Here is a 52779-nt window from a genome sequence, read left to right as displayed (position 1 = left end):
CATTGGCCTAGGATCCAGGCGATCAGGGTTCGATTCCCGGTCAGGGCACATGCCCGGGTTGCGGGCTCGATCAATGACTCTCTCATCATTGATGTTTCTCTCTCTCTCCCTCCCTCTCCCTTCCTCTCTCTGAAATCAATAAAGACATATTTTTAAAAAAAGATAGGAAGGAGATGTTCAGAAAGGGCAATAAAGTCATAGAAAGGGGGAGAAGAGAGACTTACAAGAGAATCCAGGGCAGAGAGGAAGAGTATGCGATAAGTAAGACTAGGAGCACAAAGAGGGGGCAAATAAAAGGCCGTGCGCCAGAGTCTGGAGCTAGGAGAGGGCAGAGCCAGCAGGGGCTTTAGACTCTACCACAGTTAACCCTCCCCCATTTTATAGGCGAGAAAACTGAGGTCCAGCAAATCAGTGGCAGAATCAGGCTTAGAATACAGGTGACAAAGATAGTGAAAGGAGAAAGAAACTTGGCATAAAAGTTGAGAGCCTGAAAGAAAACCCCAGAGTGGGGAGGAGCAGGAAGGGATGGGGGAGAGGGCCAGGGTCTGGCCCATAGGTCGGGCCGCTGTGGCAGGCAGACCCAGGACACCCAGAGCAGTGAGCACATGGCCTCCCCCTCAGCTGGGGACCTGGCAATGGCGACAGACCTAAGAACCTCTTGCCTGATCCAGGTCCCAGTCACAGGTAGAAAAACTGAGGTGGAGTGTGGGCTGAACAAAAACTAACACAGTGATTTTCATTTCCACACATTATTATCGATCCCAGTGATCTGGCAATAAGCACCCTTACCACTTAGATCTTGGCTTCCAAAAGAAGCCAGGGTTCCTTATACAAATAACTTATTTCAGGCCTGAGGTAGGGAAAGACCAGGATGAGCCTGGAATGGCTTGTTGTTCTGGAAAGTAAGGAAGAGTTCAAAGAATGATGGGGATATATACAAAAGACACAGACGTCCCTGGTCAAATCCAGAACACTGTGCACCAAAATAGTGATCGTAACAGATTACAGCTCACTGAATAAAATGAGAAGCCATGACTCCAAACAGTCAGGGAGGGAAGGAAGGAGGGGGAGAGAGGGAGCATTTGATGAGGAATGGAATATTTATATAGTTTCAAAGTACTTCCCCACATAATACTTATTTATTACAAATGAACAAGGAATAATTTTCTGCAGTGTTTTTCCTGTGGAGAAGCTTGACAAACACCATCAAAGTGATCAAAGTGATCAGCAGTAATGGGACAAATTGGAATTAAGTGCCATCTGATAGGATGCAATGAGGAGACTGCAGTGTTCCTTCTGTGATATTCCTGCTAAAGATTCAAAACCTAAATTTAATCATGAGGACACATCAGACAATCCAACATTGAAACACCCTGAAAGTATCAAGATCATAGCCCAGCCGGGGAGCTCAGTGGTTGAGAGTCAACCAGGAGGTTTCAGTTCAGTTCCATGGTCAGGGCACATGCCTGGGTTGTGGGCTTGATCCCCAGTAGGGAGCATGCAGGAGGCAGCTGATCGATTGATGTTTCTCTCTCACTTCAATGTTTCTCGCTTTCTCTCTAAAAATCAATAAACTATTTAAAATTTTTTTATTTTTCCACAATAAAGCTCACAAGATAAAGAGTTTTTCATATAAGCAATGTCAAACCTTAGATGAATGAATAACTAAGTTCATACAACTGTCCCATACAAAAACCAAAGTGAGTGTGGCAGAGGAAAGTTATAAGCTTATAGAACTTATCAACAAGTATGTAAAAATCCCCAATAAAATACAAGCAAAGTCCCGGGCACCAGAATCCAAGAGCCAGTTTACCAGTACTTTGCCCTGCAGTCCTTCAGTCCCTGCAGCAAGTGACTGTGCTATAAGAGCGCCATCAGGGTAAGCTTCCTTGAGAGGTGACAGAGTGCAGAATGGGAGAGCCTGGGGCATTGAGGACTTCCTGGAGCACAGTTGCCAAACCACCCTGAACTGCCTTCTACAGACTTGTATGTGAGAAAGACAAACTCCTCTTATGTTTAAGCCACTATTATTTGGGGATTTCTGTAGTTCGTAGCCAAGTCTTGCCTTAACTAATGTCCAACAATAACAGATTAAAGGAGAAAAGCAATATTTTTGTCTCCGATGAAAAATAAAAAGATTCCAATAAAATTCAATGTTAATTCATGAATTTTATTTTATTTTTTTTTGAAAACTTGATATATGAGAGCTGCACTGAAGGTGAAGAAAGGACAAGTCACCGAATGGTGCTGACGCTTCTGGTTATCCTTCTGGGAAGAAATGAAATGTGGTCTGCACCTTACACTGTACACAAAAATCAGTTCCAGATGGAGCAAGGACTTAAATGTGAAAGCCAATTAATTTTAGGAGAAAATGTAGGAACATTCCTTTATGAAGTTAAGGTAGAGAAGGACTTCTTAAACAAGACATTAAAAAATGCACACATAAATGGGAAAAAAGGTGCAATAAATTTGACTACTACAGAGTTTAGATCTGTTCATCAAGTGTAGATACAAGCTGCAAAGTGGTACGTGTGGCAGACCGTGTTTTCCATAGATGACGGCAATAGCGTCTCTTATCCCACAGGCTCTTTTAGAACCTCGCTGCTCCCCACCAAGAAGTAGAATTATGTCCCCTCCCCTTGGACCTGCCAAGTCCTTATAACTGCCATGAGCAGTAGGGTACAGCTAAAGCAAAGCGATGTGACTTCCAAGGCTAGGTCATAAAATGCCATACAGGTCAACCTCCATCCCCTGCTTCCAACCTTGCCCCACCCCCACCCCCTAGCACTTGGCAGGTGACACAGCTGCTTTCTGACTCAGACCCTGGCTTCACCACATCTGACCGGATAATGTTTACTTGGGATTGACTTCTCCAGCTGTCCCAGCAAAACGCTCCCCCAGGATCACCTGGCCTGGAGACCTGCTTTGGCCTTATTTGGGGCAGACACTTTCATAGTCTGCAACCTGAGAGGTAGAGGGAGGCACAGAAAACAGAAATCAAAGGCATATCCAACCCCCATTTGTGCTGAAGAGTTGAGGAAAGGAGTGGCCTGGGGCCAGCCCATGTGGGTACTCTCAGAGTGGGGAGCCAAGTCCCCTCTAGCTGCCTGGTGCTGTCCTCCAGAGTCATGTAGGAAGGGTGAGGAAAGGTTGGGAACTGGGCAATGAAGGGTCCCAACCTTTGAGCCCTTACTCTGCACATGATGTGCTGAGTGACTGAGAATGTCACTTTGCTCTCTGGAACTCAGGTTCCTCAGCACCAGAGTTCTTGTGTTTCTCATTTTCATACAGCTACTACCTCAGAGGGGGCCTGCTATATGGAGCAGGCGCTCCCCAAATGGAGCTGAAGGAATGCCCTCTTTCCCTACTCCCCACATTGATCCTAGCCAGCAAACTTCTCTTCACTCCCCAAGACCCATCTCGTTTATCACCCCTGCAGGAATTCTCCCTTGACTCATCAAGCAACTTGGGATGTCCATGCTTCCCTCCATCACAGTGCTGAACTCTGTCTCCCATCTCAGCCGGCCCTGATGGTGTGTCCTCTGAGAGCAGGAATCATGTCTGAACCACCTCTGTGTCCCAGGACCCGCCCCAGGGCCTGGCACAAAGCAGGCACCAGGAAATGGCTGCTGAACTAATGGTTTAATTAGCACATCAGGAAACTGTTCCTGTAAGAAGACACATAGGTTCTGCTCTGGCTGAAGGCCATGCAGCATGTTTCCAACAGAGTCCCCAGGCTTCTTTGAGATTCTGAGAGTCACGGGGCTGTCGGGGAAAGTCACCAGCTTCCAGGCAGCTGCCTTCTCAGCTGGTCTCATGATACACATGAGTCTCTCATTTATTCATTTATTTTCCAACATTGGCAATATTCCAGTATTGGCATGCTATTTTTATCTGGTAAGATCTACAGATATATATGAGGACATTAATTGGCATCTATGCTGATTTAAATACATCTTCATGCCTTTCATGCTTTAGTCAAAGGCACAGGGCAAACTCTCATTCACCTGCATGTGGATCGTCTGTGGCCACTGTGGACTCCCAGGTGTCTCCCCCCCTCATCAGAAGCTAAGGACCCAGCCTTTCCAGTGTGGCCTGAACCAAATAAAATCTGACTTGCTCACACACCTCCGGCCTGTTTCAATCCAGTCTGACAAGATTTTATGTAAATATAAGATGGTGTATACATCGAATTGTATGTCAATCAATGGAAAGCTAAAGGCAATTGTAAAAATGATGATGTAGAATAATATTTAATTTAATGACAGGGAAAGATGATTCCAGGATTTTATTAAGTTAAAAAATAGAGCCTAAAAATTCGTATTTATAGATAAGAGTGTATGTGTGATTATGCATGTACGTGGGCATATATAATGAATTCCAATAGCAGACCACTCAGGCTCAGAAGGGCAAAACAAAGTGGGTGCTTCATTTTTATAATTTAATTTCTATTGGGAACCCCCATTCTATGAGATGGAAACTTAACCTCAGTCATTTCTGGGTCCCCCACCCACAAAACCCACCCCATCTCCTTTTCCCTGTTCTTACAGGTAGGTCCTCAAATGTCATCATCTGTCCACAATGGTGTCCCCTGAGACCTCCTATCAGCTTGTCTGAGCTGTAGCTGCTAGTCCTCAGGGCACTGTCTAGTCAGGCCTTGCTCCCGACCACATGGCCCTTCACTTCCAGAAGCTTTCTTGGCTACTGCAGGGACCCTGTGATAGGCAGAAAAAACAACAACTCCTCTCCCCCAAGACATATTCACTTTCTAATCCCCTAGAACCTGTGATATTACCTTATATGGCAAGAGATGGAACTGCTTTATCTGGCAAAATATGTGATTAAGATAAAGATCTTGAGAGAAGTTTATCCTGGATTATCCAGATGGGTCCTCACTGCGATCACCTGTACCCTTGACGTGTATCTGTGTAAGAGAGAAGAGAAGGCAGATTTGACAGACATGAAGATGGAATGGAGAAAGATGCAGCCACAGGCTGAAGAATGCCAACAGCCACCAGAAGCTGGAAGGAGCAAAGGGAACATTCTCCTGGAGAACCTGAGAGCCTCAGAGGGAGCTGGCCCTGCCAGCACCTTGATTTCAATTCAGTGAAAGTGATTTCAGACCTCCAGCCTCCAGAACAGTGAAACAATAAGTTTGTTTTTTTAAGCCAGCGAGTATGTGGCAGTTTGTTGCAGCAGCAGTCGCAGGAAACTGATCCAGCTGCACAGCAGGTGCACTTTCCACCTGTGTGTGAGCCAAGGGGACCCCGGGGAGCTTTCCATTCTGTCCTACAACACCCCCTCCCTGGGCCGGGACCTCCTTCTTTCACCTCCAAGCCCCTCCTGGGCTCTGGGCATTCTGCCAGGCTCCCTCAGCCCATCTGCTTGCACCTCTGCAGCCACCTCTGCTCTGCTGTCCAGAGCTTCAGCCGGGTGCAAGGAAGTCACATGTCCTGGCCTCCTCCGGGCTCGTGGAGCCTCCCGCACGCCTCTGCCTCCCTGGGGCCGGGCCAGCACACCGGCTTCCTGGGGAAAATGGAGGTGGGTGGGGATGGATGATACTGGGCCCCTTCTTAGCACCCCCAATTCTTCATCTTCCCTCCACCTCTCTCCTTTTCTCCATTAGAACATTCCTTGTCTGGTCTGAAATCTGACTCTTCCTCAGTTCCTTCAAATGTGTTGCTTTCACTCAAACCTCGAAAGCCACTGTTTGCTGCCTTTATTATGTGTGTTCCACCAGGGCACACAGGTGTAACTGCCCAGCAGCCTGCTCAAGGACACGGCAAGGGACTAAAGGAGTAAAAGTTCTTATCTCTGGGTCACAGATATGTTCTTCATGGCAGTTTACGTGTCTATTCCCCAAAATATCTAACATTGGCATGTATTATTTTGTAATTGAGGAAAAATTGTTATATGAAGGAAATTATTTAAAGCATATAACATTTAAAGTGTTTTTTAAAGTAGGCATGGAAAGGAACAAGCATAAGAATAAAGCTGCAACTGCCTCCAGATCAATGTATTTGCTCTGTGTGGACACCCGCTTTGCTTTCAGTTTCCCAGCAGCCAGGAAGCATGAGAAATGCCTCCACAGTGTTCGTGAGATTGAAATGAACCAACTGCTCAGAAGGACTGCTATTCTTAGGTCTCAAAGCAGACAGGAATTTCTGCCAAGGATCTGTTAGACACATAGTCTTAATATGCTTTTTTACAGAGAGGAAACTGAAGCTGAGTGGTAAAATGTCTTGCCCCGTGATGCAGCTACAAAGAGATAGAGCTGGATTTAAACACATAGAACAGTCATGCAGGATAATTCTTTTTAAAGATATGTCAAATCATGTCACTCCTCTGCTCAAAAAAATCCAATGGCTTTTTAGTTTATTCAGGGCAAAAATCAAAGTCCTTATGATGGCTCCTTATGGTGAGCTCAGCCAGTAACACCCAGTAACATCCATATAATAATGCTCCCTCTTCTCCTCCACCCCAACAGGTCAGGTCAGTTCACCTTAGGGCCTTTGTCCTGGCTCTTCCCCTCGCCAGGAACACACCTCCCACAGATATTTCATTATAACCAGCTCCCTCACCCCTTCAAACCTTAGCTCAAAGGTTCTCTTCTAAGGGACCCTACACCACCTCCCTATTTAAAATTGTAACCCACTCCCCTTCCCCCACACTCCCCATTCTACTGCTCTATTTTCATTCATAGCACTGGTCATCTTCTAACATTTACTGTTTGCTGTTTGTCATCTGCTCCCTCCGCTAGAAAACAAGCTCCATGAGGACAGAATTTATGACTCATTCACTGGTGTTACCTAAGTGCTATTGACAGAACCTGACACGTAGTAAATGCTCACTAAGTATTTGTTGAGTGTTTGAAAGGTTCTTGAAGAACGCTTCCCATGTTGCCTGGCGCATAGTAAGACCTCGGAGAATGTGGCTTAATTTATTTTGTGACAGTCAGGACCAGGGACACTTCCCTTTGTGCATGTTGTGTTGGGCCCAGTCCTGTGGCAAGCAATGGAGGTGGGAATAACTCTGTCCTCAAGGACTTCCCATTCTGATGGGACACACATGCCAACTAACAGAAGGGGACAGCAAGACAAATGTTTTATTGGAGAAAGAAAGTGTCCATATAAGGGAGAATTCATGTGCCAAGATCACATTGAACACTCTCACATGAGTTTTCTCACTAAATGCTCATTAGACCCACAGGTAGGTATAAACAGCCCTATCCTATAGATGAGTAACTGAGGCTCAGTGCGGCAGGTAGTTTGCCCAAGGTCGGGTTAGCGAGTGGTTCATTCTGACCTGGGGAAACCTTAGCGGGCTGCAGGAGAGCTGGCAGCTGAAGGGTGGCTGGGACAGTAACAGAAAGAGAAGGCCGGGCTGCACAGCTCAAGGACAGGCGGGTGGAGTGGGGGAAGAAGAAACTTACCCCTACCTTTCCAGGCTCTTTCATTTGATCTAAAAACTAAATCTACATGAGAAAGGTTAATCAAAGAAGATAAACAAATGTAATTACATATATAGTCACCCCCAGGCCTATAACTTCTTTACTAAAAGGTTTGTCTTTGTCTTAAGCAATCCCTGTTCACTGTTTCTGTGCATCTAGGTTAACACCCCTTTGAAATGCCTCTTTTCAGACTCCTCAAGAGAAATCACCCTCAATTACCAGAGGGAAGGCAGCTAAGGGAGGTAGAGGAGGGTAAAGGGGGGATAAACAGTGATGGAAGGAGACTTGGCTTGGGGTGGTGAACACACAGTACAATATACAGATGATGTGTTGTAGAATTGCCCCTGAAACCTCTATAATTTTATTAACCAATGTCACCTCAATAAAGTCAATAAAAATGTTTTCAAAAGGAGAAACGGCCCTCAAGAAAGCACACACTCTTGTTAACTACCCTATAATTCAATCCCAGTCTTGCTTTCTCCACCTTCTTGGAATTTTCCCTACATTCCCTCCTGAATTCCAAATGCACAAAAGAAGCTGCAAACTGCCATTCTGAAAAGCACTTATTGCCATCTGTTGAGATCTTGCCTCCAGGCATATCCTGTTTGGCTCAAATAAATTTTAATAAAAGTTCTCTATAGGTTTGGATGTTCTTACATCAACCAAGGAAAGAGAAGTACAAAGAGCAAATAGAGAGAAAGGCAGAGAAAGAGAAAACAAAACCAGAAGCACAGAGGCCAAGAGACACACACACACAGAGAAACATGAGAGGGACACAGAGACAGGGAGAATGGCACAGAGAAAGAAAGAGTCGAAGGAGGGCAGAGAGACGCTTAGGACAGCTCCTAGGCGGGGGCTGGGCTGGGGCCTGCTGGACTCCAGGAAAGAGGCAGGGACCACACCCATCTGGGAGCCTCAGGTCCCTCAAGGAGGAGGGCGTGGGGAGGAAGCCAAACAAGAGCCACATCTGGAAAGAAGAAGAAATAAGATTTTGCGAAGGCCTGAATTGGAGGGGGCAGAGAGGTAGCACAAACTGAGTTCTCTAGTCTGGAATTTCTTAGTGGGCAGAGAGGACAGAGCACCCCGAAGTTTGGGGCTTCCTGGGTAAAAGAAGAACTGGGTAGGTGAGGCTGTCAGAGAAGCCCAGCCCCCCACCCCCACCCCCACCCCCATCACTTCTTTGAAGATGGAAAACAGGCCTAGGGAGGGGGGAATGACTAGCTCAAGGTCACACAGTTTTGGGGTCTACTATAAATGCAGCCCTTCTCCCTCATTTATTCTTTTATTCACTCTTTTATTCAACAAGCCTTAACTGAGCAGCTGCCATGTGCTAAGTACTGTGCTAGATGCTAAGGGTACAATGATGCATAGCAGATGGCCCCTGTCCCCCAGAGCTCACAGTCTGATGGGGGAGGCAAGCATGACAACACAGTGAGCTAAATGCTGTGATAAAGGGAAGCTCAGGGCTGTGGAAGCCAGTCTGGGGATTCTAGGCAGTTCCCTGAGGAGGGAAATCAAGGCTAAGATGAGAGGAAAATAGGAGCTACTGGGAGGGGGGAGAGAGAACATGCCAGGCAGAGGAAACTGACCCCACAAAGTACCCTGCGTCAGGGTCACAAAATTCAGCTCACTGTGTGCTCCAACGAAGAAGGAAGCTGCAATATTTTGTTTGTTACTCAAGTGACTTTCCTCCCAAACCACTCCCCCTTGATTAGCAGGAAAAAATTACGTAATGTCATCTAATGTGGTTTAAAGCCTGGTCTGATCTGGTCATTTAAACAGTCTCGTTAGGGAATCTTCAGCCTGCCTGTCTTGTATAAAAATGCTCCACTCCTCAGGTAGCTTCCCCCTCCACCTGCCTCCCTAGGTGTGTATGTGTGGAGTGGCCTTAGTATGAGCACCAGGTAGGTGCCTGAAGGGGCAGATGCAGTCTGTATCTCTCCAGGGTGATCCTGTACCTGGCTGGTTGCTGGCTCCTCAAGTGAGATCTTGAGCTGGTGAACTCAGGGTCTCCTTCCAACCCAGTGGTGGCTCTGACTGACCTGGCCACACCTTTCCTCGAGATGCCCGCAGAACCACAGTCTCTGCCTTGTCCCCCATTAGCCCCCTGCCCAGTGGTCTCTCCTCAGTCTTTGCCTTTACCCTCCTGCTTCATTAGCTCCCTGGCTCTCAATTCAGACTCTAGGTCACTGAGAATGCAGGACAGTCCAAGGAAGCAAACACTCAGGCCTCCTTCTCTGCACCACCTATAAGTCCAAGTTTACAAGGCTCCCTGCCCCTGTGGTTGCAGGTATTGCATAGAGTGAATGCACCATCCTTATTCTTGCATATTTTCCTCCAATTTTTCACTCTTGTGAGCAGTCCTGTAACAAACCCCTTTGTACCTTCCTCTCTGTGCACATCTCTGGGGTAGATACTAAGAGGTGAATCACTAGGTCAAATACACCAAGGTGTGTACTTTCAATTCTAATAGTCTATCAGTTGACCTCCAAAAGAGTTTTACCAACTTCCATTCCAAAAACTCTCATCAATGTTGAATATCATCAATATTTTCCAAAACTTGTCAATCTTATGGACTAAAACTAATTTCCCTATCAATGTTCATTTTAAACTTTTGTCTCCCTGAAGAGCAGCAGGGTGAGCATCTTTGCATGTGGAAGTCCTTATTTCTTTTGTGACTTTCCTATTCATTTTGTCCAGTTTTCTATTGGCTTGTCTGTCTTTTTCTTATTGATTTATAGTTTTTTCTATATTCTAGACATTGATTTCTTCTAATACTTGTGGCAAATATTTCTCTTAATTTGTCTTTTGTATTTTAATGTTACATTGTGTCTGGTTACAAAGAAGTTCCTAACTGATATGTGCTCAAATGGAGCAAACTTACCCCTTTAGGACTCTTGTTATTATTTTTAATTAAAATAAAAATGTGCTCAGTTCTCCAATATGGTCTCTCTCTCTTGGGGAAAGATCTCCTGAATTGTCCCCTACACAAAGGACTTATTCCAAGTTTTCCAGCAGTGAGAGAGCACCTGTGTCCAAGCGGCCTCTGCCACCATGGCTCCTGCCTATGGCCTGGCATCACCACACAGAAACCTCCCCCCACCATCTGCAGCAAAAACAGGGCCCTCTGCCAGTCCACATGTGCCTCCCAGAGGCCATTCTGCCACCTTCAAACCAAGTTCAGATCATTGCACACAGCACCTGGGCTCCATGCCTGGCAGATCCCCTTGCTGGGCCCATGGCCACAGGCGGTTCTAGCAAGGCGAGGTTTGGCCTTCCGTCTCTCTTGGATAAGAATTTGGTAACTTTTTCTCCTCCAGGATGTGGCAGCTTTCCCTTTTCAACCCACAAAACATGCTAATTACACTCTAAATCCACTCCCTGTCGCTGCCCAGGCTGCTGGTCCCACCCAGGGACGGCTTTTCTCCATACCTCCTGCCGCACCCCTGTCAAAGGGCGGCTGTGTTTCCCAGAGAGGGGCAGAGAGGAATGCTCCAAGTCCACCTCGCCCCCTCGCAGCCCCTCGCACCCACAGCCCAGCCCAGCCCACAGCATGGCAGCTCTTAGGGGGCCCTTTCTCAGTTTTCATTCCCAGGCAACCCCAGAGCCAGAGATTCAAGTTGCTTCCAGTGTCTGTCTTCTCAGCAACCCTGACCCACTGCCCCTCCCCCCAAAGGATCCCTCACTTTCCTAGGACAGAGAAGGGAAGGGGGGCTTCCCTAAAATGAGGGTTCTAAAAAAGGCCACACTTGGGGATTCAAAAGCTCCTGTCTGCCTATAATTTCTCCCATTGAAGAAAATATAACTTAATTCCTTACAGGACACTGCTTCTGATAGGATACCCAGTGCCCCTCTGAATTGTAGGATGACCACTAAGCTGCACCTAGACATTCAGAGTGGCACCCATCAGCCACTGTGCTGAAATGTCACCATGTGTGACTCCATTCTATTGTGCAGAACCTACCCCTTCCATTTCTGCTTCCAGAAAGTAGTTCTGTTGTGTGCTAGGGAGCAAGGGGCCACTATGGTAGGATGGAATTTTCTCCTGGTTGCATGACCTTTAGCAAATTAGTTCCCTTCCTTGGAGAGTCTGCTTTTTTCCTCTGTAAAGTGGGGATAATCGTCTACCTGCCAGGGCACAGAGGAAGGGGAGCTGAGTTCTACATGAAGGGCCAAGCGCAGTGTCCAGGCGAGTTCTGCTCTTCCCTTCTCCCGTGCTTGGTTCTCCCCACTCCCTCTCCCGCCAGAGGCCAGATCCTCTGCAGGATGGATCCAATGGTGGTCTTTGCTGTGAGATCTAAGTTAGGGCCACGTTTGCCTCGTGTGGCCCAGAATTTCTCCAAGGCCCCTGACATTAGCCTCCCCTTCCCCTTTCAGACGGAGGGTCCCCTCATCCCAAGACACCAAAAGACCCTGGGAAAAAGTAAAACTGGAGTCTCTTGGCTCGAAGCTGCTGGACTGGCCCACCAAGCCTGCTGACTGCTGGGCCCTCGTTCCAAACGCACACCTCCACTCCAAGGCGGAAGGCCAGCAGCACGTGATGGTCTTTGTTCAATGTTCTCTGAATTTTTTAATGTAATGAGTTTCCTTGTGTGGGTGCACATTCTCGCGCGCAAGCCCTGTTCTCACTATGCTCACGTCAAGCCCACAGTCGCACGTACTCATAGCCAAGAATGTATAATCCAAGCAGTCACCTGCTGCCCGCTGAGGAAGGGCTGCAGTTTGCAGTGGGTGGGCAGGATAAGAACTCTGTGGCACGGGAGGCGTCCTAGTTCTGCACAAATGGAGTTGTGGTTCAGCTCCCACTCCAAAAAGGGAGTGACACTTCCACTTTGAACGGGCTTTGATGCTCCTCATTGTAGCAAAATGGAAGGTGCTCACCTAGGAGACCAGACACAGGCTCAGGTTGGAGAGCGGGATGGGCTGTGTCAGGCGCACAAGTGCAAACTTGAGGCTTCGCTTCTGCTCTCGATGGAAACGACTCTGGTCAGTTCAGGGTTCTCTCAGACAAGGCAGGGGTTTCCCCTTCCCTTCCTGCCTGGGGTGATGGAGTTCTAGAGGTGGGTAGGAGCATAGTGCCAGGGCAATGGCAAGGACCACCTGTCCTTGGTCACCTTCATTCCATAATGTGAAGCCCCTGCTGCCCTTTCATTCCCACTGCTAGCTCTGGTCACCAACACCTCTCCCCGCTGGCCTCTGTCGAAGGGCCCGCATTCCCATCTGCTTAGACTCACTCTGACATCTGACACTTGACAAGGGCCCCTGCCTGGGCCTTGTGTTCTAGAGGCTCACGTATATCACAGAGACTGAAATACAGATATAAATATAGATATAGATATACTGTATAAATATAGTCTTGTAAGAAATTATTTGGGAAGCCCACTAAGTGGTTGAGCAAACAAAAAGACCAGAGAAGGGAGTAAGAGACAGGCTGCGTCCATCCCCTCCAGGCCAGAGGCTCCAGGACTGAGGATGCTCAGGGTATGACCATCAGGCCCTCCTGTATCAAACACACTCAGATGCCAGGAGACAAAAGAGCATCAGAGAAGTGGAGCCCTCACCCCCTCACATATCCAGGTGGGCTCTCAGCTGCCCCCAGCATGCTTGGACCCTTTGAAGCAGCACTATTAGCACGATTAACCTCACAGCAAGTCAAGCACCCCAGAAGTAATGAGATCGGACAGGTTTAGGTGCAGTAATTAAATCAGGGCCAAGGGGAGCAGGTGGCAACTGAGTGCAGGGAAGTGAGGCAGCAACCTCAAGGTCCTGAAGGAAAGCAGAAGTACAGAGGCATTCATGCAGTGAGCCTGTCAAAAGCTCTGGGGATGGCATGGGGAAAGGGACAGTAGTCCACCGCTGTGGCCTCCTCCCAGACAGCAAACCTCAAAGCTGGAAGTCCCAGCAACCTCTGTACAGCTGAGGAGGCAGCCCCAGAGGGAGGCAGGGGCTCCTTCGAGGGCACGTAGCAGAGCTGGAGTAGAAGCCAAGTCTTATGATCAATGGGCTCTGCCTACCTCTCTGTGTACCCAGGAGTCCTAGAAGTTCTGGGGCTGTGACTTGTTCTCAAACAACTTTCTGCTGGTTACATGGCTTCCATCTCATCTGACCCACCCCCAGACCTACTCAAGGAAGCAGGCAGTCCAATCACATCTCAGGATGGCTTATCAGTGTTTTTTGAGCAATCAAAGGTCAGGAGCTGGGTCCCACTCCTCCCTGGCTCCCTGGCTTCTCACAAAGGCCTCAAGGACACTTGATGAATGGGTGAATTAATTAATTAATGAACTAACATCTGTTTTTCCTTGAATAGCATCTTCATACCAATAGAAGAGCCTCACACTGCACAGTGCCAGGAGAAATATATAAGGAGGATGGGTGGTGTCTTCCGTTTGCCACTCTAGATCTCTTGTCCACCTCTCTGCACCCTGCTCTGTGCTCCAGATGCTGACCTGAAGGGATTGCAATAACCGGCTCCAGTGCCTTTGACTTCCGGTTAAGTCTAGACAAAGGGGAGCCCAGCAAAAGATGGAAGAAGGAGAGGAAGGGAGGAAGCCAGAGCTATTCCCCAGGCCCCCCTCTCTGAGTGGTGCCTCAGACTGGTGCACCTCTGGACAAAGGGTACCACTCCTGCTAGGCCCCTCTCCACATGTCTCTTTCCCCAGATTCTATTAACCTCTCCCTCCCCTCACCCCTTCAGGTTTAGGCAATACCAACTTTGCTTTTCCTGACTAGGATACTGCAGGATCCTGTATGGTTTCCCTTAGTACCCCTCCCCCATCTTTATGCATAGTCCTTATATTAATCTGTTTTCTACTGGAACCCTGTCTGATACAAATGAGTAATTGGTTGGATGGATGAATGAAACTAGTATAATGTAGTAGTTAGTCCAAGTTTTGCAGCTCGATTTGTATCTTAACTCTACAACTTATTAAGTGTCTGAACTTCGACAAGTTATATAATATCTCTAAGATTTTGTTTTCTCAGCTGTAAAATGAGAATAAAAATAGTAATTTGCTCACAAGGCTGTTGTGAGGATCACATGTGAAAATAAATGCAAAGAGTCGAGCATCTTGCTTTGCACACAGTAAGTGCTCAGTAAATGGTCACAGTTGTTACTATGGGGGGCCTGTCAGATGGTAAAAGGAAGGCCCATAATGTCTCCCTCATGAGTCAACTCAAGTTCATGAATCAGGAGTTGGTCATGGTGTGCACTAAACATGAGCTCTTTCCCTGGGGGCTGCCAGACTTCCCTTTCTTCCCTAGCCTGGCAGTGGAAATCACTAGTGTTTTCTCACTCCTCCCCTCTGATCTGAAGGCGGGTGGGATGTGGGGTACCTAAGCCAGGCAGACAGACAGCTCTGTCTCCTGCTGGGCTTGATCTTTCTCTAGAGTGGGAGTGGAGGAACATGACTGAGCACTTGGTGACATAAGAGACTGTGGCAGTTCAAGAGAAGCCTCTAAACACTGCAGTCCCCTAGCAAGCTTCCAACTCCCACCTTTCAGAAGATGCAATAAAGGTCAAGAGCAGCGGGCCTTTCTGTTGAGGGGCGTCTTAGGCTACAAGGCCCCCAGGGAGGCTGGGGAGTATTTCCCAGAATCTCTCCCTTTAGAGGCCTGTCTGAGGCCTGAGCAGAGAGGACTCACCCTGACACTAGGAAGGCAGTCATACCCCACCCCTGGCATACTCACTTGGTGCCCGAGAGCCAACCCCTCCCCCAGCCCAGCCACATAGGCTCCCTCCCACCCCCACAGTCAACTCAGGTTCACTGAAGCCCACCCTGAACAAAGGGCCACCTCAGGTCCTGGGAGCACCAGCTGTCATACACATCACCATCCAGAGGTAGTCACAGTGAGGCATAGCTGAGTTCCACCCCTCCCTTTACAGATTGGAGAGTGAATCCCAGAGAGGGCAGAGACCTGCTCAAGGCCACCCAGCACTTTGGGACAGAGCCTGTTCCAGCCGGTTTCCCAACCCCCAGGCCAGTGTCTTTTCACCTCCTGAGTGAGCATGAGTTTCAGGACAGGAGACTGTACACAGTGACTCTTGATTTGAGGTCATGGAATTGAGGGTTTTGGAAACTGACCTGAATTCAAGGCCTGGCCCCACTACTGACGTGCTGGAAGGCATTGGCAAGTCCCTTGAACTCTCTCAGCCTCAATTTCTTTGGCTTTGAAATCAGAAGAATAACACCTTCCTTACAGAGAAGATAGAATGTCCTGTGTTGTGTCTGAATAACATGTATTAGGTTGAACCACAAGAAATTATTGGTTTTTCAAATAATGGTTTCACCTAATAATGTTCAGTTGATTAGTAGTAGCATAGTCACCATTAACTGTGTGCTCTTGTACATATTACTTTATCTCTGTCTCCTCATCCCCCCAAAAATGGCACATAGTAGGTGCTCACTAAAGCTTAGCCTCTTCCATCTCATTCCCCTTCTCATGCAGTCGTTTCTTCTGTGGCCAAAGGGGAACCTGACCTCTTTGCTGAGAATCACAGCCCCGTGGGGATAAAGATGAAATTGTGACAGAAATGTGAGAAGAGTAAGGAGCTAGCATCTATAATCATCTTCTCGGAAACGTTTTCAAAGTTAGCCTTGGCCTGCGTGGCTCAGTTGGTTGGCTGTTGTCCTGGGCACCAAAAAGTTACCAGGTTGATTCCTGGTCAAGGCATATGCCCAGGTTGCAGTTTCGATCCCCAGTAGGGGGCCGTGCAGGAAGCAACTGAGAGATATTTTGCTCTCACATTGATGTTTCTCTCTCTCTCTCCCTCTCCCTCCCTTTCTCTCTAAAAGTCAATAAAAATACTTTTAAAAAATTTTTTAAAAGTTAAAAGAAAAGAAAAAAACAAACCAAAGTCATGCTTTCAAAAACCTGACACAGTGCAACCCTATTAAGCCATGCCTGGGACTTTGGTGGGCTTGGGGACAGAAGACCAAAGTAATGTGGCTGGGGCCTCTCCCTTTTCCATTGTCCCTGCCAGCTCTGTCCCAGACTCCCTGAGCAGGATTTAACAAGAAAGTCAGTTCAGTGTGTTCTGGGTCACAGCTGAGCAAACAGCCAAAATGTTCTTTTGGCAGCTGGATGCCACCTGGAGCCATAGCAGAACTGAAGATGGCAGATCCGAGAAAGCCCCAGCATCTCTGAGTCCAGCCTCTTTCCCCTGGATGGGTGTCTGTCAAACACTGAGGGCAGAAGTTGGTTCTTTCCAGGGTTGGAGATGCCACCCCTCCCCTAGTTCTCCTGCAGAGTTTTCTCTCATGCCAGTCAGGAAACCCATTTGTCCAATCTCAGCCCTTCCTTTCTTTATCCAATAGTCAATAGCCCCTGACAGCATGTCTGTGCTGGCCTCAGGGACACAGGGACAAACAGAACAGCCCTGTAGACTCCCTAGTCTGTTTCACTGTTTAGCACCCAAATCCTCCACCAGCCTGGACCCAGGTGAGGGCAGGACCCAGGTGGCACAGGACACATGGGAGATACTTCCTAAATAGCTGTTCAATACTAAATAAAGGGATGAACAAATGAATGACTAGCTAGATTCCAAAGGAACATTTTCGATAACAAGATGTTCACTGCTTTGCAAGTTGCCCTTTTCCCTGGAGGAAACAGGTTCGAGGTGGTGGACCCCAGATGAGGCAGGAGCAGGGGCGTCCCCAGGTGTCCTGCTACTGTCCATTAGAGAGGCCACGAAACTTCCTTCACACTGGGCTCCAAACCAGGAGCTGGGGGCTCCCCAGGTCTGGAAATTCCCTCATGTCTCGCCTTGGGCTTATCCCACTCCACCCTGCCTCCCACACAGGCCTGGACATTCTCAGAACCATTTCTTGGAAGGAGACAATGGCTGATTAGAAGTTCTGGAATTCAGTACAGGAAGTGGTCATTTGAACAAGGGGAGAGGATGTTAACTGAAAAGATAAGAATTCTGTGCCTGGTCCAAGTGGCTCAGTTGGTTGAGGGTGGGCCCATGTACCAGGATATTGTTGGTTCTGTTCCCGGTCAGGGCACGTGCCTGGGTTTCGGCCTCAGTCCCCAGTGGAAGGCGTGCAGGAGGCAGCCAGTCTTGTGGGTTCTGATCCCCAGAGGCATGGAACAGAGGCAGCTCTGATGTTTAGAAACAATCTGATTTTTGGCAAGTCATTGCCCTCATGAGCCCTGGTTTCCTTTTTTTTTTTTTAAATATGTCTTTATTGATTTCAGAGAGAGGAAGGGAGAGATAGAAACATCAATGATGAGAGAGTCATTGATCGGCTGCCTCCTGCACACCCCCGACCGGGGATCGAGCCCGCAACCCAGGCATGTGCCCTGACTGGGAATCGAACCCTGATCGCCTGGATCCTAGGTTAACGCTCAACTGCTGAGCCACCCCTGGCCGGGCGGTTTCCTTTTTTTAAGAAGAGATTCTTATGTCTGCCTCAGCAGATTTCTGTGAGGATTACATGAAGAACTAGGAGCACAGGTATTCAGCTGGCATACAAAGACGCCAGCTTAACTGCTTGGTCAATAGCTGCTGCTCAGAGCCCCTCTCAGGGCCCCTCACATCCAGCACACCACCCTACCCCGTGGTCCACCAACCAAAGGGTAAACATTTAGCCCAAAAGTGGATCTCCAGGATCCCCGAGGCCCTTCTGATTGGTTGGTGCCCGTATTAAAGTAATGGCTATGCAGAAATGCTCTGCAAACTGCCCAGGCTGGTGAACTCCTAGATCCGCACCTCTAGCTCAGATCCCTCTCCTGATCGTGAGCATTCTCCCTGCCTCCTGGGCTCCACCTGGATGTCTCAGAGGCATGGCATGCTGTCCACTCCCAAACTGAACTGAGTCCTATAAAATCCATTCCAGGAATTGGCTCCACTTCTGGCCAACTGCTCCAGCCATCTCCCATACCCAGGCTGTCTTGTCTGGCGATTTTGTTTCCTGTAAGTCTTCCAGATCTATCCCTCTTTCCCAGCCCCACCCACCTGTATCTTCATTATTCTTCTGCTAAGTCAGAACAACCTCCTCACTGGCCTCTGGGCTCCAGTCTCTCCCCCTATTTCAGTCTCACTCTGTGGGCAGGGCTACCTTCCAAAAGAAGGGGTCTCTCTTTGACCCCTCAATGAGATGGCAACCGTCATTGACAGCCTTCAATGATGGTTGTCGCGGATTAGGGTTCTTGGGCAAGGAGATTCTCAGATGAGGATTTGCTGGCAGAAGGTTGACTGGGGATTGATCTTAAGATCAATACCCGTGGGGCAGTGATTGAAGCAGAACTGGGCAGTGGGGCAACTGGGGCTGTGATGAAGACTCTACAAGGGCCTCAGCTCACCTTTTGGGAAGCTCTGGAGCTGGAATGACTTTTCATAGTTGTCCCAAGTTGGGGTAAGGGAGCTGGGTCTTAATATAGAGCAACTGCTGGATGCCAGCTTGTCCAGGAAAGGGGAGTGACATTAGATGAGGAATATCTCTTCAGCCTAACTCAACGGCGGGAACAGAGTTTCATCTGGGAGCTGTCAGCTGATGGAGGGACCAATGCTCCAGTCCGAGAGGGGAGGCGCTGGCAGCTGGGCAGTGTACCACAGGGTCCACTACAAAGGTGCTGTGAACCTAGTAGACTCTCAGGAATGTTTGTTTCATGATGAAAAGAATAAGTCGCCATGGCCTTCAAGATACGTTCTGAATGTCTTAGTTAGCACACAAAGCTCTTCGTGATCTGCCCCCAACATCCTCTCCATTCCACTCTCATCTCTCACCCCTCCCACTTGCTTCCAGCTTTCCACCCAAACTGTGCTTCTTGCAGCTCCCAAGCTCAGCATGCCGTTTCACACCTCTCTGCTTTTGTACATGTTATCTCATCTGCCTGGAATGCCTTTAAATGGAAAAAGAAATCCCATTCTCTCCTTCCAGCCCATTCCTACCCATCCATCAAGACTCAGTCTAAACTCTGCCTCCCCTGGGAAGCCTTCTACTAATTCCTCCAAATCGGGGCTCCCACACTCCCAGGGTGCAGTGTTGGGTGCTGATCTGCATGAGCTCCTCACCCGGGCCGTATCCTGGGGCCGGGGCCTGGGCAGGGGCCTGGGCCGGGAGGGCCCTCGGGTACTCAGGACGTATTTGCTGTTCGGGAGTAGGCGTCTGGGGACCGGTCGCCAGGGAGAAGAAACAGTCGGTGCAAACCGGGAAGCGGGAAAGTACGCACATGCTGGGAGAGGGCGCGGCAGTGTCTCACACTGTCTGGTGTAACTGTTGTCATCAGGCTTCTCCCTACACTGTCATCATCATCCTTGTCATCAAGGCCACAACGCTGAGTGCTTACGACATACCAGGCTCTGTGCCAAGTGCTGCAGAGACTCACTTCTCTTTAATTCTTACTTTATCCTATCAATAACCCCCAATAGTGGGTACTATTATCATCCACACTTTATGGATATGGAAACTGAAGTTCAAGAAGGCTAAGAGCTCTGACACAGCTGGGTAACAGTCTGTCTGACCTAAGGACACTATTCACCTCACCAGCAGGCAGCTAGACTTGGCTGATCTCATGCTCTCCTGCCCATCCCATCCCATCACTGACTAGGAACTCCTTTCCTAAATGAAAGAACATCCCACTGAGGATGTAGGGTGGGCCCCGCTGCTGCCCCCAGAGACTTGGGAGAGGCCTTGGGAGCGGTTGGGGAGGACATTCAGAATCATGACTGCCCTTCTAGATCAGACCAAAACTGTATTTAATTCAGCTACAGCTGTGAGTGTTGCTTGGAGAGCTTGTCCCCTCCTCCTGTCTGAGACTAAGGAATCTGGAGCCCTGAAAGGGAAGAGCCAGCCAGGGCTATAGCCTGGGCTTGGGGCTCCCAGACCAGGGCCTTGCCACTGCCAGGCTACTGTAGCAAAGGCCATCTTTCAGGGTAAATCTGAGGGTGCTGGGGAACCCCCTTCTCACCCACACAAAGGCCTACCTCCCAAGGCTGCTGGCAATACCTGAAATCCCTGCGGTGATGAGCATCCTGACCCTCCACCCCAGCTGGGAGCCCCTTGCCTTGGTTCCCTCACTTAAGAAAATGCACAAACAGTCAGAGCTGATTCTGAGGACTTGTGAAGGGAGCCGACCCCAAATCATGTGATGACAGGGACAGATGGGCACCCAAGAGGCAGCCTAGAGAGAAGCTTTTAGCCAGACTGGTTTAAATTGGACTCCAAGAGCACTGACCATGTGAACTTTGGGAGGATACCTGATTGCTCTGGGCCTCAGTTTTTTCATCTACAAAATAGAATAAGAGTTACTATCTGGCAGGGTTATAGTGCGGATTCAATGAGATGGATATTGAGGGTATTTGACGAGGCAGCAGGGCCTGGTGCCCAGAAGGAGATATAGATCGCAGATGAGATTATTAGTCATTCTGGGGTCAGATAGAACTAGTGGATTTGGCACGTCACTCTAGTCCTTGCTAGACAACACAGAAACTTCTTGGCCTGGCACTTAAGACACCCACCCTATGCATATTTAAAAAAAAACACCTAAAAGACTAATTTGAAAGACTATGTTCATTGTAGCATTGTTTACAATAGCCAGGATATGGAAGCAATCCAAGTGTCCATCAATAGGCAAGTGGGTTAAAAAGCAGTGGTACATATATTCAAGGGAATATTATTTAGCCATAAAAAATAATGTGATCTTGACATTTGCGACAGCAAGAATGGACATACAGGGTATTATGCTAAGTGAAATAAGTCAGTCAGAGAAAGACAAATACCATATCATTTCACTTATATGTGCAATCTAAAGAACAAAATAAACAGATAAACAAAACAGAAACCGATTCATAGATACAGAGAACAGACTGATGGTTGCCAGAGAGGAGGGGGGTTTGGGAGGACTGGGTGAAAAAGGTGAAGGGATTAAGAAATACAGATTGGTAGTTACAGAATAGTCACAGGGATGTATATCTTAGCATAGGGAATATAGTCAGTAAATAACTATGTATGCTGCCAGGTGTGTACTGGAAATATTGGGGGGGCACTTTGTAAAGTATATGATTATCTAACTACTATGCTGTTCACCTGAACTAATACAAAATAATATTGACTATAAACTGTAATTGAAAAAATTTAAAAAGAATGCTAATTTTTTTTTAAAAAGACACCCACCTGCCTTTTCACCTCCCTCACTCATGCTTTGCTCCAGCAGCTCCAGCATTCTTTTATACCCTAAGCTTTTACTGAAATTACATGTTTACTACGTGTTTACTGGTCTTTCTCCCCAGCTTGACAATGATCCCCTAAAGAACCATGACTATTTCTGGTTTCTCCATGTCCCTGGAGGCCAGCACAAGGTCTGGCCAGGGTGCCCAGTGCCTAAAGTTCATTGCATTATATGGAGTTCTGTGGCTTCTGAAGGCAGAACTGACCCCGTGGTTCAGTAATGCAGGAAGGAATGTGCAGTGTGAGGAAGGCGTTCCTGTCTGAACTGTCCAAAGGCAGAAGGGAGACGTGGTTAGTTTCCTGGAAGCATTCAAGTAGAACCTGAGCGGGTATTTGGCAGTGATGTGATCACCAAAGCCCAACTGGATCAGCAGAATCTATGAGCCGGGGGAGAATGTCTGAGTTGGAAAGCTGTTCAGAGACCCTCAAGTCCAACCTCCTCAACACACAGATAGGAAGACTGAGGCACAAAAGGGGAACAGAGTTGCCCAAGGTAAGCCAATGCCAAATCCAGGATGAGGAGCGGGTCTCCTGGCTCTGCAGAAAGAGGACAGGTATTGCTATATCCGTTTTACAAAAGAAGAGACTGAGGCCCAGAAAGAGGTGGAAACTTGCAGAGATCTCCAAGGGAGTCTATGACAGATCAAAATCCACCTCTGGCTTTAAGGTTCCCCCATGGCTACCTGGGCTGAATGGTTTCTGGCTGCAAGAGGAGGTAAGAGCCAGGAGCCTGATTCCCAGCCTTGGTGAGGCTGGAATGGGTCACACTTCCTGGGGCCATTGGTCAGCGTCTCCTGGCTGGAAAAGCCACCTCACACACCCCTGGCTCCAATCGCCAAAACTCTGAGAGTGGAGGCCCGCAAGGCACTTATTACCCACCCACTGTGGAGTCTGAGGAGGAAACTGGGCCTCAGAAAGGGGATGGCTGACCCAAGAGCCCACTGCCACCCTGGCCCAGCAGGACAGTCCTTGGCCACAAACCCTTTTTCTCTCAGGAGAGAGAGAGAGAAAGAGAGACATTCCCCCCCCCCCCCCCCCCCAGCTCAGAGAGGAAATTACACTAACCTGCTGGGAAAGCCAAGCAGCAAGGAGGAAGCATCTGCAACCACTGGGCACACAGCTGCAGCCCCTGGGCAGCCCCACCTCTCCTTTGAGAACATGTTGAAGCTCTGCTCCCATCAGACCCGTTTTTCCCTCAGGTGCCCCTCCCCACCCCCAGAATCCATCTTCTCAGCTGCTGTCCTGCCTCTACAGCATCAGATGCCTCTAACTCAGCATCATCTCTCATGCCTCTGTGCCTTTGTACATGCTGTTCTTGGTCTGAAATACTGTTCCCTCCCTTGACCCTCTAACTCCTACTCACCTTATACTCCTTCCACTGAGGCTTCTCTGAGAGACCTCCCAGGCCCTTCCACCTGGCCTCTGCTGCTCCCTGACGTGGATCACATGCTATCTGCTCTGGCTTCCCCCAGCCCAGGTGCCTCCTTGCATCTGTCACAGCACAGGTCACACCAACGATCACTGTCTGTGTCTGTGTCTGCCTCCACCACCAGACTGTAAGCCTCTAGAAAACAGGGCTGGGCTCTGACTTAGGCAACAGCCCCAAGGGCACCAAAGGGCTGACCACAAAGTTTCAACTCATTCATTCACTCAGTCACTGCACAAATAATGACCAAACACTGACTATAAGCCAGACATTGTTCTAGGTGCAAGAGACAGAGCAGGTAACAACATAGACAAGTCCCTGCTGCATGATCGTCAATCATCCCGGGGAGGGGCGGCATGCAGGGGACAGTGACAATAAAGTAATTCAAATGATTTGAATGATGACAGGTGCTGTGAAAAAAGTAAAGGAGTCTTTATTGAACCAGAAACTACAAATAGGGGCACAGTGGTTTCTAAAAGGTACAGTAGGCTGGGGGGAGGTCAATTCCAGACCCACCTGCCCCCACCCCTGCCCACAGGTCTCTCTGTTCCACTCCTTTTCAAGAGCTGCCAGGCACTAGGGTAGGAGGCATGTGAGACAGAAGCCTTGCCTCTCTCTTTGGAAGTGCCAGATGTCTCCCCCACTCACAGTCACGCTGCCTGGCTCTCCTGGAATTTGATTCAGTAACCATTACTGAGCAGTTAGTTATGAAGCAGTAACAATAGCTGCCAATTATTACAGGCCTGAGAGTTCCAGGGGCAGATGTGGGCTCCCTCTCGCACGGAGCCTGTCAACAGCCTGGCCAGGTAGGGAATTGCCCAGGGTCACACCACCTTGTCCCTGGTCCAGCTGAGATTTGAGCCTAGGTCTGGTGACTCCTGGGTCCATGTGCTTCCCACCACAGCCCACAGCCTCCCGAAGCTTGAAGGGCAAGCAAGTAGTCCCCGTGGTGGAAAGAACCAGGGCCTGAGTCTAGATTCCAAGGTCCTAATCCCAATGCTAGTTTGCTGAGTCAGGAGAAGTCCTTTAACTTCTCTGAGCCTCGGTTTCGCTTTGTGTCAAGAGGAGCCTAATCCACCTGAAAAGGTTGCTGTGAGCATCAGATGAGATACGGAATACAAGTATTTTGGAAAATACCACCATGGCACACAGTCAGCCCCTTTGTCCCTGAGACCCCCTGGGCCACCCTCACTACCCCGCCAACTCTACCCGGTGTCAGGGCCTAAGCCAAGTTGGCCGAACGCTCATGGCAGATTTGCTGCTGAGCATGGGCAGAGCCTCTCTGAACCCAGCATCACGGCCAGGGATGGAGCTCAGGACAGGATTGCCAGTCTGCAGAAAGGTGAGGGCTGGGTCAAGTGTCAGGAATCCTGCAGGTTCATACTGCAGCAGAATGGCTCGATAATATCTCTACTCCCCTGCTTAGAGGGGAAGGGACTACTATGTGCTAGTGCTTTCTCAGACATTATCTCACTTAATCTACAACATGAAGCACAGAAATGTTTATTAACTAGCTCGATGTTGCATGCTGAGTGTATTAGTCAGCTCTGCTGTCATAACAAAGTTCCACAGACTGGGTAGCTCAAACAACAGAAATTGATTTCCTCACAGTTCTGCAGGCTAGAAGTCTGAGATTAAGGTGTTGGCAGGGTTGGTTTCTTCCTGAGGCTTCCCTCCTCGTTTGTAGATGGCAGTCTTCATGTTCACATGGCACTCTTTCTCTGTGTCTGTGTCCAAATCTCCTCTTCCTAGAAGGGCACCAATCATATTGCATTAGAGACCACCCATAGGACCTCATTTTAACTTAATTACCTTTCTAAAGATGGTCATCTCCAAATACAATCACATCCTGAGGTCCTGGGGGTTGGGACTCCAACATATGGATTTGGGGGATATTCAATTCAGCCCCTAACAATGAGTAAGTGACAGAGCAAGATTTGAAATTGGATCTTTCTGGCTCAAAAATCTACCCTTTTTCTAGAAGGCAGAAAATGCCAAAGTTCCCCTCTCCCTTGCCCCTGAACCCAAACACTTCTCATTGGCCTGCCACCAGGGGGCCTAATGTGTTCTGAGTGTCTACTACATACATAAAGGTGCTTTGTCACCATTATATCATTTAATATAACAGCCCTGTGAAGTGGGCACCTTGAAGAAACTGAGGCTGAAGGAAGGGAAGGGGCCCAAGGACACACAGTATATTAGTGGCCGAGGCAGGGCATGCACTGGCATGTCTGACCCCCTCCATCCACCACACTGCTTCCCCTCCTGGGTTGATATTCTCCTGACTTGACCATGATACAGCTGCAAAGCAGTATGGCAGCATGGCCAAATGGATTTTGGCACTCCTGGCTGGAGCACCGGGCTACCATTAACCACTGAATTGCTGGAATACCTGGGAAGAATGGGGAGCATTAGGGGAAATTAAGGGAAATGGCTATTTACCAACCAACCAATATACGGTAAAAGTATATCAGCCTTTTGCAACCAGTAAAGCAGTTCTGATGCATACAGCCTGAATACCAGTCCTGTTCTCCTCTCTTAGTCATTCCTTTGGGGGTTAGGACCATGGCTAAAAGCCAGAATTAGCTGATGGGAATGGGAAAACTGCTAGGAACGCCTCCTGATCTAGAAGGTGCTTGATAAGAAGGCGCTTCCTTCCTTTGAGAAGAGAAGCCATGTCTAAGGAGCTATAGTTCAGAGCAGAGGGAGCAGGGCTGGAAAAGACCTGGGACATCATACTCTCCACTACCCTTACTGTATAGATAGGGAGACTGGAGCCCAGGGGTAAGAATTGGACCAGCTTTGTGCAGTGAGCAGGACCAGAGCCAGGGCTGACTATATCTGCCCAAGTGCCCAGACCCCACCAGGACCAGCCTTTCATGTCCACTCATTGCCTCACCCCTTGAGGGCGTGAGTTCAATAGCCTCTTGGTCTGCTGGGTTCTCCCAGAGATAAAAAGCCAAGAACAGGGCACCAGAGTTCACTGGAGTGCCCTGACCTGAGCTGAGCTGAGCTGAGCTAGGCTGAATGATTCTGGCAGCCGTCCCTGGAGGAGATGCCTCATCCACCTGCCTGTCCAGGGCCAGGTCAGCTGACCTTGCTGTCATCCACAGGCCTGGATGGGCTGCTCTCCATGAGTGAGAGGGCAGGGACCTCATGGCATAATTGGAACTCCCTCCGCCCTGACCCAGATGTAAGTGAAGTTGTTGAGAGCACAGTCTCTCTGAAACCAAAGGGCCTGTGTTCAAGTCTTAGCTCCATCACTTACTAGCTCCTCAAATTTAAGCTATTTAATAACTCTATGCCTCAGCTTCCCCTTCTGTAAAATAGGGATGATAACTGTAGTGCCTTTTACATAGAGTTGTGAGGATTAAATGAGATAAGACAAGAACTGTACCTTGCCTGTTGTAAGTTTTGGGGAAGTTGTTAACTGTAAGTTTTATTTACTGGGGCTACTGTCACAGGTGCCAACAGCACAATTAACTTCAAGTCCCAGCTCTCCTTTCTCACTGTGTGGCCTTGGACAACCACTTTCCCCCTCTGAGCCCCCATCTATAAAATGAGGGCATGAGCCCTACCTCCTAGGGTCACTGTGAGCATCAAAGGTGACAATGGCATGAGCCCTGGGAAATGCTCTTCAAATATTTTATTCCTGTGACTAGCACAGAAATTTAAATAAAAGCATGTTGACAGGCAAATATCTTTTTCTTCTTTTTGGTACAGGCCCTCCCCTGCAGCTCCAAATAGTAGGACATAGAGCTCGCTGGGGTGGGAGAGTCCCCCCCCCCCCCACTCCCCGCCCTCAGCCGCAGGCAGTTCACTGACCCTGGCTGCTTACCATCCATGGAAAACTCCCTCCTTTGCGCAATTGTTCCTGGGATATCTGTCCTGATAGCTCGGAGCTGTAGCTAATGAACTTTCCTCACCCACCTGGAAGGCCCTGAGTTACATCATGCCCTGGCCTTGGGCACACACCCTTATATAACTGCACACTGGGTCCTGCCCTGCTCCTTCACCCCCTCCTCCTCCTCCTTCCCTTCCCCTCTTACTCTCTACTTCCTGCCTCCTAAACTGAGACCATCCTACTTCCTGCGCTCAGGCCCTGGTTTTGAGGACAGATCTTGACCTCCAGGCTCCTAGGTCTTTAACTGAAGATACTCAGGATTTCAATCTTTGGGGGTGGGGGTCAGGTATAATGAATAGTGGACACAGCCAGAGCAAAGGTTTAGAGGATGGAAAGCCCTGAATGTCTGTGGCCCTGTCATCTAGTGGAGGTGATCATTAGCCATATGTATGGAGGCGGGCAGATGTCCGGTGGGGAATGAGACTGGACAGGTAGGTGGGACCTCATCTTGTGGTCCCTCAAGAACGTTGAGAGGTTGAGACTGGCAGGGGCAATGCGTTAAAGTCCTGATGGTCAGTGTGCTCCCTGGGACCACAGCCCACTTGGAAGATCCAGCAAGGCAAATCGCAGGGTGTGGCACAGGGCACCTCTCAGCAGGTGAGCTAGAGCTGAACTTGTTCTGAGTGAAACTGAACGTGGAGGGGTGTGGCCAAGTGCTCAAGGGCTCTCAGGTCCCACAGCCTGAGATTTAAATCTCCTTTAGCCACTCGTACACCACTTCCCTGCTCTGAGTCTCAGTTTCCCCAACTACAACATCAGACTGATAATTGCACCTGCATTCACACAGGCGATGGCAGCAATGACAACATTTATCATAGTGCATGGCACGCAGCAGGAGCTCGATTAATATTAGTCTCCTCCCTTGCCCTCTGCTCCATTACCTTCTGGTTTCAGCTGAGGGCAGGTGTGTGAACTGAGTTACCCTATTATGCAACAGGGCTTTACTGAGCACCTACTTCTAAAATGTTTATTGTAAGAGATTATGATTATTGATAATAGTAAATACTCTCAAAGCAATTATTATGTGTCCGGAATTGTGTGAACCAATTAAGTGATTCCATTAAATCCCTTCTACTGCCTTCTAAGGTAATAATTTTCTTCATTTTACAGAAAAGAAAATGGAGTCTATAAGGGGATTAAAGGGAGCAGCAGAGCCAAAATTCAACTTCAGCTCTGTGTGGTCTAAGAGTTGCGCGTTTTCCCACTTCTTCTTGCTGTTTCCACCTGTTTTTAGCCTGTCCACTTTCCCAGCAGCCTCCCTGCTCCCTCACTTCCCAGAGCACGAGCCAGTGCCCAAGGGAGGTAGTGTGATACAGCAGAAATAGCATGGGCCTCAGAATCAGACACGTAGGTTCAAGTTCTGGCTCTTCCACTTGTGAGCTGAATCACTTTGAGCAAGTTGTTTTACCTCTCTGAGCCTTGGTTTCCTCATCTAGACAACAGAGAGAAGATGAAGTAATGGCTGTACGCACTCAGCCCAGAGCCTGACCTAAATGCCTCTTTCCTTCTCTTCCTCTCACGCAGCGGTGTGAGAACCACCTTGTGCACTTGACCTTGCTGTGGTCACATAAGGAGTCCTTAACCAGAACTCTGTTTAGCTGGTGGCCCCGGAATGTAATGGTCTGGCATCATTTGAAGAATGGACCCTGAACATCACTGTCTTTAGAAATCTCAAGCATTGTTCCTGTGGTTCCAGACCAAAGCAAGTGCCTCAGGACAATCTAGAACTAGGGAGGTTGGGAATTTAAAAGAAGAAGCCTGAGTTGGAGCCCAAAGGAGTGGATGCTAGCTGTAGCCCTGCCCCAACATGCTGTGTAACCCTGAACAAGCCCCTACCCTCTCTAAGCCTCGTTTCTCCTTCTGTAGAATCCAGGCTTCTAAGGTAGTGGTGCCTGTGCTGATTGTAGAGAATCCCTCCTGAAGGGTGCGTATCCTTGCCCCCAGGCTCTAATCCTGTCCGGGCCAGGGCAGAGGCTCTGTCCTTTGGGCCTCCAGGAAAATAGGCCCCAACGCACAGTCAGCTCAGGAAAAATAGCCAACCGAGGTCATCCAGTCAGGGCCCATGGACAGTTGTTTATTACAAAGAGACTCAGTCAGGTGAGTCAGCTGCCTTCCTGTCAAGGAGGGACCAAGATGTGCATTGACTGTGGGGGCAAGGAAGAGGGTCTTTGACTGCTGGGTGGGTGGTGGTGCCTTTCCCTAAGGTGAGGACTTGGGAGAGGCGTGTTTGAGTGAGAATTAAATCTTTGATTCAGGGAAATGGGGAGTACAGCCTGTGGGGCTCTATGAAGTGGAGACAATGAGCCGGCAGGTGGCCAGAGAGGTCTGACAGAGGCTGAGATGAGAGGTGGCGGCTAAAAATACAGATATGCAATATTCAGCATGGCAAACAACTGATGCATGGGGCTGGGTGGGGTGAGCTGCCCCAGGAACCGCCTGGAGACTGAAAGGGGTAGAGGGGTGCAGAGCAGTGCATGGGGAGCAGTCCTGAATGGGCTGGGGACCAAGAAGGAGTCAGCAAAGGAGACCAAGAAGGAACAGCCAGTGATATGGGAGAAAATGAGGAAGGAAGCCAGGAGAGTCAGCTGTGACGAATGTCACATGGTGAGGGTTGGTGAAGCATTGTTGGCAGCTTAGCAGTAGCAAAGGCCATTTTATGGTTTTCTAGAGGGGATGAATGGAAAATGCAAACAATGAATCTAGACTGCCACTAAGTTTAACTGATATAAGGTGAGGAACACAGTAAATGCTCAGTAAATATTTCTGAGTGAATGTAACAGAGAAAGGGTTGGAGAGCGAGGCGGCAGTGAACACAGAGCAACTAGGCTGGAGGAGGTATTCTTTTGCCCTTTCGGTTCGTTGTGTTTGAACATGGGAGATACTGAAACAGAGGTTCTCAAACCTGTGAGTGGGATGTAAAGTCAATTTTCAGGGTTGTGACCACTATTGTTATTCCTAAGATAGAGAAGAAATTAGCAGAGTGTATTACCTGTGGTCCAGGTAAGCATTGGTCTGTCAAACTTTTGTTTCAGCTCTCTCTCTATATATATATGTACCTGTGTCTTGGGTTGTGTGATAATATCCATTTCTTATCATGGGCTCTCATTTAAAAAAATCTGAAAACTTCTTGCTAAAACTTGTTTGCTCAGGGACTGGGAATGATTCTAATGTTCTGTGAGATTCAACTGCTGTGGGGAAAGCATTCTGTAGTTCTGTTTGACCTGGTACAGAAGGTTATAAATTGAGCACACATCCCTTTGCATGCCATAATATAATCATGCACCCCAAGCCTGATAACAAAGTTCCCTGAGTTCATCAGCCCTCAAAGACTAGACTAGCCAGGAAGGCTTCTGCGCCATGGTGTAAATGAGACATCATCATCAATAGAGGGTGCTGCAGTGAAGGACCAAGGGGATAATGGTTGGACAGATTCGTTAGGGGAAAATGGCCTTGCAAATATGTTGTTAGCAATAAGCTGTTCTTGTCCATGACAACTGGGGACAAAGCCAGGACTGGAATCTCACGTCCTCACTTCCAGTCAGGGCCCTTTGCCTGCACAGTGTGGTGGTAGGATACGGTCTGATTTTGTCATGAAGACAGGCCAAAGAGGAAAGGGGGGAGGGCCCAAGTAATTGATAAGGACTGAGAGGTTAAAAGGACAGGGAGAGGGAGAGAGGAACAGAGGAGGGAACCGATGGATGGAGAAAGGAATGAATAATGCCTACGGGGAAGGAGCAGAAGGCTAGAGAGAGTTGTCAGGCCTTAGAAAGGAGACTGACAGGCTCACAAGAGAGGAAAAGGGCCTCCCAGAGCCTTCCCTCCTCCCTGGGCATCCTTCTCTGGGCTCTCTCACATGAACATCTGATGATGCAGAGATCATCTATCTGTTCATGACAGAGGTGTCCTCACTGTACCACGGAAGCCCAAAGGAAGGACTCCAATGGTAGAGCTAAGGATTGGGAAGGTCAAGGGAGGCTCCCTGGGAGAGGTGGTACTGAGCTGAACTTTCAATAGTAAGTAAGAGATGGGATGGGGCAAGAGGCACTCCTGTATGGGGGACGGCAGGAGCAAAAACATGGAAGAAGCAAGAAACTACCCGAATCTGTGGGGAAACCCCGACAGCTGGGAGTGTTGGCACATCAAGTCCCAGCAAGAGGCAGGGCTGGAGAGGGGGCTGCATGGAGACGCAGACCAACTGCTTCCAGGCTTAAAGGAAGAAAAAGTATGGGAAATGGAAATGTCTTTGTGGAGGAGGCAGCCCACTTGCAAGACAGCAGGACTGCAGCTGGTAGGCTGGGCTGAGAACATCATTCCAGGCAGGGGGAAAAGCATGGAGGTGGGAGAGTGAGAGATAAATACTCAGGGAAGCATTTGGTTTGGTAGGAGGGAAGGAGTGTTCATTGTGCAGTGACTGCTGAGACACCAGCAAAGCCCATGCACAGAATGTCACCCTGCTGAGGAATGGCTGGAGTTGTCTCAAAAATGAATCACTTCTGAGTCTCAGTTTTCACATCTTTGAAATGGAGGTGATAGGAGACTACCTAAGACATTTGCTCAGAGGTTTGAAAATGAGAATGTGTGGGGAAGTGCTTTGCAAAACCCTAAGGCATTCTACCATGTTCCCCAGTCCCTGAACTGACATCAGAATCACCACGGGGGCTTTTAAAAAACACAATATACTGCAGGTCAACCCAGATCTACAGAATCAGAAGGGGGCTTGGGCAGGCATTCTTTTTCTTCCAGCTCTTCTTTTCTATTATTTCTTCCCATGGTCCTGGTGCTCTATTAACGTTAGATCTGCCAGCTTCTGACAGGTGAGAAGAAGAAAACGCAGCAAGAAAAATAGTTAGAGATCCTGGGGGTTCCTGGAAATACGTTGGATTTGGAGGGTTTTCTGGTCAGGGCTTGATAGCTATATAAGGGAAAGAAAAAGAAAGACCTCTTAGTTTTTTCCAAACAGTGGAAATGAGCAAGGTAGCCAAAGGGACTGATAATACCTTTGACCTTCACTCTGGAGAGTACTGAGAGAAAAGAGGCCCTCCACTGTCACCTTCAGTTGCAGGTGGTCAAGAAATCAATTAAATCACACAACATCCTACAGCTTACACCATATTTGTATCTGTATTAATTCATTTGATCCTCATATCCCTGTGAGATGAAGCTTCTTACTTATTTTCATTTTACAGGTAAGGAAGCAGTTGAGCGTCGACCTAGGATCCAGGTGATCAGGGTTCGATTTCGGATCAGGGCACATGCCCGGGTTGCAGCTCCATCCCCAGTCGGGGGCATGCAGGAGGCAGCTGATCAATGACTCTCTCATCATTGATGTTTCTATCTCTCTCTCTCTCTCCCTCTCCTTTGCTCTCTCTGAAATCAATAAAGATATATTTTTTTTAAATTTAAGAAAAAGAGCTGAACACACAGGCAGGCAAATTCTTACTAGGCAACTCAGAAAAAAATGGGACACGGTATCTAGCTAACAGGCCCCTATTTACCATATTTAAAGCCACCCTATTTACCATATTTAATTCCAATTAGGCTAAGGCAGCATTCTCTGGTTCCCTTTCCTGAAGGTTTTTCTATCTAAATCTCTTGTGCAGGTAAGGGCGGGGTAGTGTTAAAGGTTCTTTTTGAGTCTTGTTTCTTAATAACCAAGTTAAAATCAATATCCCAAAAGGCAAAACTTTTGGTCCCCTTCAAGGTGAAAGAGGCATATCACATGGGCCTTGAATGCCAAGCCAAGGAGTTTGAATTTTGCCACTGAAAGATTTTAAGCAGGTGTCCGTGGTCCATTTTGCAGGTTTGCTGTTTAGAAAGGCCTTTTTTTTTTTTTTTTTTTTTTTTTGGCTACAGTGTGACAGCAGACAGGAGGGGGAGCCTAGAGGCAGAGAGCATAGTGCAGGGGGCAGATAGAGCTGATGGAGATTCCCCGCCAGAAGCCCTCTGGAGGCCACTTCCCAGTTATAGAAAATCAGGAATTTGATGAAAGCAGAAGTGCTCAGAAACTGCCCCAGCCACCAGCCCAGGTGTGAAGAGTTGTTTGTCACACTTATGGTAACTAAGAGGCCCTTTGGAGGGGCCACCTCCAGCTCAGGTGGCTCAACCTTGCACACTAAGGGCAGTGGGAGGCATGTGTAGCCCTCCCCATCCCCAACCGGAGTTCCCTGGGAGTGGAGTATTCATCTCCTTTTCTGGGATGCTGAAGTGAGCTCACTCCACAGCACCACATCAAAGGAGAGGTTGAAAATCTCTAGGCCAGGGCCAAGAGGGGGTTCCTTTGAAAGAAAGCCCCTTCCCCAGGGGAGTGGAGGAGCTGACCACAGGTGGGCTAGAGGGACCAGAGGGGCCAGAGGGGCCGATGACCTTTTCCCTATCTCCTCCCCTCTCAAGGGATTTCCAGACTCTACCCCATCCCTGACAGGAGATATCTTGGGAAAATAGTAAGGGCTTAACACACAATGGCCCTTCCTGTGAGCCAGACTAATGCTTTACTTAGTTGCTTTGTTTACTCCTCAAAACAGCCTCTCCGAGACCTTAGATAACTTCCCTAAGGTTTCTAAGAGCTGGTAAGTGTCAGGGCTGGAGTCTGACCCCTGTCCAAGCTTAGGGTCCTCTCCAAATGCTGGCTTTGGGGTCCCTGGCGTAAGAAGGGCTCTGACTCCTCTCTAGGGCCTTGGGATGCACGAACACTAAGGGGCTGCGGAGTTGACTCTCAGCAGCCCGTTTATTCAACTGGATTGTGAGGAGGTGACTAGAGGCAAAGGAGTCTCTGGTACAGTTTCAAAGACTGTTTGATGAGAAGTCTGAGAGGGGTGGCCCCCACTGGCCTCACAGTTCCGGAAGTGGGGGTTCTAACTGGGGGAGGATGACAGGCAGAGAGGGGAGAGGGGAGCTCTCCCTGCCCCACACTGATGAGGCCAGGTTCCCAGCCTTCCCCCTGCATATCCTTACTGGCAGGGTCCACAGGGCCCACAGGTCTCAGCCCAGGTGAGTGGAGTCCCCGCCCCTCCACCACACAGAGCCTTGGAGTGCAGGGGGAGGACTTTGTTTTCTGGGCAGCACATTTGATTTTGCTGCCCTGAGGCCTGGGGTAGTGGCCTCTACTTCCCCCTATCCTAACTCCCTACTTGCCTCCCTCCTTCCCCAGGCAGACATAAACACACAAGCCCAAGCAACATTTTTTACAAATATTTTTATTGATTTTTTAGAGAAAGAAGAAGGGGAGAGGGAGAGAGAGAGAGAGAAAGAGAAACAGCAATGCAAGAGTGAAACATGGATTGGCTGCCTCCTGTTTGCCCTACAGGGGACATTGAGCCTACAACCTGGGCCAGTGCCCTGACCAGGAATTGAACCGGTAACCCTTCAATGCAGGAGACGATGCCCAACTAACTGAGCCACACCTAAGCAAAATTTTAATTTTCAAATAAGTAATAAGGAAGAAAGAGCAAAAAGACTGGGTGTTCAAGCCTGGGCCACTGCATTGCCCAATCTCTCCACAGCAGGAAAGTTCCTGGGAGGTCCAGGGTTCAAGACTAAAGCCTCTCTCAGCAATGCCCCGCCCCCCATGCCTCTAGGTTGCCTAAGAATTGCCCCCTCCCTCCTCCAATCTGTAGAATGGGAGGCGCAGACCACCCCCACCCACCTGCCCTTGTAGGGAATGCATCCACCAGGCAATTTTTAAAAGTATTTTGGATGCTTTTCTGCCCTTTTTACCATAAAGTGGGGTGAGAGAAGGCGGGCTGCTGAGGAAAGAATAGACTTACCGCTGCCTAGTCACACATGCAGTTCCCCTTCTTAGAATCCCAACCAGAAGTTCCATGGTTCCCTCCAGAAAAAAAAAAAAAAAGAAAGAAAAAAAAAAAAAAAGTGTGTTGCTTTCTTTCTTCTCTCCTGCCAGGCTTTTTGCCTCGGTCGGGCTCTTTTCTCTGTGCTGCTCTGCGGGTTCGCCTTTCAGCCCGTCTCTCTGCTTCGGATGTTTGGTTTGCCTCTCACAAACTCTCTGGACCTCTTTCACCCTTTAAAAGGTGTGTGTGTGGGGGGGGGGACTAAAGAAGAGGGAAGCCTCACCCACCCAATCTCTTTCTTGCCAACCCCGCCCCCGCCCCCGCCCCCCTAGCGACCACCAGATGTTCACGACCACGCGGGCCAGCTGCCGGGATTGCTCGGTCTCCCGAGAGGGGGCAGGGATTCGGGTTCCTGGAAGCTGGGAGCCGGGCCGACTAGAGTGGGAGGGAACTACGTACGCACTTTTGAGACGCTCCCTAGGGTGGAACCCGGGCTCGGCGCGGTCTCCGCGGGCGAGCCTCGGACCGGGAGCGCTCCAGGAAAGGCCCGCACTTTGGCAACACTCCCTAAGTCTCCGGGCCGCGGGGTTGAGCCTCCGCTGGGCGTGGGGCGGCCGGCGGGTTCTCCCGGCCGCGGGCGGGGACCGGGGGGCGGGCCGCGCGGCGCTGAGAAAAGCGCCAGCCGAGGGCCCGCGGCGGGGCCGCCTGGGTGAGCGTGCCGAGGCGGCTGCTGCGCAGGCTTCCAGGTGGGTGCGGGTCCCCGGGAGAGCGGGAGTCCGCGATGCGGGACAAAGTCTGGAGCCCCCGACCCCAACCTGGCCGCCCCATCCGGCAGGCGGGCGGCGCTGGACACCGGGGCGGGGACGGGGGCCTCTTAACTTTTCCTGGACTCGGGGTGTCGGCAGCGGCTGCTGGACGCCCAGGGCTGGGCCGGAGCGGGGAACCCAGACCGAGGGGAGAGGGCTTCAAAGAGACAAAGGCTCCGGCGGGGGGCGAGGGCCCGCGCCTCTGGGGTCTTTGTGCGGACATGTGCATCTCTCGTTGGTGGGCCTTTGTGGATTTGAATCTGGGGACGTGCATCTGTCTGTCCGCTTTTGTGTGTCCTTGGCTTTGCGTGACTGTTTCGCGCCTGTGTCCACGTTTTGTGGGCCCGCGTTTGGTTGTGCGTGTTGGGGGGCGCATGGTTGCGTGTCCGCGGACGTGGTCTGTGCCTGTCGACGTGTCTGGTCGGGGAGCCCGTGGAGCGTGTGCGCGCCGAGAGCCAGACGCCGCCCCCAGCTCCTCGCTCCCCTGCTGCCCACCCCGGGCCCCCGCTCGGCTTCAAACTTTTCTCCGGGTTCCTCGGCTAACAGCCCCGGTCCTCCTCTCACTGAAGCCGGGGAAGGGGCGCTGGCAGCCCGCCCCTGTTTCGTCTTTTGGGGTCGGTAGAGCCCAGAGGGGATGAGAGGACGGGGGGGGGGGGGGGTGGCGACCGGCAGCGCCTGGGGACCGGCCCGGCCAGGGCGTGAGGAACGTGCCGACACCCCTGTGGAACCCGCGAGGGGGAGAGGGGAGCGGCCGGCCTGGAGCCCGGCTGGGAGCCGAGCGGAGGAGAGGACAGGAGAGGGTTGCGGGTGTTGCCCACCCCGCACTTCTCCGAGAGAGTGTATATGACCGAGAGAGACGCGTCTACGGCGAGAGGCCTGCCCCAGTCCCGGCTCCGCTTCGAGATCTGCTCTCCGTTTGCATCCTGCCCCCGGGGTGGGGGGACCAGCCTTCGGATCCCGCAGGTGAGAAGGCGAAGGCTTCTCTAGATCCTGGCCTGCCCGCAGCCGTGGCTCCAAGCTCCCCCCTCCCCGTTGGACTGTGGGGAGTTAGAAACCTTGCACATACTGGTTCCCAATGGGCTGGCCACCGGCCCACAGTACGACATTGGGCAAGTTGCTCAGATGGTAAGACTGAGAGCACTCCCTCGCGGTGCCCATGCCGATGTTTTTGGTCGAGATTACCAGTGCTGCCTTCAACAGCCGGCCTGAGAACCGTGCTGCCCACTTGGCCCAGGTGAGGAGGTGTCTCAGGAACCTCTTCTATCCTTCCTCCTTTCTTGCTCTACCCTTCAGAGAAGTCCATGCTTGCAGAGCCCAAGTTTGACCAGAGAGGGAGGGTTCAGACAGTGGGAGCCTGCTGGGCTTTTGATCCTGAGTGGCAAAGATAACCCTAACCCCTTCCCACCCCTATCTCTGCTCCAGTCTTTTTTTTTTTTTTTTTTTTTAAACGTATCTTTATTGATTTCAGAGAGGAAGGGAGAGGGAGAGGGATAGAAACATCGATGATGAGAGTCATTGATCGGCTGCAGCCGGCAACCCGGGGCATGTGCCCTGACCAGGAATAGAACCCTATCGCCTGGATCCTAGGTCCACGCTCAACTGCTAAACCACGCCCAGCTGGGCTCTGCTCCAGTTTTAAACCTAGAATTTTGCCAGATGCTGCAGAAGTGAAGGAGAGGCACAAGCCACTCACGTGGGAAAGAGGCCACTGTAGGCACTTCCCTTTCCCTCTCTGGGCCTCAGTTTCCCCTCTGGAAAGATAGGTGTTGACAGCCTTTCTCCTCCCTTCCTGTCTGGCTAGACCCCAGAACCTGGAAACACTTTGATGTTTATTTTCACACACACCTCCATTCTGACATGAACAATCCCCAGGCACTAATTTGCTCTTTTGAAGGGGGAGGGGTGGCTTTGAAGTTAGGGAGGGATGGAGTGAAGTGGGCCAGGAGCCCCTGGAGCCCAGGAACTGGAAGGTTGGAATGCAGCAACCTGGGGCAGCCTAGTTAATACACCCTGGAGGGAGGAAGTGTTTCCCACAGAGGGAAGAGCACTGCATGGCTCTGTGCCTTCTGATAACAGCACAGAGGTGGTCAGCACTGTGGACCCTCAGGTGGGGGCGGGGGGTTAAAATTCAACTTGAAGCTGGGAGGGATGGCAGGGGCCAAATATGATGGCCTTGGATGCCAGGCCTAGGAGCTGGGATTTGAATCTGTAGGCAGCAGAGAGCTGCTGGAGGGCTTAAAGGAGCCCAATAGGGTGGTATTGGTAATTCTAAGAAACCATCCTTTGGCTTGTTTCTGGTGCTGGAGACTGGGAGACCAATTTGTAGGCTGTTGAGTGCTCCAGCCTCTTAGAGTCAGAAGGGTCTGGATTTTACTCCTACTCCCATTGTTTTCTAGCTCTGTGACCCTAGGCAAGTATCTTGACCTTCTGTTTCTCAGTCTTCTCATCCTTCAGATGAAGATAGGAATTCCTGTCTCACTGATCTGTTGTGAATGTTAAATAAGATAATGAATTACATGTGCTAGTAAAATGAGAAGAGGTTTGTAGTCTGTATTATATTATGTAGACACTTGTTGAATTGCACTGACAGTAGAAGACAGAGACTGCATCTACTATGGTCCTACACCTCATTTCACCAACTAGCAAAGCCCTTAGTGTCTTACAAGCTTGGGTGACTTGTTAGTCTCTCCAAGTAGAGGGAAGCTTTCTGTCCAGGGCATTTCATTCATCTGGTTTATCCCCCTTCATATGGCCAGGCCCCGCGCAGGAGAGGAGCTGGACACAGTTCCATTCGGAGATGGCCGCAGACCACAAAGTGTGTGGTATTTGATGGATGGCCCAGGAGCCATGGAGGCCCAGGGGGAAGGTGACCTTTTGCCAGATGAGGGGCAGGTTAAATTGGGAAGGCTTCCTAGAGGAGGCGGCTTTGGAATCGAATGAGGGAGATAGACAAAGAAAAGAAGGCCATCTCTGACATCTTCCTCAGAGGAAACAGCCTGTGTAAAGGCGTAGGGCCCTGGGAGTGAGAGAGGCCTCTGGATTGATAAGCTCTCTCTGTGGGATGGGTTAAAAACAGGGAGCAGTGGTGGGGTACTAGTCTTCTGTTGGGATTGCACTCTGGTGCCAGGCAAGGCTGACCATTGGAGGCAGGAGGCCAGGAAGAAGGCTGTTGCATCAGCCCAGGCCTGGAGGCCTCCCAAGCCAGACTTGGGCAGGGTGGGTAACTGCTGGGCTTGGGAGTGAGGGAGGGGGAAGACATTGACCCCCCCACCCAGGGGTAGCTGCTGATTCTCATTTTGTCCCCATTCTGTCACCGGAAACAACTTCTTCAGCCTTCTTTGGCCTCTGAGACCTTTCAAAACCCCCTTACCAATTTCCTGGTAGAGCCCCAGCAAGGCCCAGGAAAGGTACATTGAGAGAATCCAAGGCCTCAAGGGGTGCATTTTGGATTCTTGTCTATCCTCTGCCCCTGCCTGGCCTTCATATCTGCTGGTGTCACAACTCCTTTTTGTTTCCTGGTCCCTGAAATCACCCATTATGGAGGCAAGCACCCACATGCAGTAAGCACCCATGTGTGCCAGGCGCCAGCCTGGAGTGTTTACTGTCTCTCGTGTCATCATCCCTGTTACTTACTGTGAGCAGTGCCAGGGTGCTCACTACTTCACACATGAAGACTCAGATTCAGGGGCGAGGGCACATGCAAGCCTCACCGTGGGGGAGGCACTGTGGGATTGCAGCCCGTTCTTCCTGGCTATGAAACCTGTTTCCTCTGCCCCAGACTGCCTCCCCGTGTGTACACACATGCTGCCTCAGACTGAAGGGAACTTGAAAAGCTTCAGAAAAAACACTGAAAGAAGAAAATGGTATTGGGAGCCTTGCCCATTTCCTGTAGATTATCCTCCTGAGGGGAGGTTGCTGGGCCCCCAGGGCCCACCTGCACCAGGGTTGATGTCATGAGGAGGCCAGCACTGCGTGTCTGGTTATCTGGTTCCTGGGTCCAGCCCCTGGCCTCCCTGGCTGTGTGACTCTGAACATATCACTGAACCCCCCTGTAAAATAGATAGGATGCCACCTAACCTGCTGCTGATCTCGAAGGGTGACTGAACAGATAACAGTTGGGGAGGCACTGAAAAAGCTGAGAGGTGTCTTTAGGTGAGGCGGTAGTATTCTAAATGCCTGGTACATCTTCATATAGTACCCACTGTGTGCCAGGCCCAGTGCTCAGCCCCAAGGTCATAGGCATGAATCTAACCCCATCCCTGCCCATGGCAGGACAGACAGGTGAATGTAATTATAGTCTAGCACGATCATTTGCCATCCACACATTTATACGTTGAGGCACATGGTATAAGAAGCACTGGATTTGGAGCTAAGACCTCTGGGGTTGAGACCTGGTTCCTCTACTACCCAGCTGACAGTAATCCCCACGGTCAGAGGTTGTGGTGGGCAGACACGAGGTGCTGGTGTAGAAGTGCTTGGTGAGCTGATGTGTTTGTACAGATGGGCGACATTAGTGGTTCTTTTGGGAGAGCCAGCCCCCAAGGCTCCAGGAGTTGGCTCTGAAATTCTTTTTGCCTTGAGTTTCCAGAGCTGACTAAATGGTTGGGGGGCAGGATGTTAATGGACTTTCCACCTGGGGATTTCATTGGCATCAGCTGGAGTGAGCTCATGAGAAAGGGAGCAGGGTGGGAGGCAGCTAGGCACTGAGGAACAGCTGGTGGAGGCAAAGGCCTGTCTCAGGTCGATGCTGGGGCTCTGGTCCAGCCTGAGGCTCAGCTCCCCACCCACCTGGTTCCTATGCCAGGGGCTCCCTCTTGAAGCTGTGGTGAGGAGCTGGCAAATCTATGGGCCAGAGATGCTGTGTTGCAGCGCCAGAGGCAGGCAGCTGGGGCCAAGAGGACCAAGCCGGAACTCCTAACCCTAGAGAAGGCTCAGAGGAGGGAGCTTGGGGCCTTGCCAGCAGACACCAGCACAGTGACTAGAGAATGTTGGCACAACAGCCACAGACCTGCAGGTGTCTGGCACTGCATTGGGTTCTTGGGTACAGAGGAACGTAAGGAAAAATGACCCAGTCATTGCCCTCAGGAAGCTTAGTAAATCATCATCATCACTGTCTACCATGACCTGAGCCCTTCACATGTGGCAAATAGTGAGCTGAATGCTTCACATGCTGTCCCTTAATGTTTCCCCCAACCCCGCACAGTGATCCCTACTAAGGACACTGAGACTGAACCAGATTGAGACTTTTCTGAGGCTAGTAGATACAGAACTGCATTCAGATCTGCGTCCAGCGGTTGACTCGACTACTGGGCTCTTTATTTATCCAGCAGTGTTGGCTGCCAGGCCTGGCTCTGGCCTCAGGTGGGGGAAGGGATGAACAGGTGAAGATGGCAAGGTCATTGCTTCAAGCTGCTCACACTTCATGTGAGGAACTGGGCAGGTAAATAACTAATGACAGAGAATTTACTCAGTACGTGTCTGAGGAGGTGTGCCCAAAGTGTGGTGTGGCAGGCCCGGGGAGCAAGGAAAGGAGGGAGGGGTGGCCCTGGAGCCTGAGTGGACAGAACGGGCTTTGTTCCACTGGCAGGCCCAGGACAGGCTGGGTGGATGCGGGCAATGCTGGCAGCAGTGTGAGGCATCGGGACCTATGTCCTGGGTCCTTTTCCTTGCCATCACTGCCCCTCTCTGTGCCTCTGTTGCTCTCTGAGGGGCCTTCCAGCTCTCCAGCCCTGGGATTCTCTGAGTGTGGGGAAGTGTGAGCAGAGGCTGAGATTTGTTCAGCGACTGTCACCATCACTGTAGGGTCAAATCAAGATAGGAGGAAGGTGGGGACAACTTGAGATGTCTCCATGCTAGGGAGAACTTGATTTCTGATGGTAAAAGTAGAAGTCAAGAGGTTTTTGAGAAGGGAAGTGATGTAGCCGACATCGTTGGAGGGGCTTTCTAGCAAGGCCTAGCGTGTCACAGTGGGGAGACTTGCCTGGAGCCTGTTAGGGCCACACTATTTACTCTTTTGACCGCACAGGCCATTAGCAAACTTTCATTAGGCACAGTGAGCACAAGGAATAATTCATGTTCCCTGCCCAGAGAATTTTATGTTATGTCCCCCAAACCAAGGGTGGGTACAATTTCTAAGCCCTTGTCCCCCTATCCTAGTGTTCTGTAACCTGGCTGATCAGTGACTGAATCCTTTTATCTGCACGTCGGGGTTTGGAAAAGACGTGATGTATCTAGGGCCAAAGATCCCTGTCCTCCCTCAGCCTTCCCTGGTGACCACCTGTCTGCCTTTTCCTTTCTCCAGAGGGTAGATCATAGCTCTCAGAGGGAGGCTTAATTAATACTTTTACACAGGTGTGAAAACTGAAGCTCAAAGAAATAAAGAAACTGTAAAGGTGACACAGATAGTGGTAGACCTGGGACTGGAGTCCTGGTCTCCTGGGCCCAAGGCAGGTGTTAGTGATCTTGTTGTAATTGATATCCTGTCCCCAGGGCTGGTCAGTAAGCCCTTGAGGACTTGGTATCCCCACTCCACCACAATGTACACCTCACACAGTACTTAGTAGTGATTTAGTAAATGCTTTTGTTAAATTTTGAAATCCTGAAACACTGGAGCTGGATTGTCTAGACCTAACCTCCTATGTGGAGCTGGAGAAGCTGAGGCTTAGTGAGGGGAAGGGACTTGTCTGAGGATGTGAACAGGCCATACAGAGTAGGGACCAACACTGGGGTTCATGACTGTCCTCCAGGACCTGCCTCGTCACTATGCACAGCTGCCCATTTGCCTCCCCTTCACCCCCACCTCCACCCCCAGAGAGTGGTGAAGGAGGTGGGGGGTAGCCCGTGGGTGCCCTTTCTGGGGGACTTCTCCTACCATATAGCCTAGGAGAGACATGAGCACCCACTGACTGTACATCTGTCAGTGTTCTGGCCCTGTGATCTTTAGTTCTCAGAGCAATCCCTTGAGGAAGGGATTGTTTAGGAAGACACTTTCCAAAGTTTCCCAGTTTAGCAGGTGACTCCTGTTCCCAGTGTTGTAACTCCTTCAAATCAGAGAATTGATCCCAAATGACAGTTTTCATCTCAAGGGCCAACTCTAATCAATGGGTAGAGAGCACCATGTTGAGAAGAGCTCTGAGATCCTGTGCAGATTCCCTAGGAAGTGGTGCTGGGGTTGATTATGTCTGCAGGGGATGTGGGTATAGGTAGAATGAAAAGGAACAGTCTTTCCATGATGTGGCTTCCACCCATTGTGGCCTCATTTCTCTATAGGAGTGTTTAGCTTCTTAGTCTGATCTTCACAACCAGCCTTTCTGAGACCAGTGGATCTCCAGTACCACCTCAAACTCATGACCAAAGGAACTGGTCCAGAGAAGGAAAGTGACTTTCCCAGTTAGCACTGCAAGTTGGTGTCCAGGGCCTTCTTGCACTCTGTGAAGACCTTTCCTCTCCACGGAGCTGAGACTGGTGTTTTTTGTCAAGAGGAACTCACATTATACATCCCTTCCCAGACCCAGCAGTCCTGTTGAGAAATAGCATAGTGTGGCCTGCCTGGAAAGAATGACTCCAGGAGAGCACCGATAAGAGCTTTGACATGTTTGATATATGCTGCTAAAGGAAGGAGGAAGAGAGATGGGGTCAGGCCCACCTGCAGATCCCCACCCCACCAGTTCCCTGTCTGTGGAGGAAGGCAGGCAGCCCACACTGTGCCCTTCCCCTGTACTGGGATCCCTGCTAGGTGCCTTAGTTCTACCATTTTGTTTCCTCTTCATGATGGTCCTGTGACGTGGCTATTAATATCCCATTTTACAGATGAGACTGAAGCTCAGAGATTGTGGCTACCCAAGACCAGAGAAAGCAGAGATGGCCATGAGGCAGTCCTGTTAGGGGCCTTTGTTACTCATTGTTTTTTTATTTATATATTTATATATTTATATAAATATGTATATATAATTGTGCATATATTATATATATATTTACTATAAGAGGACATAGAGGGGTATGTGAAGAGATTAAGACAGGTCGAAATCACCCAGAGTTCTACCATCTAAAGAAAACCACTGTTGTGTCGATATATTTTCTTTTGGCCTTTCTAAAATTAGGATTTGGGCTGTGTTTTTTTAATGCATAGTTACAGGTTTCCTAGACATGTAATTTATCCTTATGATACCTAACATTATGGCATCAGCCTTCTCCATGAGGTTGCCAGTTCTTCTGAGCATTATTGTGATCGACTGCTTGGAACCCTAGGAGAGTTGGCATCTTGAGTGGCTGGGGAAGCCCTGGGCCTGGAGTCAGGAGGCCAGAGCCTGAGCATCGGCTAGAGATGCTCTAGGGATCTGCGGACAAGTCACTGCACACTCTCTTCATCACTAAAGTGAGGGGTGGCATGCCTGCTCTGGGTCCTTCCAGCATCACATAGGCAAAGGCCTTTTTTAACTATAAAGTTCTGTGTCCCTGGCAGGAATTTTCCTTTCTTCCCTCAGTTTCCTTCTGGGAAAGTTCTGCACTTCCCTTGGCTCCTGAGCCTTTTGCTAAGAGGCTTCTTGCAGCTGTGCCAGAGCCCAGCATCCCTGAGATACTCACATGAGGCACACTCCTGTATGTTATCCCAAAGGGGACATTTACTCTGAACAGAACAGGGGCCCTGACTTTCAAAGACCACCAGCCCACACCTCTGCCTTTGTCCGCTTCTGGTCCAAAGTTGTGAGGACTCTCAGGGATTTCTCCCTTCTCTTTTCCCAACAGCCTGGGACACCCCTGAGAGGCCTCTAGGTTCTGCTGTGACCTCAGGAAAGCCCCAGGCCACTGAATACTAAAAAGCTTGGGACCTGCCTCATCAAAGGAGTCAGCTGCAGCTAGAGCTTGGCCCTAGGACTCTGGACACTTACCTCTTCTTTTTCCAGCAACACACAGAAGTATACATTCCACTGCAACCAAACCAATTATGAGGCTACAAAGGCCAGAGCTCAGTTCCCGGCTCCACCACCTTCCTTTTCTCATCCTCAGTTTCCTCCGCTCTAAAATGGACATAAGACCGCTGACCTGGAGTGACTGAGAGAACATGTGTCCAGCACTAACACATAGTGAGGACTGGCTCTGACTGTCAATGTCAGCGCTTTCCAGGTGAATGTCCAGGCCTGGCACAGAACACAGAGGCCCAGGGAGAGGTGTCCACTGTGCAGGGCTGAGCAAGGACCGGTCCAGGATGCCCTGAGAGTGTCCCCAAGCAGTTATCGTACGCCCCTGCTCCTTTTACATCAGCTGTCCTTACCGTTGCCTCAGTTCCATTTCTACAGTGGCCCAGTGATGGCCACCTTGCATGTGTGCATAGCTCTTCATAGTTTGGATTGTACTTCGGTGAGAGTCAATCAACTTATGTGAGGAGGGCAGGTCAAGAATTACTGTTGTGTGGTTCAGAGGACAAGGCTGAGGCCTGGAGCAGGACGGTGAGAGGCCCCCTCTCTGGAGGGGGTAGCTTTTGGGTTATGTTTGGGCTCCTGGTTACATAAGCAGGAGCTCATGAGAGGCCATTTGACATTTAATAGGCACATTGTACAATCACCTTTGGGAACCAAAGGGAAATCTCAGGGCATTTTTTTGGTACATGTTTGTTTAAACCCCAGGAAGGGTGGGTGTGAGCAGATCAGCTTAGCAGCGAAGGTGGGGCCCAGAGTGGTAATAAGCCCCTGTGGTAAGCAGCTCACTCAGGAGAACAAAAGGTGCCTGAAGCAAATTCATTCTTTTCCTTTTAGTTCCAGACATTGGAGCACCCTGTCCTGCCTCAGTTGGGACCAAGCCCAGGATGCACCTGGGCTGGGTTTAATCCTCAAATTGAACTCTATAATAGAAAGGGATAGAAAAGGAGGGGCCCCCATAGGAGGCAGGGGAGAAGATCCCCACTTCTTCCTGCCCCCACACAGAGCCAGTGTGGATCAAGTAGCTCCCCCGTTAAAGTTTCATGGAAGGCTGGTAATACTATCGTGCTGGTCCCTCCCCGCTCACCCCAGTCTAGAAGGTGGGCTGGTTCCTGGTCCATCCCTCCCTGAAGGCCAGTGGGAGGGTTGGGTGGGGAGAAAACAGGGCAGGGCAGGGCAGGGCAGGGCAGGGCAGGGGAGCAGAACAGGGCTACCCGAGATGAAGAGGCCTGCGTGGTGCCTCCCAGGCTGAGTGGCTGCTGTGTGGTGGGAGGGGATAACCACACACTGTCCAGCTAGACGCTTTCACTGCTCAGCCCCTTTTCTCATTCTGCCACGAGCACCACCGAGCACCACCACTGAGCTACAGCGGGCACACACACAGGCTTTGGGCCAGACAGATGTGCATGGGTGTGAGGATTGAATAGAAGAGTGTACATGTAATGCCTGGCATCTGTGGCAGCTACGGTATAATTGTTCAGGGACGGAAACTGAGGCCAGGGAAGGGGACGTGGCTTGTATCATAACCTGTGTCTGGGGAAAGCCCCTCTTAGATCTTGTCTCTCCACCAGCCTCCCTGCCAGTCCTGCTGGAGGCAGCAGATGAAAACAGAGGAATTGGAACTGAGCAGGCCTGGGTTTTAATCCTGCCCTGCTTTTTACCAATGTGGGGTAAACCCGTTTCCTCTCTGAGCCTCTATTTTATTTCTTCATCTGTATAATGCAGGAAGCACCTCAGGTGCCTAGATTAAAGGAAGAGGTAAAGAGGAGTAATAGCTGTATCCGCTGGGGTAGGGGCAGGGCACAGGTATACCCAGAGCCCATCTGGAAGTCTAGACAGTTGGAATGAAGGATCCTGCCTCTGGAGGACAGGCCAGGTGAGGAAGCTTAGGACTGTAGACTCATCCATTGTCACAAAAGAGGTGAGGTGGGGCCAGTCCTTGCAGGAAGAGGCTTCAGTTTGGGAGGTTGGTATATGAGTCTCAGACATGGCTCAGCCACTGCCAAACCGTGACAGTGAGCCATGTGTCCTCAGTGCTCCAACTAGTTCCCCTCCCAGTTACTTGTGGCTATGCGTGACTTTCTGAACCTAAGTCTCAATTCCCTCTTCATGAAGCGACGACAGAAATTGCTACCTTGCCATTTTCGTGGTTGTGAGGGTGAAATGAATCTGTGTGGTGAGTCAGTTAGCACAGCACCTGGCACATGACACATGCTCAGCACAGGTGAATGGAGCACCCTGACCCTGACCGCTGAGCTGTGAGCTCCTCCAGACCAGCGCATAGACCCTGGACCGTCAGAGCCCCAGAGGCCAGCCAAAGATCCATGTAGTCTAGTGGGTTCCTTAACCTATGGCAGAGATGGTGAGCAGGCCCCCACCCTCACTTCAGCCACAACAAGCCTACTTTCATCTGCTAATCTTACTTAGGAAAGGGTTCTGCTGCTTCCAGTTTAATATCCACCAATCTGGCCTAACCGCCTTTACCATACAGGCCGGGAGACCAAGGCCTGAGAGGAACAGGGGCAAGGAATTTTGAGGAGTATTCAGGGAAAGCAGCCTGCAGGGACAGGGTGCTGGTGGCAACTTTCAGCTGTGCCTAGACACATTGGCTGGTGTCTTAGGGGTGGGGTTAGAACCATCTGGTATGGGGTGCCTGCTGTCAACCCTCACCTATGTCTCTCTTTCTAGCCCCCACCATGCTGTGGCCCCTGCTGCTGCCCCTGCTGCTGTTGCTGGCTGTGAGCTGGGTCCAGACGACCCGGCCATGCTTCCCTGGGTGCCAGTGTGAGGTGGAGACCTTCGGCCTCTTTGATAGCTTCAGCCTGACACGAGTGGATTGCAGCGGCCTGGGCCCCCACATCGTGCCCGTGCCCATCCCTCTGGACACAGCCCACCTGGACCTGTCCTCCAACCGGCTGGAGACCGTGAATGAGTCGGCGTTGGCAGGGCCAGGCTATACCACGCTGGCTGGCCTGGATCTCAGCCACAACCTGCTCACCAGCATCTCGCCCACCGCCTTCTCCCGCCTTCGCTACCTAGAGTCGCTTGACCTCAGTCATAATGGCCTGGCAGCCCTGCCTGCGGACAGCTTCACCAGCTCGCCCCTGAGTGATGTGAACCTCAGCCACAACCGGCTCCGTGAGGTCCCAGTGTCTGCCTTCACTACCCACAGCCAGGGCAGAGCGCTCCATGTGGACCTCTCCCACAACCGCATCCACCGCCTCGTGCCCCACCCCGCCCAGGCCAGCCTGCCCACACCTACCATCCAGAGCCTGAACCTGGCCTGGAACCGGCTCCGCACTGTGCCCGACCTCCGGGACTTGCCCCTACGCTACCTGAGCCTGGATGGGAACCCACTGACTGTCATCAGCCCAGGTGCCTTCACAGGACTGGCTGGCCTGACACACCTGTCTCTGGGCAGTCTGCAGGGTATCCCCCAACTGGCACCCTACAGTTTCTGTGAGCTGCATAGCCTGCAGGTCCTGGACCTGTCAGGCAACCCCAAGCTCAAGTGGGCAGGAGCTGAGGTGTTCTCAGGCCTGGGCTCCCTGCAGGAGCTGGACCTGTCGGGCACAAGCCTGGTACCCCAGACTGAGATGCTGTTCCTCCACCTCCCAGCGCTGCAGAGCATCAGCGTGGGCCAGGGTATGCAGTGCCGGCGCCTGGTACGCGAGGGTGCCTACCCCCGGCAGCCTGGCTCCAGCCCCAAGGTGGCACTGCACTGCATAGACACTGGGGAACTGGCTTCCAAGGGCCCTAACGCCTTGTGACAAATGGTGTGACCTGGGGCCACATAAAAGACTGCTGCTCTGAGCTGACTCGGGACCTGGGTAACTTATATTTTAATGTGCCAATGCCAGTGGGGACTCTGCAGGCCTATGTGGCAGCATCATCAAAAGACAGCTGTGAACCTGGAAAGAGGTTCTAGACCTGGGAACAACACCCAGAAGCAAAGTCTTGCCCCTTTGTCTGTATTGTCCCCAAACCGTAAGCAGAGGGTCTTAGATGCCAAACCAGACAGCAGTCCCCTGCTGTCCTTCCTCACTTGACCCCAAAGTGCCTTCCCTCAGTCCTGGGCCAACCTGATTGTGACAGAAGGTCAGAGGTCAGGTCCATGGCTGAGTGCCCCCTTGGGCCTATGGTCCAGTCCCTCAGGGGTGTGGGTTTCTTTTGCTCTGGGCACACGAGGCCCATTTTATCATTTTTCTCTTCCCCTAGAACCCTGGGTAGAATTTTAGTTATAGAAAGGACTGGGGGAATCAAGTCCACCTCCTCACATGACAGATGGGAGAACTGAGGCCTAGAGAAGGAAGATTGTTAATCTGAGGTACTGCAGTGGCAGGGGCATAACTGGACCAGCATCCTGCCTCCCAGCCAAGCCCCTTTGTACTTTGCTGTCTTCTCTAAATCATGCCCTCCCTCTCCCCTTTCTGGGCTCCCCTTTGCTGCCAACATCTACATCCTGCCATGTGTGCCCTTTTCCTGTCATCCCGAGGAGGACAGGTAAGGGCCTCAGAGGTGGGACGCTGGGCCCACTGCCCAGCTGTGTTGCATGGGCTAAGTCATTTCACCTCTCAGAGCCTCTGGAAGCTTCAGGCATGCCAGTTTCCCACTTTGGGGTGGGGTCCCCCAGCATCCAAGACTGGAAATGTGTGCATTGACCCTTAAGGCACTGCCTCTAGATGCTCGCCCAGCAGTCCTGGAGCCCACCTGGCCACAAGCACGGGGCCTCCCAGATTCAGCCTCCACTGGCCCAGAGCTCACAGCACATCTCCCCCTACTAAGAAAGCAAGGAGGCAGGCAGTTCCCACCCAATTTTATTTTCCCCCACCAGGGTGGCATCTCAGATTCCCAGCCCTGGGTTCTTTCCTTAGTGCTCATTTTATACAAGTTGTTGCCTTTTTAATGGACTGTCACTTTTAACCAGCTCCCCGTCCCCACCCCTGCTGGCAGGGGATGGAAAGTATCATTTGTAAAAGAAAAAGGTTGCATTTGTTCACTTTTGTAATAGTGTGTCCTGGGGGGGTTGTTGGAGGAGGAGGTGTTGGGTGGCAGCCAGCCATCAGTGGCCATCAAAGGGCTAGACCCACAAAGACACTCATAGGACAATGAGAGCTCAGTCCTCCCCCACCAGCCTCACCCAACACCTAACTAGTCCTTGGTTTAATAAAGGTTATAAAGAATCCCTCTTTCCATCACTTGACCAGTGTCCATTCACATTCCCTGGGCTGTGCCCTGGGGCCACAAGGATGAATTAGGACCAGCCCTGCCCTGGGCAATATGTTCTCCCTGAAAAGCCCAATAACCTCCCAGGATGGGGGAGTGAGGTAACATGGGGAGGGGGATTACTGGGGGGGGGGGATGGGTTGCACCTTTCACAGCAGCTTGCACTCTGTCCACCTTCCTTATGTCCCCTCTCCCTGCTACCCCAGTTCCATGAACTTGCATGCCTCTGCCTTTGCTCAGGCTGCTACTCGGGACCTTGCCCTTGCCTTCATCCCTACCTCTCCACTCCTTCCCATCCTAATAGACCCATTTCCCATCTCGCCTCCTTCAGAGCTTTCCCTGAAGTCCCTCCACCTCCCTCCTCTGAGCTCCAACAGTACTTTGTTCTTTCCTGGCATTTCAACTGCTGTGGTAGCCTAACTGCCCTGTACTCTTCCAGTGATGGGGAGCTCCTTTCCAGCTCATTCTGACGGGTCTGCAGGAATATTCATCATCACCAACAACCATAGGTCCACCCCCATCTTTGACTTAAAGGGACTCACATTTCCTGGTTTCCTGGGGGGGGTGGGGGCACCATGGTCAATATGAGAAGGGGCTGAGGCATGGGAAGGGATGTTGTCAGAGTGAGACCCCAGCCCTTAGAATCCTCAGATTGGTTCTCCACCCCTTCCACATTCCCTGGGATTAGAGACTTCAAATGCAGGGGTTGGGGGAAAGATGCCTGGGGCTTTCACCCAATGGGTGTGGGCCCTCCTATAGCCCCTGCTTGAAGAAGAAGCCCTTGGGGGAGGGACGTGGAACATAGGTGTCTTAAAGATAGGGACAAGGTGGTGCTGAAGGCAGGAGAGGGAAGGCCGGGGCTCCTGCAGAAGAAGAAGGAGCTCTGAGGCAGGTTGTCGCCCTAAGACACAGCTGTAGTGGGAGGGTGGGTGCAGATGCCATGACACTGAGCAGGTTCCTCCTTCCCGTGGGGTCATTACTCTGTGACCCCAGTCCTGGCCTCCTGTGCCTGTCTTAGGGACAGCAGAAGCCCCCCCAGAGAATCAGCATCCCTGAGGCCCCTCCAGAGGCTCCAAGCCCGCAGTGCCACCTCGTGGTCGTGCGTGGCCAGACACTCCAGGTTCAAGGGTTCATCAGATCAAGGACAGAGTGAACCTGCACAGTTCGTGCAGCCAGCCTCACTTCCCCTAGCTAGACTGCTTTCATCCTGCCATACCCTGCCCTCCTGGAATCCTGGGGCCAAGAATAGGGTCATTAAAATCTTACGGAGTTATAGAAATAAGTGCAAAGATTTCATTTTGGAGTTCATAGAAAAGGGTTAATATCCTGGGTCCATCACAAATCAGTTGTGTGACTTTGGCCAAGTCACTTTACCTGTCTGGGCCTGGAAATTGGGGATGAAAATGTCTCCCTCAACAGAATTGTATGAAGAGTAATGAAGTAACATTTGTAAAGAATCGAGCACAGTGCTGTCACAAAACAGACACTCCATAATGCTTGTTCTGGAAGCCCCTCATTCAACCACAGGATCGTGAATTAGATTACAGAACCATGTCGTCTTAGATTCATATTTTGATAACCGACTCAGAACTGGACAACTTCATAAAAGTTTAAAATTCAGAATTGCAGAATAATCTGCAGCGTCTTTGCTCTGTGTGCCTGATGTGGAATAGGCCTTCAATGCACACGTCGAATGAGTTTTAGAGATGGCAAAACAACTAAGACACAGTTTGCCATCGTGGCACAGGCTGGATGACAAACATTTCTTTGCATGTCATTAATTATGCAGCTGCTATTTACTGGGCACATGTCTCTTGGACTTTGTGCACATACTGCCCTTTCCTCATGGTAACTGCCGTCAAGATTATTGTCATTGTACAGATAAGGAAACCACCTGGGCCTGGCTTCATCTGTCAGATGGTGTGCCCCTCCTTCTCACCTGTCCTCTCTGAGTGGCCAGGCCAGCAGTGCACATAGCTCAACATCTGGCAACAGCGAACAGCCACCCAGTTAAGTCATGTGCCTTGTGTTTATTTTTCTCTTTTATTTATTTAAGTACCAGTAGTTGTATTTACAGGAATTATTTTGTTCCTTGAGTTAGGTGGGAAATTCTTCCAGTGTTTACTATTTAATTCCAAAAGCTATTTATTATTACCTTTTACATGCCCATTAGTCAAAATATTCTGAAGTAGGAATGCCAACATACATTTCTGTTTCTTGATACATACGCATATGTATATATAGCATGTATATATAATTATTAGATACACAATACAGGAAAACAGAGAAAAAGAAACTGGCTTGAGGAAAGAACTGTCAATCCTGAAACAATTTCCTAAGTAGATGATTCTTGGAAGCAGCAACTTTTCCAATGTGGAGTGATGATTCGTGGCATCAGCCCTTCTGCTCCAGCAAAAAACTGACAAAGAGCCCTACTTTGGGCTGAAAAAAACCATGTTCCCTAATAAGATTAAGGCACAACACATGGGCTCCTTAAGGCAACATAACTAGTGGTTAAGACATCGGCTCCAAAGGGAGGCTGCCTGGGCTCAAAGCCCGGCTCTGCTGCTTAGAGCTGAGTGGCCTGGGGTAAGTCACTCAATCTCTCTGAGCCTCTGTTTCCACATCTGTAAAATGGAGATAGTAGCTACCTCACAGAGTCGTTGTGGGAAATCGAAGTAAATCAATGCATATAAAACACTTCAGATTGTGCCTGGCATATAATAGGTGCCACATAATAAATAATACAAAAAATTATTTTTTGAAAATTCTTTCTTTTGTCAAACTGACAAGCACGCTGTGACTCAAAATATTCTCAGGCAAGGTTTCTTCAGTGGCCACCAGCTCTCGGCAGGTGACCTCATCCAACTCGTTATGCTTAGAAATTTGTCTGAAAAGTTTCTACCCTCCACACCAGTACATGTCAAAATTGCCTCCTGGGTTACAGCTTCCTTCTGACCCAACACATAAGGACACAGTGCTTGTGCTCATGTCCGTCTTCTGCAGGCGTGGCAGTCAGGCTGAATGGCCGGCCTGCTGTGGTTTGAGGGGCAGGGAAAACCTTCCACGCGTCTCACTCTCCCCCACAGCCTCGCTC

At 50.2% G+C, this 52779-nt stretch overlaps 1 protein-coding gene and 1 long non-coding RNA gene across 3 annotated transcripts; one reads left to right on the top strand and one right to left on the bottom strand.

Annotated features, from left to right (window-relative positions):
• Nucleotides 1–24534: 24534 nt before the first annotated feature.
• LOC107524487 (uncharacterized) lies at nucleotides 24535–34795 on the bottom strand. Its single transcript, XR_001601975.2, has 2 exons — nucleotides 34715–34795; nucleotides 24535–24795 (listed from the first exon to the last, which is right to left on the bottom strand). It is a non-coding gene; the product is annotated as an uncharacterized LOC107524487 (long non-coding RNA).
• A 58-nt stretch (nucleotides 34796–34853) lies between these two features.
• On the top strand, nucleotides 34854–49447 carry TSKU (tsukushi, small leucine rich proteoglycan). 2 transcript variants are annotated; one of them, XM_016196362.2, is made up of 2 exons: nucleotides 34854–34975; nucleotides 47145–49447. In XM_016196362.2, exons 1-2 carry the CDS (start codon nucleotides 34924–34926, stop codon nucleotides 48224–48226), a joined length of 1134 nt encoding a protein of 377 aa, XP_016051848.1. In that variant the 5' UTR covers nucleotides 34854–34923; the 3' UTR covers nucleotides 48227–49447. The 2 variants fall into 2 exon arrangements, with proteins under 2 accessions (XP_016051848.1, XP_087677773.1); XM_087821647.1 differs by lacking the exon at nucleotides 34854–34975 and adding an exon at nucleotides 35413–35481.
• Nucleotides 49448–52779: the final 3332 nt, after the last annotated feature.

This window comes from Miniopterus natalensis, chromosome 11, assembly GCF_054644295.1.
Source record: "Miniopterus natalensis isolate mMinNat1 chromosome 11, mMinNat1.hap1, whole genome shotgun sequence".
NCBI lineage: Eukaryota > Metazoa > Chordata > Mammalia > Chiroptera > Miniopteridae > Miniopterus > Miniopterus natalensis.
This window is presented reverse-complemented; position numbering and strand designations above follow the sequence as displayed.

What these genes read in the sequence shown, in the direction of transcription:
- TSKU (XM_016196362.2), top strand. Translation starts at nt 34,924, where the DNA reads ATGTTTGGTTTGCCTCTCACAAACTCTCTGGACCTCTTTCACCCTTTA. An exon ending in CCTCTTTCACCCTTTAAAAG is followed by an intron (nt 34,976 to 47,144) that starts GTGTGTGTGTGG and finishes CTCTCTTTCTAG; the next exon opens with CCCCCACCATGCTGTGGCCC.